The 70,512-nt window shown below is 45.0% G+C and overlaps 5 protein-coding genes across 7 annotated transcripts in view; 4 read left to right on the top strand and 1 right to left on the bottom strand.

Annotated features, from left to right (window-relative positions):
• Positions 1-7,633, top strand: part of LOC311514667 (osteocalcin-like) — a 9,087-nt gene extending 1,454 nt beyond the window's left edge. Inside the window, exons 2-4 of the mRNA XM_084617285.1 lie at positions 2,877-2,912; positions 4,997-5,069; positions 6,186-7,633. Of these exons, the coding sequence (XP_084473411.1) occupies positions 2,877-2,912; positions 4,997-5,069; positions 6,186-6,315 (239 nt within the window). The 3' untranslated portion in view covers positions 6,316-7,633. The remainder of the gene's footprint in view (positions 1-2,876; positions 2,913-4,996; positions 5,070-6,185) is intronic.
• A 3,984-nt stretch (positions 7,634-11,617) lies between these two features.
• ART4 (ADP-ribosyltransferase 4 (inactive) (Dombrock blood group)) lies at positions 11,618-18,494 on the top strand (the record flags this gene model as incomplete). Its single annotated transcript, XM_084618016.1, has 3 exons — positions 11,618-11,689; positions 15,959-16,676; positions 18,403-18,494. 3 exons carry the CDS (start codon positions 11,618-11,620, stop codon positions 18,492-18,494), a joined length of 882 nt encoding a protein of 293 aa, XP_084474142.1.
• Positions 18,495-23,845: 5,351 nt separating this feature from the next.
• On the bottom strand, positions 23,846-39,832 carry LOC311522474 (uncharacterized protein C12orf60). Of its 2 annotated transcripts, none has more exons than XM_084631854.1 (3): positions 39,746-39,832; positions 30,969-31,058; positions 23,846-27,611 (listed from the first exon to the last, which is right to left on the bottom strand). In XM_084631854.1, the coding sequence occupies exon 3, from the start codon at positions 27,588-27,590 to the stop codon at positions 26,820-26,822; it is 771 nt and encodes a 256-aa protein (XP_084487980.1). In that variant the 5' UTR covers positions 27,591-27,611; positions 30,969-31,058; positions 39,746-39,832; the 3' UTR covers positions 23,846-26,819. The 2 variants fall into 2 exon arrangements, with proteins under 2 accessions (XP_084487980.1, XP_084487981.1); XM_084631855.1 differs by lacking the exon at positions 39,746-39,832 and adding an exon at positions 34,259-34,329.
• On the top strand, positions 30,424-36,078 carry SMCO3 (single-pass membrane protein with coiled-coil domains 3). 2 transcript variants are annotated; one of them, XM_084631875.1, is made up of 2 exons: positions 30,424-30,497; positions 34,281-36,078. In XM_084631875.1, the coding sequence occupies exon 2, from the start codon at positions 34,295-34,297 to the stop codon at positions 34,970-34,972; it is 678 nt and encodes a 225-aa protein (XP_084488001.1). In that variant the 5' UTR covers positions 30,424-30,497; positions 34,281-34,294; the 3' UTR covers positions 34,973-36,078. The 2 variants fall into 2 exon arrangements, with proteins under 2 accessions (XP_084488001.1, XP_084488002.1); XM_084631876.1 differs by lacking the exon at positions 30,424-30,497 and adding an exon at positions 31,110-31,343.
• Positions 39,833-39,921: 89 nt separating the features above from the next.
• Positions 39,922-58,514, top strand: WBP11 (WW domain binding protein 11). Its single transcript, XM_084631840.1, has 12 exons — positions 39,922-40,053; positions 42,735-42,855; positions 43,478-43,509; positions 45,314-45,407; positions 45,934-46,130; positions 48,382-48,515; positions 49,340-49,539; positions 51,013-51,204; positions 51,894-51,995; positions 52,764-53,075; positions 56,350-56,532; positions 57,374-58,514. The coding sequence occupies exons 2-12, from the start codon at positions 42,792-42,794 to the stop codon at positions 57,790-57,792; spliced, it is 1,929 nt and encodes a 642-aa protein (XP_084487966.1). The 5' UTR covers positions 39,922-40,053; positions 42,735-42,791; the 3' UTR covers positions 57,793-58,514.
• The last annotated feature ends 11,998 nt before the right edge of the window (positions 58,515-70,512 follow it).

Here is a 70,512-nt window from a genome sequence, read left to right as displayed (position 1 = left end):
CTCGTCAGTGTTAAATTCCTCTATGTTAAAGATGACCCTGTAAACGAAATACGCTCTCACAGGCATCAGATGGGTGAGAAATTAGTTAATATTTTGCAACACAGTTTTTAATCTTTGATTGTTTTCCCCTCAGAGAGCTTCTCTCCTTCATTCCTGGACAGTCTGCTCTAAAGCAGCTATTGTATACCAGTCTGTTCATTAGTCTGGGTCCTTTATCAGTTTCCATGTGGAGTGCAAAATACAGATTGGCTCCACAAACCTAGAGATTTCCAGAGGGCTCCATTCTACAGCAGACAGCATGTTGCCCTCTGACATTTCGTAAAGACTCATTGTCTCCTGGTATAGGTGGCACACTTTGGATAAAACAGGAACTGGCCAATACCTTTGCCAAAACTCACAGTTGAACTCCTGAATCTTTCTAAGGTTAAAAAGCATTAAGTTAAAGACTCCCCATTCCCTCTCATCTGCAACCTTCTCCTCAGAGGCGGAGGTGAAGGGGGTATCAACGTGGTCACTACTTTCTATCTCCCTTAGTACAATCCTTCATCTGCCTGCCTTACCTGCTGGTAGTGTCTAGTACAGGAGGCTGGGGGTCAAATGTCCTAGTGTCTATTCTCTGCTGTGTTACCCTAGGCAAATCACTTACCTCTCTGTGCCTCAGTTTTTCCAGCTGTAATATGGGGATTATAGTGCTTACCTAAATCACAAGGTAATTGGGAGAATTAACTAGTTAGTGTTTGGTGATCACCTGGAGATCCTCAGATGAAAAACACTGGAACTATTATTAATCACATTATTACTAAGACTCTGATGAGGGCTGCTGCTCTGCTGGGTTCTCTATGGCTAAGGGCTGGGGGATTCAATGCAGTGTGGGAGTCAGTGCTCTAGACTCACATGAACTTCAAATGAGCACAGCACTGGGGGACAGGTGCATGGGGTGTACTGGGGCAGAATGACCATGACGAGGCTGCCTGGGGAGCTTTGACTAAAGATGGGGGTGGTGTGAAGTCTGCTTATCTCCTCTAGGGGCAGAGGGAAGGGGATGGGGTAGAAGAAAGTTGGCCAGGTTAACTTCCCCCGCCTGCCTCTGGTGGCAGGTTGTTTGCATGGCTGAGAAGAGGAGCTGGGGACTGCTTGGGGGTAGAGTTCATTTGGAACGTAGTGAATAAGACATCTACTATTTTCCCCTTTCTCTTCACTGTGGTGAATGTGACACCGCAAAACTGCTGGTTAGCTCTCAGACGCTGCTAGGTAACGGCCAGATTCTGATGCCCATGCTCAAGCTGAGTAAGACCTTACTCTGCAAATCAGACCCATTGAAGTCAATGGTACTACTTAAGTAAGGTGTATTTAACATGAGCCTGAGGGTCACAAGCTAAACCTAAATGACTTAGGGTCAAACTTGGATACCCAGACTCATGCTGAATAGCACCTTTCTCCACAAATAGTCTGCAGGGTCTGATCAGACAACAAATGTGTCTTGCTGGTGTAAATGCACACGGTGCTTTGGAAAAAACCACAACAAAAAACCACAACCCTCCCCCCAAAGAGTTTACAATCTAGCAATTAATCAACATATTTATGTTCCTAAATCTTCTTTGTCCCCTTAAATACACTTCTAATACAACAGCAGATGGGATTTGCCATGGGTGGAAGAGCGATATGTGAAGAACTAGAGCAGAGCCCGTGTGGTATGGAGTGGCAAACAGAGTATGGCCCCCAGTAAGATCAGAGGGAATTCCCCTTGGGTGATTGCAGGGACCATCGAAGGTTAGAATTAAGAATGAATTTGGTACATACAGTGGGTTCTTATGTTCTTATGTCCCTATCCTCTGGTTGCCAGAAGCTGGAATGGGCGACAGGGGATGGATCCCTTGATGATTACCTGTTCTGTTCATTCCCTCTGGGGCACCTGGCATTGGTCACTGTCGGAAGACAGAATACTGGGCTAGATGGACCTTTGGTCTAACCCAGTATGGCCGTTCTTATGTTCCTCTTTAGATGACTGGAAAGCTGGTGTTGTGACACGAACACAGACATTACATTCTTCCCTGTACCTCAGTTCTGGTCTACAGTGCTCCAGAGGGCAGGACTATTCCTAAGTATTTTAATACCTGCCTCCTCTTCACATTCTGTCAAAGACCCTCAGCTCCTCAGAGAGAACAAAGAAACACACCTTCTCAGTGGAGAAGGAGGAGAGATGGTGCCATCCAGGCTGCGTCTACACTAGGCATTTTGGGCAAAATTTCCCATTATTTCTACCACCACTGAAGTTCTTTTGATCGTATCTCTAATGTAGACAGGCTTCCCATCTTGGCATTTTTATCACTATGTCATCTTGCTCCAAGCAAGCTGAAATGACACTATGCATTTGTCTACACTAGAGCTGGAGACATGATTCCAGCGCTGGTGGACATACCTGTGCTAACGCTGATCGGCAGGAGTGGCTAGCCATCCTGAGTATGTACCTATGTTCTTGGACAGGATCATACTTGGAGGGATAGCCCCGCCAGCTGCTCACACTGCTGCAGCCACACTCCTGTTTGCAGTGCACGGGGCTCAATCAGAGTTAGGTCAAGTATATCTTTGTGAGCTGGAATTTACACCTTCCCGCTCTCATGCAGAGATACCCTATAAACTCTGGTGACACTGATAGAGCTGAACCAGTATTAGCAATGGTGGGAAATTTTTGCCCCAGACTTCTAGTGCGGACAAGGCCCTAGTGGGGGCAGAGAGATAAAAATTCCCAATGTGGGAAGGGAAATGATGTTGCCCAATAAGGGAGGGAGATACAGTCATCCAATGGGGGCCAAGGACTGGAGTCACTTGTTTGGTTCCTGCATGGTATCCCCTGACTCCTATTCTTTGTTTTCCAGATTCAAAGGACTCCTTGGAATCACACGGTGTTGAAGGTGAGTATCTTGCTATGACTTTCCCCCATCTCTGCAAGTGTCTCAAGCCCTGCATCTGCCTCCATCTTTCCCATTATCAGGATTAGGGAATGAGTGAGATGCTTATGGAATCCTCTCGTTTCTTTCTCCTTCCTTGACCAACACTGAGATCTATAGCAGGTGTCATCATGAGTCCTCTCGCCTCAGCAGAACACCCGTGACAACTAAAGGTCCAATTTTCACATGGCCTGGTGGAACTGAAGACCCTGCAAACAGTAGGAAGCAGGCAGCAGTGACATGAGCAGGCTGAGGTTTTCAACTCTCAGATAAACCAGGACATGAGGCAGGCCAGTCAACAATCATGTTGCCCTGGGAGCTACATGGGGATTAGGGTGTGAGCTAGCTGAAGTAATAGCAGAACAGAGGGATACCCATAATGGATGTCACAGAATGGCAGGGCTCCTCTGTTGGCTGGAGTTAGAAACATGCAGGAGTTAGAAACATGCACCAAGCTGCTCAGTTAGTAGTTCTGCTGACTTGCTGTGGCAAGAGAAGCTTATTAGCTCCACTGGGATATGAGGGAGATGGAGTGACAAAGAGAGCTAGGGTTTGGGACAGAGAGGTCCCTTGAGGGAAAACCTAAGAACAGTCAAGTGTTGGGAGAAAGTTTAGGCTGAGCTTTATGTTGTATCACTGCAATTTCAACTAGCAGAAAAAGGGTACGTTTGGACTATGTACTGACTGTGCATATTCTGTTCAGTTCAGGGTGGGACCTGAGTTTAGGGTCTGAAATGTTCCCCTGTCCCTCACTCTGCTCTGCAGCCTGGCTCACAGAAATCCATTAGGAAAACTATCTCCTGGCTCTCTTGGCCCCCTCTTTCCCCTCTCTTGTCCCATAGGTCGAGGGATAAATTGCTGCTGGGGATAATTAAAGCTGGAATTTCCCAGAGAACCAATCAAAACATGGGGGGAGGGGAGGGAAGAGAGAGAGAGAGGAGAGAGAGAGAGAGAGAGAGAAACACCTTTACAAGGGAGGTTGTAATTGCTGGCACTTCTTACAGTGAAGGTTTATTTGTAGGTGGTATTTCAGACCTGACCTGAGCTCAGCTTGCCAGTTGGTCCCCAGAGATAACCCCTTCTCTCCCCATGAGCTGGGCTCTCTCACTGGCCAACTAATCTGGCATCAGAAAGAACATTTTGCTGGCAGTTGAAAGCCTGGGTTAAGGAGCTGAGCTGAGCTGGGAATGGTACAACCTCTATGCAGGAAGAGCCTGGCAGCCATCTCGGAGCATTCCCCAAACACAGGTATCCAAAACTCTCCATGAGTGCTCAGTGTGCTGGGGGAAGGGGTGCAGGGTCCTCTGTTCTCTCAAGACTCTCCACACACGAGCACTAGGATCTCTCTGTGCAGAGATTAGCGGTGTATTTCCCCGTTGGCAATAGTCTCAAAATCTTTCCGAGCACTCTGCACACATGGGCACCAATATTCATAAGCACAGCCTTCTTACAGTCACTTAAAGGTATTCTGGCTGCGTGGACACCAGTGTCTCAGCAGGCAACAGCCAGTGACACAACCTCCACTGCCTTCAGTCACCTTGGGGTGCTCTGAAGACATTGGTACCAAGGCTTCACTGTGCAATGGCCAGTGGGACAGTCCATATTAGGTTGGGTCAGATTGTATAGAAGAAGGCAAAACTCTAAGGTCATCAGGACTGGAGAGAGAGGGAACCATGTCCCTGCAGATTTGGGGCTTGAGTCTCTTCTCCTACTGCTCCTGTGACTCCACTGACTGCAATAGCTTTGCTCCAGATTTACATCAGGGTAAGTGACAAGAGACTCATGCTCCTGGAGTTCATGACCAAGGGGGAACTTGGCCCTGAGACCAAGTAGGTTGGAGTGGAGGGGGAGATAGGTCCCTGCAACAGTTGAAGAGAGGGAGACAGAACTGTGGAGGCTGGGGTAGGCAGATGTGCACTGGGAAGTAGGGTGGGGAGTGACTGTGATGAGGGATAGCAGGAGTTCCATCTCCAGAGGGCACTCTAGTATTTGGTCTAAAGGAGGGCAGCCCCAAAGCTCTAACCCACCGTTCTATTCTCCCATGGCAGGTGTCAAGGTAAAAAGAGAAACAGCCAATGCCTTTGTGAGGAGGCAGAAGAGGTCCTACCCCTATTATGAAAGGTAAAATCTTCCCTACCTCACCAGCTGGGTTCAGGACTGAACTGTGTATGGATTATTTCAGAGAGAGATAGGAAGGCAGTGGGATCTGGCAAGGAATTTGATTCATGTCTGGGATAACATCCTCACACGCAGAAGCAGAAAAAAAGGATGCCGGAGACACTTACTGGAAACAAGTGGCCCATTCTTCCTTAAAGGGCCATAAATATCCCCTGAGGAGTCTCTGACAGACATAGAATGACCATAGTCAGCTTTACATCACCTCCGGTAAGAGCCCCCAGCACAGGGGCATGCCAGATGCGTTGCTTGGAGTATTTCAGGAAGGGGTGTACTTGGCTAGCATTCCTAGGCTGCTGGTAATTCTGGCTAATTGAACTGCCCTTAGGGGCCAGGGAGAGTGGGGTGCAAGTTAGAGGCTGCTCTAGCCTGCATCAGAGACCAAAGCAACCCACTGCACAGGGCGCACTGAGGAGGTTTCATCTTTGCCTTCAGTTCCTGCTCTGAGCTCAGCTCTGCTGCAGGGATGAGGTCAGATCAGACTGGCTTTTCATTCTGACTAGGCCCAGATACTATAGCAAGCAGACCTTTTTTTACAGCACTCCTGGAGACAGGGACTCAGAGAACTTTGGCTGACAGATTGACACAAGAACATGCTTCACATACGTCCTGGGAGAGGTCACCAAGCTACATCTCACAGAGGCCCTGAGGGATAAGACATTTCTAGTTGAGCATCGTTGGATGGTAGTTAAAGGCTTGGGTTTAATCCCCAGTTAGTAAAGCTTCTGAAAGGATAACTAAGGTTCCTGGGGTAAAGTCCCAGCTGGTAGACCCGACCCACTCCCCTGGAACAATAACCAGGGAGCCTGGGTTCTATCTTTAGCTGTTAGAGCCTTGTGGACAAGATAGGGAATTGGCTTCAATCCCCAACTGATAGAGCTCCCTCCCATGCCTGGACATTAATCAAAGGGACTAGGTTCTAACCCTTTGTAGGTAAATATCATATTCACTATGAGGGAGTCCATCTCTAGGGAATGCTGGGTAATCATTCTCCCTGAGTTCAGCAGGTGGCATAGGAGTCTGATGAGTCATGAGTGGCATCTTTCTCTTTGTCTACTGCAGGTACTATGAATTGTACAAATCCCCAATGGAGCTGAGGAAGGAACAGTGTGAAAACTATGCCCCCTGTGACTACCTGTCCGAACATGTGGGATTTCATGCTGCATATCAGCGTTACTTTGGGAGATTCTGAAGAAGAGACTGTCCCTTCCCTCACCTGGCTAGGGTTCAGTCTGACCTCCATAAAGACTGGGGTAGTGGGAGGAAGGGAAGGAAGGAAAAGGGAGAGGTAGATTGGGCCCACTTCAATTCTGCTCAGCACTGATGAGTGCACAATGGCAAAAGTTACCCCATATATCCATTTTCCAGTCCGAGACTGCTGAATACTAGTTGTGATCCTTCTACCAAAGGCATTCCCCTCTGTGGCCTCCCATGGTATTTTGAGCTTCTTCAGAGAAAGGAAGGTGAGGAGAATCCATCTTATCTGCTTCCCACAGAAGTTCCAGAGCAAGTTTAGAAAGAGGAGATTCTTCTGAAGAAACTCAAAATATGACAAAGGGTGGCAGCAAGATCTTTTGTGCTCCCTCCCCTGCCAAAAAAATACAAGATGAGGGGTGAATAATATGAGCAATACAACAGTGCGTGTGGGTGTGCTGTGGAGAGCAGCGATCCTTATGCACTCACTGGAAAGGGAAGGGTCCTGATGCTTCCTGTTGTGAAGGGGAAAGTTCAGCAGTTTGCCACCATCAGGTTCCAGAATGGGATGATCAGCCCAAGTGTATGTTTGTGACAACACATGAACCACTAAAGGTTTGGTAAAAAGAAAAGGAGTACTTCTGGCACCTTAGAGACTAACAAATTTATTTGAGCATGAGCTTTCGTGAGCTACAGCTCACTTCATTGGATGCAGTCAATGGAAAATACAGTGGGGAGATTTATAAAGGTTTGGTGGTTCCATTCAACTAAGCACCTTGATTTTATATACTTCACTGAGCTTCTTGGACCTGCAAAATTGGGGTGGAAATCTCTGCTACTTCTGGTACACCCTGTTTCTGGTCAGGCTGAAAATACCCAAACAAAAAGCTGTTCCTCAGAATTAGTTGGGCACTTATGTTTCTGGTCCTGGCTGAAACAACAACAACAACAACAACAAATATACAGAGGCAGCTGTAAAAATAAAACAAAAAGTTAATTGAATTTTTATGAATCTTCAACAAAAAAAGGGGTCAGTTCAGGGTTGGGTTGGGTTGGGTCAGTGCCAGGTTTATCCCAGTTGGTTTGCCGATCCCCAATATGTATCTTTCCTCTTTGCAAATTCATGCAGGTATCTTTTTATGAGTGTTATGCATAAGCAACTTTCTGAAATTTCACCTGTACCATCATATATTCTGTTCTGTAAGGGAGATGTCAGGTTCTCCAGAGGGGCAGGTGTCTGCTTAGCAGCAAAATTCAGATGGTGGCTGGTGAAATCATCCCCAGCTGTTGGCTATAATAAACGCTGGTTAAGTAAAGCAGGTTTGTGTTTTGCTTCTCTCTGTTCATGTGTCCAGCATCCAGTGGGGAGTGAGAGGTGGTGAGATTCAACTGGGGTGGAAGAGAGGTCTGGAAGATAAAGCTCTCTCTCTGTAGCAAAGATGGGTACTGAACAGGAAACAACAACATTGGCCTGATTCTCCTCTCACTTATCCCAGTGTTAATCAGGAGTAATTACATTGAAATCAATGAAGTGATACCTGAATAAGACTGTGTCAGGGAAAGGTGGATCCTACTTTACCATTAGTTGAATTCTTCCTTCCCCTGGAGAGACCTTCTTCATACTGGGATAAGAGGTGAACCCAGTCCCCATGTTCATGTAGAAATAGACTTAGTTCTCACTGACCTTAATGGGAATCCCAACTCTCCCCTGGAGGAACGTACTCTTTTGGAAAGAGAAATAAACGTTTTTCCTTCTCTGAGAGTCTCACTCCAACTGTAAAGAGAAAGAGATGTGGGTCTGAATGAAATACCTGCCCCTCTTGGCTCTGCAGTTGAGAGAAGGGCTACAGGAATGTCTAGCCCCAGATAGGTACCTCGTATTGTACCATGTGGGTGAAAAGGTACTAGGCCTTTCAGTCTGCACAGCGTAGGTATATATCTGAGCTGGGTGACTGGAGCTCCTTCAAAGACACAGGCCAATTGTTCCTTCTATAAGTGGAACCCCACCTCACTTGGGGACAGCGTGTGTTTGTGGGATACACCTGTAACAAACTGAAATAACGATGTACTGCTGATATGGGCATCCTAGCAAGCTCATAGAGATAGTGTGAACCTTATGGAGCGTGTATGGTTTGGGATGGGCTTTGTTTAGGGCAGGCATGCATCGCTGAGTGTGGAGGGTAAAGTATACACAGAGGGGTCTCACAGTGGCACAAGCTGCTTATAGTTTTGCAGCCCTCTCTCATCATTACATATCCTCTGCTGCCACCTAACGGGCATTTCATTTCACTCAGTGAAAGAGCACGTGGCACCACTAAAGCATTTTACATTTTCAGAGCTCTGCATGAACCCTGCACTCCAAATGCAGGCTAATCTCCCATTATCGTCTTGCTAAAATATACATAGAAGCAAAGGCCTAAGGGTTCAGTGGGAAGGGATAAATGGCAAGTGGGCATGATATGCACAGTCAGATTTGTGAACTGACGCCAACTCTGAAATTCCAACCTAGATACATGTGGGATTTATCTCCTGATTAGTTAAACAGTGTCTGCACTAGGCATAAGATGACTAAGCAATTGCTTAGGGCTCTCAGCAGCTTGAGGGGGGGGTGAGGGGGGGCTCTTCGCTTTTTTAGTATGTGTTGTGTGTGGGAGGGGGGAAAAATATTCCTGCTTAGAGCCTTCAAATGGGGTAGCTCTGCCAAAATTCAAATACCCGATAACAGTGGTTCTCAACCATTTTTATACCAGGACTCTTTTCAGTCTAGCTGGGATATAGTCAGGATTGGTTAGTCTAATCTAATTAGCAATTTGGGAAGGGCCAGGGCCTTGACATATGCTTGTGATCCTTCCAAAGGGGACATGATCCGAAGGCTGAGACCTCATGCTTTAAAAAATAAGGACAGAGATGACTGGACAGTTCAAAGAATTAGAAGGAGGTTGGCTGCCTTTATTACATTGTCCTCTGAGGCACAATGTGACATCAGCACAAGGGTGCAAATGCCTTTACATCACTGACATGTCATGACCCAGTGTTATAACATTCAGAGGCAGTGTCATGATATAAGGATATCATGCCAACCCCTGATTATATTTCAGCACCAATGATGCCTATGTCATCTATGTGGTGGCACAGGGACCACTGTTCCCTCTAAGCTGTGTGCGTCTGCGCACGCACACAGATTCTAAACCCTGCGCACACGGCGAAACACCGCACGCACAACAATTTGCACAGAAGACATTTTTTGCGCACACGGCCTGTCAAAAATTAGAGGGAACATTGACAGGGACCTGTTTCTTTCAGATGAACCAAGCCACAAACACCCCTGTGTACCTGACCGGCTAGTCAGAGCATCATCCTTGACTTTCCATCCATAATCCCATCTGACCCCAGTGCTAGCAAACTGTGCTAGTGATTGAATCTCCTGTCTCCCTTCCCCTGCCACACATAGAGAGAACTGTTCTTTGGCTCTTGTTCTATGTAGAGCAATCATCATAGCCCACAGAGCATGGTAAGTGAATGGGAGGGCTCATCACAGCCTAATGGGTGGGCGGTCACAAAGAGGTGGGAAGCTGCTGTTGCGGGAGGATTAGTGTAGATTGCTGAATGGGGCCCAGCATATGCAACTTTTATAGAATCATAGAATCACAGACTTTAAGGTCAGAAGGGAAAATTCCTTCCCAACCCCAAATATGGCGATCAGCTAAACCCTAGCATGTGGACAAGACTCACCAGCCAGACACCCAGGAAAGAATTATTTGTGGTAACTCAGATCCCACCCCATCTAACATCCCATCACAGGCCATTGGGCATATCTACGGCTAATAGTTGAAGATCAATTAATTGCCAAAATTAGGCTATCCCATCATACCATCCCTTCCATAAACTTATCAAGCTTAGTCTTGAAGCCAGATATATTTTTTGCCCACACTGCTTCCCTTGGAAGGCTGTTCCAGAACTTCACTCCTCTGACGGTTAGAAACCTTGGTCTAATTTCAAGTCTAAACTTCCTGATGGCCAGTTTATATCCATTTGTTCTTGTGTCCACATTGGTTCTGAGCTTGAATATCAAAGGGCCCGCAAAAACTTTGGGCCATCCCTATTCAGGTCTGTTTCTGTGTTGTGCAAGCTGCTTCTTACAGGGTATGGGGCAGCCTCTCCCCCCCAAACCAGGACTGCTCCTCAAAATGAGCTCACGTGGAAGCCCTAAATTGGAATGGGACATACAGCCTCTCGCAAGGCACTAGTTGGAATCCAGCCAGTCAGCAGGGACTGAAAGTTGCTACCTTCTGTCCCTGTTCTGTGATGTGTAAAACTAGCTAGTGGGTCTCAGTGTAGTGCATTTATGGGACAAATGCCCACATCACCTGCAACTTTGGCCACTGTTTGGCTCCTTTGTTGGCAGTCTCATCCAGGGAGGCCAAGAACAGCAGTCTTTCATTTGGTGAGGAGCAGCTGGCAAGCAGAGCTTGGTTGCGTAGCTGAGTCAGGCACCTTTCACAAGCAATATATTCATTTAAAAATATATGAAAAAGGATTAGAATGGGATGGGCAGCAGTGTGGTTTGAGAGGCTAGGACAGGGTAGGGCAAGAAGGGAAGAGGCAGCTGTGTTATCTGTCGTGCCAGATGGGTTCTGAACCAGAGAGGCATCTCAGTTCTGCCTTTATCAGAACCCTGCATTCCTTTAATGTTGTTCATTAAACTTTTGGCTGGAGATAGTTTATTTCACTCAACCTCATCTTGTCATGTAAATGCACAGAAGAGAGCTGTCTTGGGTGCCTCATAGGTCTGAGTCTTCTCTCTCTCTTGGGACTATTAACGGGATTTGAACAGGGCCTGGCATAAGGAACCTTCATGAGCCAGAAGGAAAAGAGAAAAGACCATAGGAAATCTCAACATTACGTGAACTGATAAAGACCAGGTGAATGCATAGCGATTGGGACTGGAGTAGAGGAGAAACTGTCATTTAAAAGACCTAGACCATTTCTTTTGGATATCATTTTTACAAAATTTATTTTAAATTTGGAGCTATTACTTCCGATATGTTCTCGCCTTGGTTCTAAATTACTGTCCTCCAAACTGCAGCCTGAGTCCGATGAGTGATCCCAGCTCTGGGAAAGGAAAAGAAAGAATATTGACTCATATCTGAGTGTAAATTTCACACTGCAGATTTGTTGGAATTCAATTTATGACATTAAAAGAGAAAAGAGCAAAACATCCATAAGAAAGAGAGGGCAGCCCCCTCTTCTGGCTCTGTGGGAGTTCAATGTCCTGTAGAAGATCTCCTGTGGACTCTGGGATGACAGCTGATCTACTGAGCTTCCTGCTGTTGCTGATCTTCTCCCTGCTGAGGCTGACGAGAGGTGAAAAGGTTGTACTTTATTTGAAGCTGTGAAGTTGCTCAGAGAGTGGCTGCTCCAAAGCCCATTGTGGATGATGGCTGTATTTCCATTCTCTTCAGTGGGCTTTGAATCAAGCTTAGCATGAGAACTACTTTGCTTTCACTTGCTGTGTACCATTTCTCACCTTCTCTAACCCTTCTGATTGCATTGTTAGAAATGCCCTCCGTTTTCAAGTCACGTTTTCCCAGGGAATGTTTGTGGTTGAACATCAAGGAAATGGCCAATCAGTACAATCTTTCTTAGATGGTACAGAGATGTTCTTGGTAATTTCTCCATCCCATGTGACTGCGTTTGGGATTCTCCCAAAAAATATTTAAGATACTCTGGGTAGAGAAGTTGTGTCCCAAAACAGTGAGGTCCATGCTGTTAATTCCACTGGCCCAGTCAGTGCTTTCACTTAGGGGCCCTTTTCCAAGTGAGGGGTGAGGATGAATGTTCATGGTGAACTGAGTGTCTACTTGTAGTCAGCCAAATATCAAATAACTGGATATGATGTTTAGCCAAAGCCCACTTAAAACCCAACAGTGAAAAGAGCAATCAATTATATTATCACATGCATTATATTGATGTATGATTACAGAAGGTTTTCAGGGATAAGAACCACTATCAACAGTTAATCAGCTTTCAGAGTAACAGCTGTGTTAGTCTGTATTCACAAAAAGAACAGGAGGACTTGTGGCACCTTAGAGACTAACCAATTTATTTGAGCATAAGCTTTCGTGAGCTACAGCTCCGATGCATCCGATGAAGTGAGCTGTAGCTCATGAAAGCTTATGCTCAAATAAATTGGTTAGTCTCTAAGGTGCCACAAGTACTCCTTTTCTTTTAGTTAATCAGCTGTACAACCACACAAACAGAATACACTAGATATTATTTTCTGTTATAGGGCCCAGTTATAATGTATATAGTACATTGTATATCGTAGCGCCTAGGAGCCCCAGCCACAGACTAAGACCCCATTGTGCTAGGCGCTGTATAAACACAGAACAAAAAGGCAGTCCCTGCCTTAAAGAGTTTACAATCTAAGACAAGAGATAACAGATAGATACAGACCGGGAGTAAATGGAAACAATGACACAATATTGCTGAACCATTGTACACAATCTGTACGAGCGGGGAACGGAGGAGAGGCAAACAGAGGGAGTTTGCCTGGGGGCAGTTCCCACAGAGGTTTTTGCCTTTCAAGCTTCTGTGAGCAGTAAATACAACATCTGAAGAGGCTCTTAGAAGGAAGACAATATGGATAGTGAGTGATCAGCTGTTGTGATCTGCACAGGATGTGCCATGTTTGTCTTTCTCCCAGAGGATAGAAGCAACTTTTTCTGTATGAAGTGCAAGCTGATCTCCACATTAGAAGAGAAGGTTAAAGGACTAGAGACCCCAGTATCTAGAGGCAGATATGCTGGAGGGTAGGGATAAGGTTCAGGGTGGCCTAGACAAATTGGAGGATTGGGCCAGAAGAAATCTGATGAAGTTCAACAAGGACAAGTGCAGAGTCCTGCACTGAGGATGGAAGAATCCCATGCACCGTTACAGGTTGGAGACTGACTGGCTAAGCAGCAGTTCTGCAGAAAAGGACCTGGGGATTACCGTGGACGAGAAGCTGGCTATGAGTCAGCAGTGCGCCCTTGTTGCCAAGAAGCCCTAATGGCATATTGGGCTGCATTAGTAGGAGCACTGCCAGCAGATTGAGGGAAGCAATTATTCCCCTCTATTTGGCATTGGTGAACCTGCATCTGGAGTATTGTGTCCAGTTTTGGGCCCCACTACAGAAAGGATGTGGACAAATTGGAGAGAGTCTGGTGGAGGGCAATGGAAATTATCAGGGGGCTGGTTCACATGACTTATGAGGAGAGTCTGAGGGAACTGGGCTTATTTAGTCTGCGGAAGAGAAAAGTGAGGGGGGATTTGATAGCAGCCTTCAACTCCCTGAAGGGGGGTTCCAAAGAGGATGGAGCCAGGCTGTTCCCAGTGGTGGCAGATGACAGAACAAGGAGCAATGGTCTCAAGTTGCAGTGGGGGAGGTCTAGGTTGGATCAGGGCATCCCAAGCTATTCTAGGGCCCTATGCAGCCCCCCCTACTGGGGGGGAGGCCTCCGTGGGGGGGGGGGGGGCTGGCCCCAGGCTGCCCCGGGGGGAGGGGCTGGCTTGGGGAACAGGGGGGAACCACCCCCCAGCACTCACCGGCGGCGTGGCTGGGGCTAGACCGCTGCACTTCCTGCTGCCGGTAAGTGCAGGCCCAGCCCTACTGCACTCCTCAGGGGAGTGGGGGTGGGGCTGGGGCCAAACCGGGTGGGAAGGGGCGGGGCGGGGGTGGGAAGAGTCGGGGCAGGGCGGAGCAGGGATGGGGGCTTTGGGTCAGGGGTGGAGTGGGGACAGGACTGGGGTGGAGCAGGGGCTGGAGCAGCGTGCAGTTGCACAGCGTACCAGGAAATGTGGTGCCCCAAATCTCCTGGTGCCGTACGCAGCTGTGTACTTTGCATATGGATAAGGACAGCTCTGGGTTGGATATTAGGAAAAACTTTTTCGCTAGGAGGGTGGTGAAGCACTGGAATGGGTTACCTAGGGAGGTGGTGGAATCTCCATCCTTAGAGGTTTTTAAGGCCTACCTTGACAAAGCCCTGGCTGGGATGATTCAGTTGGTGTTGGTCCTGCTTTGAGCAGGGGGTTGGACTAGATGACCTCCTGAGGTCTCTTACAACTCTACGATTCTATGATTCTACTATTGATCAGCATGATAGGCAGTGATCTCAGCACACCAACAACCTAATCATTGTCAAGTGTTAGCTTGCATGATTAGTCCAACCAGCTCCATTAGGATGAATAATATGAGTACAGACTGTTCATGTGGTTTAGGATTTGTAAGATGTGGAAGATATTTTGTTAATAATTTGCTATGGGACTGTTTTTATCCCACATTATGTAAAAAGCCCTGCAGATAGAACATCTACTTTGATGTAACAGGGCTAGAGCTGGCTGAAAAATTGATTTTCATGCTATGAAAAATCATGAAATTTTGATATTTGTTTTGTCCTGAGCCAGGACAAAAAGCCAAAATTTCAACATTTTTCACATCATGAAATTCCAGAACAAAAATACCTCTTTGTTTTGGTTCAATCAAAGCATTTTGTTTCAATTTCAATGCTTTTTAAAATTTAAAATACAAAATAAAGTAAATTTTGACATGAAAAATAAAAAGTTACCATTCTGAAAATGTCAAAATGTTCCATTTTGACATTTTCAAAACATTTTTTCTAATTTTTTCACTCAACAAAATGTCATTGAAATCAATATGATTTTGTGAACAATTTCAGTTTTGGTGAAAGGGCATTCTCCAACAGACAACTGTTTTGACAAAAAAAAAAATTGCAGCTAGCTCCAACCAGGGCATCAGGAATAAATTCACCTCTCTAGTGCACTCCCACAGCATTGCACAATTAACATATTGCATTACAGGTTCCTACACTTGCCACTGAAGCACTTGCCAGGCAGAGTTAGGCTACCGGTGGTCCACCCGACTACCTTCATCCACCTACCTACCTTTCTCATTAAAAGGGAGTGGAGACACTGGAGATATAGTTACTTTTGTTCATTTAGGGGGCTTCTTCCATTTGTCAGAGCTGAGATAAATTGCTGCACGTGGGTCTTTGTGCATTTGAACTGGCAACATGCAGAAAGCCTCATGAGTAATGTCCTCACTGCACCCAATGCAGGGAACACAATGTGAAAGGCAACCTCAGAGCCATAGCTCTGAGCTGAGTAGCCCCTCACCGCAAGTTTCTGAGTCTGTCTAGAACCTAAGTGAGTATTCTACCACTTCCTAGACCCCAAATCTATCTGAGACCAAGTGAATGTTCCTTTCTTCAGCCCTGTCACTGTGTCCTAACCTCATATCCTCTGGCTATTGCATGCATTCCCAGCCTACCTATGAACACTCCTTAGGCCTCCAATATTGAGCTTCATGAAGTGAAACAATGGTAGTATCCTGGTCAATATTCTCTCACAGGGAAACTGGTACAAAAATGAGCAAAGTTGCATATGTGCTGTTGACAAGCTCAAAATGACAAGCTGTTGACAAGCTCACTGTGCTGTGAGCTTCTAATGCACCACCGTGCACTCTGGGATCTCTGTAGCAGGACAAAAATAGTAGAGACAATCTGATTTATTGACATACATATACACACAAACTAACAGGGTCCCATTCTTGAGGATAAACATGTATTACCTTTATGTTGCAGGCCGTCTCCCACATTCTTATGGATATGGCACCAGATTCCTTTGATGACCAGTACCAGGGTTGCTGTGAGCAGGTAATGGAAGAACTGGACCGAGGAGACTATTTCCAAAAGGAATTGGGTAATAATAAGAACTATTCCAGCATCTGGGAGAAAGCAAAGCTGGTCTGGTCAAAAAAGCCAATGGCTCTGCTGAGGGAGATGCAGGAGAATCACGCCGTAGCCCTCATGGCTTACACCATGAACACCTCGCTGCACTCTGATTTGAACTGGGCTGTCTCCAGAGCTGGGAGATCCCCAGAGCACTACAGAAACAGCTTCCCTTTCAAATACCTCCACTTCTACCTGACTACAGCCATTCAATTGGTGAGGAGATGGAAGAGTGGCATCACAAGAAAAAAGTGCTACCAGGTGCACCGGGGGGTAAAAGGCCTGTATTTTGAGGCTGAGTTGGGCACCAAAGTGCGGTTTGGCCGCTTCACCTCTACTTCACTCCTCCGGAAGGAAGCACAGAGATTTGGGAATGAAACAATATTCACCATGACGACTTGCTTAGGGGCAGTTGTGGAACACTTCTCCCACTACTTCTACGAGAGGGAGGTCCTCATCCCACCCTATGAGATATTCCAGGTCAGAAACTTCAGCCGAACACCAAGTGGTAACCACCTCTATCTGTTCTCTGTGGGAAATTACAGCCAATACAACTGCCAGCTCCTGAAAGGTACTGTATGTAGAAACTCTCATAATGGAGACCCAGGGTGGTCTTGACAGGCACCCCTGACAGCTCACCCTGCTGCACCACATCACATGTTTCAGGCCTAATGTCTTCCCTGGGGCAGAGGAAGCCAGGAGTGTCCTATGATTGAGTGTGCACTGTCATGGGTTTTCTGGCTGCTATGAAAGGTGGTGTTGGTGGAGGGATGAAAGTGGACATTTTGTAGTGTATAGGTTAAAGTTCTAACAGAGACTGCTTGCTAAGGAACCTGAGTCTAACCAGGTGCCCTTCCTTCCACGCTTCCATTACTCCCACCTACATTCCCTTGGCAAAATCCCAGCATGATGCTGGAAATAGCTGCCAGAACTGCAGAGCCATCTACAACTGGGGTCCCAATGTTGCTAACAGTGGTGAAGATTAAACAGAGTTAGCAACAGTCAGAGGTTTTGGAGGGGTTATAAGAATTACAGTCTGGATGACATTTAATTGACAAACAGCTGGAAAACTTGCATGTGGATCGGAAGTCCTGGCTGGAGCAGGCTGTGGTTCCTTACCTTATTGGAGAGTGATGTGCAACGTACTTATTCAGTGGGCTCTTAGTTTTCGTCCCAGGACAATAATGGTCAATGCAACCTTTGAGCACAGAACACCATTCAGAAAATGAAAGCAACTGCCTAGTACTAAGACAAAATAGTAGGTAGACTTGAAGCACAGACTGCTTCTGTTCATGAAGTTGACAGCACAGCAGCAAGTTGCTGCTCCAGTGCAGATCTCAGTCAATAAGAAGGGTCATAAACATTCCTTGCTAAGTCCTTTCAGGACTGTGGTAGGGCAGACACCAAAAAAGGCAGCAATCTGCAGAGAGAGTGGCCTTTTCATAGTTCAAGTTGCAACCAGCTTCCATTATATATATAAATATATATACTGGGCACAGTGTGTATGTTGCCTTCTGTAATTGGCATGTAAAACCAGTCTTTGTTTAGCTGCAATGATACAGGCCTGTGTTTTTGGAGGTATAGGACCAGAATTTTAGTCCCAGCTCAGCAGGCGCATGTAGTGTAGAATGGCGAGGCGAAGGTTTCTCACTAGTTAAAGTTGCATTCACAATGCCATTGTAAGTCTGATTTTGATTCCTATTGAAACGCCAACAAAACCAAAAATCTGTCACATTTTTAGGGCTAAATCTTATTGTCAATTAGAGTGTATTCTGGAAATGCTGATTGAGTAAGTGGGTTTTGAGATTTTTTACTTTAATATGGTTCTGTAACAAGGTGGCAGATTTTTATTAACTGTGTTAGAATTCTGCATAAATCCGACGAGTAAATTCTACTTACTCATTGTGGCAGGTGAGGTTTAACTCCACCAGGATACAAAGGAGGTGAAGAGATTCTCTGGACAGAATTAGAGTCTTGGACAGAGAGGTCTCTGCAGGGAAACCTTAGAAACAGCCAAGACTGAGCTGAGATTTATGTTGTGCTATTATTCCAATTACCAATACAGTCAAACTTGAGGAAGGAATAAGTTTGGACTATTATGTTATGAATTCTGGGCAAATATTTGGTTTTGTTGTTGTTTGGTTTTTATAATCTGAACCTGTTCAGCAGAATGAGTGTGTTTATTCATTTAAAATATTTTATGAGGAAATGCCAGTTCTAGGAAGGAGCTATGTTAAGATGTGCATTGAAGCTCTAGGCTGAATTTCTAAAGAACAAATCTTTTGATTCTTTTGCAGCTTCAAGCAGCAAGAGCTGTATCCACACTCCTCCAGTCACTGTCTTTCTTTCTTGTGTGATCAGTGCTTTCTTCTACTCCACCAGACAGTGACTCTTTCCCTGATCACAGAAGGATTCATGTGCTGTGTAAAAAGGAATGAGTTATGGGTGCGAGGGATTTACAGTAACCAGCCACAGAGATGACTGATGCTACAAGGTGCTGAACACCTCCTGCAATTTTCCCTCTAACTCCCCTGACTTCAATGAGTTAAGGGTGCTCAGAATTTCAAAGGAGGCGTTTAATCCCTAGCAAAATCAGGCTCCTAGGTGTACATTCAAAGTAGGGGTGTAAATAGGGTTTAAAAATAGTAACCTTTTAACCTATTAAAATTCTATTAGTTGAATGGTTAACTGTTAAGGAGTTCACATAGGGAACTAGAGGTAGGGGGGGGGTGCTGCAGCACCCCCACGTTTTATGCGGGGCTTCGCTGCCGCCTGCACCCGGGATCCCGGCTGTCGGCCTGGGCGTGGGGCTCTGCTGCCTCCCTGGGCCCGGCATCCCGCATGCCAGCCCCGGGATTGGCATTCTGCCTGCTGCTGGCCCCGTGCCTGGCACTACACTGCCACCGGTCCTGGGACTGGGACTTCGCTGCCTCCCTGGGGTCCCGACTGCCAGCCCTGTGCCTCTGCTGCCTCCCCACTCCCAGGGTCCCAGCTTTTGCCTCACACCTGGGATCGACCCTGTGTGCATGGCTGGGAGCCGGGACCCCTGGCTTGGAGGGCAGAGCAGTTTAATCGTTAACTGAAACCGATAAGACTGTACTTATTGGTTAACTGGTTTACCAGTTAAACTTTTACATCCCTCATTCAAAGTAGGAAGATAATAGGTCTGTGTGCATGCTGAAGAGCATGGCAAAGACTCCAGTCAATTTAGGTACCTAGTCTGCAGGGCTTTGGGTACAACCATACAGTAGGAACTCTTGAACCACTATTTGTATTCAGAGTAGCAGCCGTGTTAGTCTGTATTCGCAAAAAGAAAAGGAGGACTTGTGGCACTTTAGAGACTAACCAATTTATTTGAGCATAAGCTTTCCTGAGCTACAGCTCACTTCATCAGTAGCTCATGAAAGCTTATGCTCAAATAAATTTGTTAGTCGTTAAGGTGCCACAAGTCCTCCTTTTCTTTTCACTATTTGTATTAGCATTTCTTTTGCAGGTCTTGGTAGGTTCTCTTGAGTTAGTAGTAATACCACCCTCTGGTGGCCATTAAGAAAATACCTGCAAATTCCCACAAAGGGAATTTACAGAAATTGTAGAGACTATTGAGTTGTGTCCATTTTAAAGAGAGGTTGATGTTATTAAATACATATATATATTTCTATTGCTCTGTTTTTCAATGTGTAATATCAGTGATAGAATTCACATCCCATACTGAATTCTCCTTTCCAGTTTAACTATGTTCTTTCCTAACTTTTAAAGGTTAATTAGCATTCCTGCAAGGCACCAAGGCAGTAATCCTGAAATCCTCTAATCCCACAATAGCTATAGCATGTTAATGCAAATTTCCCTCTCATATTGCCTCCCTCCAATATGGCTGGAGGGACCACATCTTGGAGATGAAATTGTTTTTTAGCCTCTGTCCCATTTTGTCCTTGGACTGAGCTGAGACTACCAACCAGATGATAAATTGTGATAATTTAGTTGTGTAATGTAGACATCTGACCACCAAGTACTGAACTGAGATTCACTAGCACATTCTATATAGGCTACAAATAGCCATCAGGTGGCAACAATTTTCAGCCAGTAACTATCAACCTGAGCTGGCATGGAATTGGTGATCAAAAGGCAAGAAGTTCCATATTCTATGCACCATCCCCCTGACCTATGCACTATGCACAGAGCTAGTTGTCTATATTATAGACTTGAACTTAAAAGGGCCTAGCCCTTTGGCTCCCCACAAACTGCTGATTGATGAACAGCTGAATATAAAGAAGGAGTTGAGGAGAAAAGCTTTCTGCAATCTGTGGATGAACAGCACTATACAAGAACTAAATTCTATTTTTTATTCTCTTTGAAGTCAAGTGGCTGGCAGGTGCCCTTCTCCAGCGCACACCACTATGCCCATGTCCAGTCTAGTCATTTTGCTCCTTCTATAGCCCAACACATTGGGTCTTTCAGCAGTTCAGCAAGTAAATCCTCCCTCAACCTACCTCACTCTATCTCCTGTTCAACTGAGCCAATAATTAGTTTTGTTCCTAAACTATGCAGTCAAATCCCTCCTCCAATCCACCCTGCAGTGTCCTTTCCTATCACAGATCTTCCCCAGCACCGCAGCTGGGATTCTCCCCAAACTGTCTAGGTGATTCACTTCTATTTCAGCTCACTTGCTACACCCTTCCTCCATTTTAACAGCTGTGCATCACCTTTTCTCTGCCTTTAAATTTTCCTTGTGCATCTCAGGTGATGTATTCTTCCACTAACCTGTTCAATATGCCTTTCCTCCAGCCCATCAGCTGTGCCCCTTCTTTAGCTCACCCTGTTGAATCCTTCCCTTAAATCACCTCGCCAGGTTCCTCCTTCAGTTTGCTCAATGAACTCCTCATCAGGTCTGCTTTGCTAGACTCTTTCTAAACCTGGCCACCATGTTATTCCTCCAGACCAGGCATTACACACTTCAAAGGCAGCAAAGTCTCTTTTAGGTTTTATTTTGACTTCAGAAGAGAGTTACAGAAAACAAATTAGTTTCTGAGGTCATACGTAGGCATGAAATATGGAAAAGCTTCCACAAATCCCTTCCATCAATTATGTTTCTCTGGTTTACTTGCCCAATCACAAAGGTTTCGTCCCCATAATAACACTTGCACTTATACAGCATCTTCCATCCAAGAATCTCAGAGTGGTAAACATTCATTCATGAATGTAGCCTCACAATGCTCCTTTATGGTAGGGAGAGAATATGCCAATTTCACAGAGAACCTGAAGCAAAAAGAGATTAAATGAATTGCCCAAAAGTTGCACACAAAGCCTGTGGCAGACTCTAAGGCCTGGTCTACACTACGAGTTTATGTGGGATTTAGCAGCGTTAAATCCGAATTAACCCTGCACCTGTCCACACAACGAAGCCATTTTTTCGACATAAAGGGCTCTTAAAATCTATTTCTATACTCCTCCCCTACGAGGGGATTAGCGTTGAAATCAACATCGCCTTTTTGAATTAGGGTTAGTGTGGATGCAATTCGAAGGTATTGGCCTCCGGAAGCTATCCCACAGTGCACCATTGTGACCGCTCTGGACAGCACTCAGAACTCGGATGCACTGGCCAGGTGTACAGGAAAAGCCCAGGGAACTTTCGAATCTCATTTCCTGTTTGCCAGGTGAGCTCATCAGCACAGGAGACCATGCAGTCTCAGAATCAAAAAAGAGCTCCAGCATGGACCGAATGGGAGGTACTGGATCTGATCACTGTATGGGGAGAGGAATCCGTGCTATCAGAACTACGCTGCAAAAGACGAAATGCCAAAACATTACAAAAAATCTCAGAGGCCATGAGGGACAGAGGCTACATCAGGGACGCAACACAGTGCCACGTGAAACTTAAGGAGCTCAGACAAGCATACCAGAAAACCAAAGAATCAAATGGATGCTCTGGGACAGAGCCCCAGACATGCTGCTTCTATGCTGAGCTGCATGCAATTCTGGGGGGGCCGCCACCACTACCCCACCCCGTCCATGGACTCCGATGATGGGGTGCTCTCCGCCATGGCTGAGGATTTTGCGGATGGGGAAGAGAGGAGGAGGAGGACGAGCTTGGGGAAAGCACACAGCACACCGTTCTCCCCGACAGCCAGGATCTTTTTATCACCCTGACTGAAATACCCTCCCAACCCAACGAAGCTAGAGAAGGGACCTCTGGTGAGTGTACCTTTTTAAATATAATACATGTTATAAAAGCAAGCGTTTTTTAATGATTAAGTAGCCCTGAGGACTTGGGATGCATTCGTGGCCAGTACTGCTACTGGAAAAGTCTGTTAACGTGTCTGGGGATGGAGCAGAAATCCTCCAGGGACATCTCCATGAAGCTCTCCTGGAGGTACTCTAAAAGCCTTTGCAGAAGGTTTCTGGGGAGAGCAGCCTTATTCCGTCCTCCATGGTAGGACGCTTTACCACGCCATGCTAGTTGCAAGTAATCTGGTATCATTGCATGACAAAGCCTGGCAGCGTATGGTCCCAGTGTTTGCTGGTATTCAAGCAACATCTGTTCTTTACCTCTCTGTGTTATCCTCAGGAGAGTGATATCGTTCACGGTAACGTGGTTGATATAGGGGAATTTGATTAAGGGGCATTCAGAGATGCCCGTTCCTACTGGGCTGTTTGCCTGTGGCTGAAAAGAAATCCTCCCCACAGTTAGCCACGCGGTGGGAGGGGGGGCCATTGGCGCTGAGCTGTTTGCGTTTGGCTAGCAGGGATCTTCCCTGATACCAGCCAGGCGGTGGGGGGAGGGGAAAAGCGATCATCCCAGAGAATTGGATGGGGGGAGGAGGTTAGTTTGGTTTCTGCTGCTGCACGTTAACAAGAAAACTGCAGCACTAAATGGCAAACTCAACAGGCTTTGCTTGGTATGGGAAAGGTTCTGCTGTTATGAAGGTTGCAGAAGCCAAAAGACTATGGCTTACCATGGCCGCCTCCAAGCCAAATTCTGTTGCCCGGCCCTGCGTGTGTGATCTCTAACACCAAAGCCACAGGCACTCAATACAAGATGCAAAATGCGACTGTGTACCAAAATCACATGTGCTATGTAATGTGAATAGCGTTGTTCACCGTGAAAGAGTATAGCCATTGTTCTGTAAAATGTATCTTTTAAAATACTTCACTCCCTTTTTTTCCTCCAGCAGCTGCAAATGTTTCAAGCCTCCCTCCTCTGTCCCAAAGGCTATCTCAGATAAGGCGGTGAAAAAAACGCACGCGTGATAACATGTTCTCTGAGCTCATGCAGTCGTCCGGCACTGACAGAGCTGTGTGGAGGGACACAATAGCAGAATACAGGATGGTGGCCGATGAACGTGAGGAGAGGTTGGAGAGGTCTCCTCATAGGAGAGGAAACGTTGGGGATACTGTGGGATCAAACGGACATGCTCTGGCGTCTGGTGGAGGTTCATGAACGGCAGCAGGATCACAGACTGTCACGGCAGCCCCTGTTTAACTGCCCTCCCTCCTTCCCAAGTTCCATAGGCTCCTCACCCAGACGCCCAAGAATGCGGGGTGGGAGGCTCTGGGCACCCAACCACTCCACCCCAGTGGACAGCCCAAGCAACAGAAGGCTGGCATTCAACAAGTTTTAAAGTGGCCTTTTCCTTCCCTCCTACCCTCTTCCCACACCCCACCCGGGCTACCTTGTGAGTTATCTCCCTATTTTTATAATCATTTAATAAAGAATACATGTTTTTTAAATGATAGTGACTTTATTTCCTTTGCAAGCAAGCTGTGATCGAAGGGGGGAGGGCAGATGGCTTACAGAGAATTTAGAGGCAACCAAGGGGGCGGGTTTCATTAAGGAGAAACAAACAGAAGTGTCACACAGTACCCTGGCCAGTCATGAAACTGGTTTTCAAAGCTTCTCTGATGCATACCGCTTCCTGCAGTGCTCTTCGAACTGCCCTGGTGTCTGGCTGTGCGTATTCAGCGGCCAGGCGATTTGCATCAACCTCCCACCCTACCATAAACGTCTCCCCCTTACTCTCACAGAGATTGTGGAGCACACAGCAAGCAACAATAACAATGGGAATGTTGGTTACGCTGAGGTCTGAGCGAGTCAGTAAACTGCGCCAGTGACCCTTTAAACATCCAAATGCACACTCTACCACCATTCTGCACTTGCTCAGCCTACAGTTGAACAGATCCTGACTACGGTCCAGGGTGCCTGTGTACGGCTTCATGAGCCAGGGCATTAAGGGGTAGGCTGGGTCCCCAAGGATAACTAAAGGCATTTCAACATCCCCAACAGTTATTTTCTGGTCTATGAAGTAAATCCCTTCCTGCAGCTGTTTAAACAGACCAGAGTTCCTGAAGATGCAAGCGTCATGAACCTTTCCCGGCCATCCCACGTTGATGTTGGTGAAACGTCCCTTGTGATCCACCAGTGCTTGCAGCACCACTGAAAAGTACCCCTTGCAGTTTATGTACTGCCTGCCCTGGTGATCCGGTCCCAAGATAGAGATATGCATTCCGTCTATAGCCCCACCACAGTTAGGGAATCCCATTGCAGCAAAGCCATCTAATATGACCTGCACATTTCCCAGAGTCACTACCTTTGATAGCAGCAGCTCAATGATTGCACTGGCTACTTGCATCACAGCAACCCCCACAGTAGATTTGCCCACTTCAAATTGATTACCGACTGACCGGTAGCTGTCTGGCGTTGCAAGCTTCCACAGAGCTATTGCCACTTGTTTGTGAACTGTAAGGGCTGCTCTCATCTTGGTATTCTTGTGCTTCAGGGCAGGGGAAAGCAAGTCACAAAGTTTCATGAAAGTGCCCTTACACATGCGAAAGTTTCGGAGCCACTGGGAATCATCCCAGACCAGCAACACTATATGGTCCCACCACTCTGTGCTTGTTTCCTGGGCCCAGAATCGGCGTTCCACGGCATGAGCCTGCCCCATTAACACCATGATCTCCAAATTGCGGGGGAACGCGGTTTTAGAGAAAAGTGTGTTCATGTCCTCATCACCGCGCTGCCATCGCCTCCTCGCCTGGTTTTTCAGGTGGTGGTTCTGCATACACATACACGATAATGCGCAAGGTGTTTACAATGGTCATAACTGCTGGAGTGAGCTGAACGGGCTCCATGCTTGCTGTACGATGGCATCTGCTCCTGCTTGGGCAATCCAGGGAAAAGGGCGCGAGATGGTTGTTTGCCGTTGCTCTGGCGGAGGGATGGGCAACTGACAACATGGCTTACAGGGTTGGCCTACAAGGAATTAAAATCAACAAAGGGGGTGGCTTTGCGAGAAACAGAATGGCCCCCTCAAGGATAGAACTCAAAACTGGGTTTAGCAGGCCATTGATTTCATGGAGGGAGGGAGGAGAAAATGAATACAAAACAAATCTGGTCTATTTCTTGTTTTGATCCACTTCATCTATCTTTATACATCTTGCTGGCAGCAGACGGTGTAGTACGACTGCTGGCCATCATCATTTCCTGGGTGCTCGGCAGAAGACAGTGCAGTGTGACTGCTGGCCATCGTCTTCTGCTGGCTGCTGATTAAAAGACAGTGCACTGCCAGTAGGACTAAATTGCCATGAGACGAAACTTAAAAGGGAAATGACCTAGCTAAGTCACTCCCATGTTTGCCCAGGCACCCCTGACCTCATCGAGGTCAGTTAAAAGAGCACCCTGGACTACGTCGACGACGTCTACCAGTCATACTGCACTGTCTGCTGCCAAAAGGCAATTAACTGCTGCTGTGTAGCAATGCAGTACCATGTCTGCCAGCACCCAGGAGACATACGGTGACGGTGAGCTGAGCGAGCTCCATGCTTGCCGTGGTATGGTGTCTGCACAGGTAACTCAAGAAAAAAGGTGCAAAAGGATTGTCTGTCTTTGCTTTCACGGAAGGAGGAAGGGAAGGGGGGCCTGACGATATGTACCCAGAACCACCCGCGACAATGTTTTAGCCCCATCAGGCACTGGGATTTCTACCCAGAATTCAAATGGGCAATGGAGACTGCGAGAACTGTGGGATAGCTACCCACAGTGCAACGCTCTGGAAGTCGATGGTTGCCTCGGTACTGTGGACACACTCCACTGACTACGTGCACTTAGAGCATTTGTGTGGGGACACACACAATCGACTGTATAAAACCGCTTTCTACAAAACCGACTTCTATAAATTCGACCTAATTTCATAGTGTAGACAAAGATTATTTTTCACTCTACCACAGATTATCTAGTTACTTCTCATCTCAAATCACAGTGATTTACTATTCCCAGTTGGTCATCAGATGAAAATCCAACCATGATGGTTAACCTCCCAGTGACCAGTACTATTATAGCTTATTTTGAATGAGCTAATTCCTGTTAGATAGCCACTATAACCTGACCTGTCAAAATGAATTGTTGCTATCAGAATAATCTAAAAAGCTTGCCCAGAAAGTTTAAACACACTTGCTAAAACAGATACTGTTTCAGCATTTTGATTCTTAGACTTTTTTCCTGTTTACATTAGTTTCCTATTGATTTTTATTGATCAAGTTTTTAAATTAACAAAGCAAGAAGACTTCACCTTGACGCCTTAGTGCAATGCTCAAATCTAGACACTAAAAGGGATTGCAGAAATTATTGTGGAATCAGAAATTAGCCGCAACTTTCTCTTGTTTCTTTATGCAACATCCCTTGTTGTAAGAAAAGAAGGAACAGAAGCATATTTCTAAAAATGGATCACTGCAACTTGTCTGTTATCAGTGAGATATAGACCTCAGCCAGTTTAACAATGCACTGGAAAGATTCACAAGATGGTCTCAGCACTCTGACAGCCTCCTCCAGATAGTCTGCAGCTATTTTCAGAGTATTTGTAGAAGCCTTTCCCCAAAGCACAGCCTGCAAGAAATTGGAAAATGAGAAGGCAGTTGATGGACCGCGATGTCTAGATTCTTGAATCCTACTCCCAGAAGGGCTGTTCTCAGTGACAGTTGGGAGTATTTTGACAATTTCATTGTGGCTCATGAGAAGGTCAGCCACTTGGAGGGACAGGGCAGGGGAAGTCATTAGATGATGAACGGCAGACTCTACAGTCTCAGGGAGATTGCTGTGTTTCAGTAGCACGGCAGCGACTGGACCACCGATACTTCCTAGGATTCCCTTATAATTTTCATAAAGGTCCTTCACAACAGTAATCTTCTCCTGCAGAGAAGTGATGGGCCCAACCATCTTAGCATATAAACGGTGGCTGATGCTCTGCTGCACATCTTTGTCTTTCATTTCCACAACAGCCTGCATCTCTTTCAGAGAACTGATCAGGAGCTGAAGGTTCTCCTTAATGCTGAGGTTTTCCCTCACTGTAATGATGGGGAAGCTGGTGCCAAGGTGCTGATTGAGGATTCGAAATATTGTATTAGTGGAAGAGACATATATGTATATGAAATCATACAAAGTCTGGCTGGCTGCGAGCACCCTTTGTTTATCTCTCTCTGCACCAAAGATGGACAACATTTCCAGAGAAGAGATTTGACACTGAAAAACAAATCAAAAGACATAGGTGAGGAATCTAAGAGGTACAGTACCTGTATCCTGAGCTATAAATCTCTAATAATAATACCGTACACTTTTTTTTTTCAAATCAGAACTACAGTACAACTCCTCCTAAATAGTGTAGCCTCCATTAGCCTCTACATTTCATGTGTCTTGTTTTCTGGGTCAAATGTAGAACTGATGTAAGCAGGTGCAACTCCACTGATTTTCATGCTTATACTAGGAATGAATCTGACCCTTTAAGTGTAAGCAGAAATGCGGAATTAAGAGTAGGAATGAGAACATTCCTCTTGAGGAAGAACAGATTAGCTATTTATTGTTAGATTTACTATAAGTCTTTGGGAAATAATATACCTGTCTTCATCCTCACTAGCTATAATTGTTTTGGTTAAATGTAACATTTTTTCCCCTATGTATATACTGTGTGCGCCATACAAAATTAGAGCAAGGTCCTCTGTGGAGGAAGCAGAAAGGTACTAGGTCCATAAGGGGCATTCTTCAGTCACAGGGCAGAATGGCTCAGGACTGGGAGTCAGGCACACTATTTCTTCCTTATTCTGGAGTAGTGAGCATCTGCTCAGCATGCACGTGTTGCTGAATGTTGTAATCCTGATATTCAACTAAGGTTATGTACACATTGCTTAGCCAGCATTCCACAGCTCTTGGTAGGTTGAGACACAAGCAAACTCACTGATTGGACTTTCATTTTATCATTCTTTTGACTGCTAGGGAGAAACTCTGCCCTACTTCTTGCACAGCGGTGGTGAAGGGTAAGAGTTTCTCCACCTCTGTTAGCCCCTTCTCAGTGCACAAGAGGGGAGGATCTAGCACTTGAAATGTCAACAAAAAAGATTAGTGATGGGCAAGCCAGACTAAATCTTTTCCCCAGACTCAAGAGCTCTGAAAGAGTTGTGATTAACATTCTTTAAACAAAAAAGTCAGATATCCCTGAATTTACTGGTTTGGGCTGTAAGTGGAAGTTCTGAAAAACCATGAGAAAGACCATTTGTGTGTTCTGTATTCCAGTAGAAACCACCAGTTATCTCCCAAGAAACTCTGTTCTCTTTACATTTCCAGTCTGATTTTCAGATTAATACAGTTCAGATAAGCATCTGAATTGGAAAGAAATGACGATTTTATGAGGTTTCTCCAGCACTAATTCAGATCTATCTCAAAAGGGCAGAAGGATTGTTGGATGTATTTCCTGCTCATGAAGGGCTCAACTCTGCTTCCTTTTAAATCGGTTGCTATTTTTCCATTGACTTCAGTAGGAGCAGAATCAGGCCTGAAATGTGTTATGTTCTTGTGCAAGATAATACAAGTTCTAACAATGACCTAAGAACTATTGGTAACAAAATGGAAACCAAGAAGAATTCCAAGCACTGTATCAGTGGCTGGCATGTGGGATTTACCAAGTCTTTATAAGAAAGAAAATATTTTAAAATATTAAACAAATCTTAAAATATTTACAAATATGGTATTTCCTAGTGTACATGGAGGAATAACTGTTCATTTCTTGTTAAATGATTGCCAATCACATTCTAACCTATAGGACGAAGACTCCAGAACAGAAGGATTAACACTGACCAGAAACCTTACAGATGTAGAAAAGGAGTACTTGTGGCACGATAGAGACTAACAAGGTGCCACAAGTCCTCCTTTTCTTTTTGCGAATACAGACTAACACGGCTGCTACTCTGAAACCTTACGGATGTAGTATCAAGGAGTTGAATTTGGCAGGAAGCCCTGCACAAACTGGATGAATGCTTAAAGGGAACAAAGCTTAGGTGATGGTATTTCTATATCAGTCAGAGAAGAAAAGGCACATTCCTGCACCTCCATCCACTCGGGATGTGATATCATCAGGTCTTGCAATCTAAACTAGATGACCCTGGTCAGTACTTGAATGGGAGACTTTAAAATAAAAACAGAAATCAGAATGTTGCACAGAATTAGTGCTTATGTAGTTAGAATTCTCTCTCTGTGCTGATTTCTTGCACACCCAAAACTCTGATGTCAAGAGGATTTTTGTGCCTGATTCTCTATTGAACCAATGTCTCGTCATTCAGAGGAAAACCAAACTGGAAATTATGGATTAACCTTTCCTCACCTGGCAGTAGAACAGAGCTTTTCCTGCAGTCTCAGAATGTATCCATTTTGACTTGAGGAAGGGTCTGTCAGTTGGTGTGGCCATGGAGATTGCATCTGACACGCAGGAGGTCCCTCTACCCAAAGTGTGATGCACGGCCATGAGTCTGTCTTTTTGTGAGACTCCCAGCATGGAGTTTAAATGGGATTAGTGTTGGAGTACAGGCTCCCCTGCTGTGACAGAGGTTTGTACTACCAAGCATATATTTGGTGGTATATACTCTTCTATTTGTGTTGGACTGCCTATGACTTCTCTTTTGGAATTCACAGATTTACAGCTACAGCAGAACACGTAGCTGTTTGTGATTATGTTTGCAGGGCACTCAAGTTTATGAAGTATATATTGTTAGAAATGTTTTTGATGGAACATGTGTTAGATGCATATGAATTTGTACTGTACCAGTTCCTTTCATAAACAGAAGGCTGCAGGTTCTAGGGTTGTGAATCAAATTGTTTTACCAACATGAAATAAACTAAACAATTTTAAAATTGAAAGGGGGACAGAGAAACAATGAGCTGAGGCTGGGTATAGCGTCCAGAGAGCAGTGTTACACTAAAATAATCTACAAACCAGGCAGGCAACAGGACCCAACTGTAGCAACAATCCCTGCAGACCTAGGTCATCACATTCCACCAGAAACAGCCAGAGAAATCCAGTGAAAAGAGAATTTACTGTCCTGCACATCTACAGCTGATTACAGAGCTCTGACTAAAAAGCAGGTAGGTAGCCTTTATGATTTGCTGTGTAGAATCCCTTAAAAATATTTATGTTGGGCTGCAGAGGCTGACTTATAGTATGCACAAAGATTTAAATAAATATATATGGACAGCTTGGATATTGACTATAGGAGTAATATAACATCATCTGAAAAGTGTCAATGCCAAAGAGGGAGAGGGTTATGATGTTCAGAGGAGGTATAATAGGATAAACTGAAATAATCCTAGATTGGCCAGCAATAAAGAATATGAACTAATAGGCCTCTTCCACTTCTTAAATTTCTATTATACTAATAACATTCACAATAGTTGTGCTCCATTCAGCACATTTCATCCTCTCCAAATGTCTACAATACAGTACTAACCAACAACCTTTAACAGAGAACTCATTAGAGGGAAAGGACCCAAATACCACTCTGAGGAAGAAAGAAGCCTGTTCTGTTTTCCTTAGGCAGAATTGAAAAGAAATCATACCTGCTTTCACAAGGCTTTGTTTCAGTTCAGTTCACGGCTTTTCATCAAAATCACAAACTCCTAGTGTACATGAACAATACCTCCTCCATCCTGAAAGGAAAAAGAAGCATGAGTTGAAGAGATTGCCCTATTTATTTTTTTTTGACAGAACTTCAAAAGAAGTGTGTGAAGGAAATGCAGTAGATGTAATATATTTGGATTTTCATAGATCAGTGTAAATTTTCCACACAATGTTACTAATTATATAAATTCCAATTGGCTTGTGGCTGAACATGGTCACTTGGATCGAAGGCTGGTTGAAGGGCGACTCAAAAAATGATATATAACAATGCAACCTGCTGAGGAAAGGAGTGGCGTCTAGTGGAGTACCACCAGGTAGGTGACAGCTGATTCTAAATTGGCAAGTGTTGCAAAAACTAGTAAGGACAGACAAATGATATGAAGGAGCCTAGTACTAGAAATAGCTATGTGATCTACCATATCTTAGATATTTGTGAGGTGCCTATCATTGTATTATCTAAGCACCAATAACAAAATGAGTGGAAAAATGCAGGCTAGTACACAAAAATAACCCCAAACCCAGATTGTCAATGAGAAGGAGGATAATGCAAAAATAGAAACCAGAAAACCTATGCACCCAGGGATGAAGGTGAATCGCATAGTAGGTATGATTTGTTAATGTAACACAGAAGCAAAAAAGGCCAAGAAGTGTCAGGCTGCATGTAAAAAGGCAACATGTCTTGGGGCAGGGGAATAATACTCCCTTCTAGGGCAGTGCTAGAAAAATAGTGACAAACTAGAGACTGTTTAGACAAGGACAACACAAATTATTAGGGGGAAGCCTGTAGGGAAAGATTGAAAGAGCTAAAATGATATATTACAGCTTGGTTAAGTGATAACTAGAGCCAGATTCTGCCTAGCCTTTACGGTGGTTAGGCCAAGCAGCCTGTGCACTCAGGCAGAATTGCAGACCTTGCAGTCAGGGGAGCAGTGTCTGCTCAGTTCCTACTTTCCCAGGCACACAGCATTCCCAAAAGAAGTGTGAGAGAAGATGGGCCTATAGTACTCCCACCAATTGCACTGGAGCAGGACTGACACACAATGGGGAGAAGGTCGCTACCCACAAAAGGGTGTGGAAGTGGATGTGTTCTCTCCTGTGGCCAGGGGGAGTTGAGAGAGAGATTTTTTCTCTGAGGCAGGATGCCTCCTAGTGCTCCAACTAGGGCAGTGCAATTAAGCATCACCCCTTAATATGGACAGTGCCTAAACGGCATGCTCTAACTAAATTTGCAACAAGATAACCATCTTCAGATATTTGACGGATGGAGAAAATTTCTATGGTGATAGGGAAATAAACAGGAATACTGAGATCAAATTAAGAAAGCGAACATTTAGGTTAAATATCAGGGCAAAAATACACTGAGATATATTAGGTGATGTGGAAGGTAGTATAAGTTAGGCCTTGGCTACTCACAAAAGTTGTGCCATATTAAATATTCCGGTATAGTTAAAGCCATACATTCCCCTCTGTGGCTAATACTGGTATAAAGGTGCTTATTCCAGGATTACTTATTCCCCTTTGGGAACAGGAATTCTTAGGCTCTGCAGAATTCAATATTTATTTTTTTTCAATTTCAACAATATTGATTTTGATTTTTTTTAAAAAATGTTTATTCTTACAGTTACAGGAATGAAGGGGGGATAGGGTTGGGGTTAGGGCAGTGCTGACAGCAGGGCTGCAGGGGGCTCCATGTGCAGTCGAGGGGCCCAATACACCCATGCATAAGGTGTGAGGGATGCTGTGGTCCTGGCCAGCCAGAGCAGAGATCCCTGGACCTGCAAGGAGGACGAGGCCCAAGCCACAGGGTGCTGCTGAACAGTTTCTGCCCCAGATAACCTCTGCACTTCTGGCTGGTGAGTGAGTGGGGCCAGGACAGCAGGACTGCAGAGCGCTACCTCTGTGAGGTAGCTGTGAGGCCGATGACACCCCATCTCTGTAGGCGCAAAGTGTGGGGAAGGCTGTAGTCCTGGCAGGGCAGAGCAGAGACCATTGGCCAGGGCTGCAAAGAGGAGGATGAGCTCTCAGCTGTGTGGGGGAGGCCACCCTACTTCTGAATGGCTCCTGCATGGGGATGGGCGCTTGGGGGCAACTCCTCCTCCTTGCAGGCCTGGCTGGGACTCTGCTCTGTCCCACCAGAACCGCAGTCTTCCTCACACTTTGTGACTGCAGGGATTAGGTGTTACCGACACCAGCCCTGAAGTGGCGCAGGGAACCCTGATAGCAGGGCTGCAGAGGGCTCCCTTTGTTGCTACAGGACTCGTGACACCCGAATCCTGGAGAGGCCAGGTGCAGGAAAGGCTGCAGGCCTGTTGGGGCAGAGAAGAGACTCGCAGACCCAGCACTTCCAGCTGGTGTGACAGCAGGGCTGTGACAGCGGGGCTGCAAAGGGCTTTCTTCACTGCCACAGAGCCAATCACACCTGATCCCTGGGGCCACAGGGTGGGGGTAGGGGAGGGGAAACTGCACGTGCGCTGTTACCAATGGCTATTTTTTCATTGATTTCAGTGCGTCAGCTGAAAGAAATGTTTAGCAACATCTATCCATTGTTATCCAATCCTGCCAAGCCTAACTATACTGCTACATGGCACCTTTATACTAGTATAATTGTGTCCACACTAGTGGTTTTACTGTCATAACTATTTTGGTAATGCGAAATTATTACACTGATAGAAAAACTGTGTGTAGAACAAGGTTTTGACTTCGACTTTCTCAGATTCCCTTAGACTTATTTTATACCAACTTGCTAATATGTGAATAAGTGTAAGGGATTCAAGTCAGTTTAATGTATGGACCAAAGAGCCGGAAGAAGGAATAAGCTACAGGAAGGACAGGCCTACTTTACCTTAAACATGTGATAACACTGATCTGTGAGCTGCTTTTTTGATACACTCCTCTCTTCTAGACCATTGGTGGCATGATTTACACCTACTCAAATTCCCTTGCAGTCAGTCAGATTCATTCATTGGGCTAAATTCAAAGGTGATGTCAGTTCACAATGCTAAGCAGGTAAAAGTTTAAGGAAGTCTATTGTGGTGTAATGTATATGTTGGACAGATACAGAAGTTGTAAATTATGTCATTTTAAGACTACTTCAAGACAAATTGAGTCACACCTCTGGATTTGACTTGTTGGGTCTAAAGTGAACCACTGACCTACAGGCTCTGTATCCCAGTTCCCAATGCAATCCAGTCCCCTTCTAGTGTTCTGGGTTTTAAAGATGGTAACAAACCTTATTTTTCCTCTCTCTGCAGCTCTTCTCTGAAGAATGGCTCTGAGTGACCTCCTCTACCCAGATAACCCGAAGAGACGTCAAGAAGTGATCCGTCTGCACCAGGAGCTGCTGGACTGCATGTTGGTTAATTTCCATGCCACGGATGAACTGATTGCAGTACTGAATGCACACTTGGGGTGTACAATTGCCCAGATTAAGATGGAAAAGGGTGGCACAATCAAGGAAAACTGTGACATTATCATCCAAGCCATGAGTGAGATCCAACAGGAAGTATGGAAGATTGACAAAGAAATGAAGGAAATGCTGGAGCCAATGCTGTACCAAAAGCTTTATGATATCAAAGAGCCAGAGATGGAGAAAATTGCAATAGCACACAAAGTTTTTTCGATTGTTCTAGGAGAAGCTACTTCCATTGCTGGTATGGTAGCTGTAAAACTAATCGGCTCAAATATGATAATTATTGCTGTTAATAAGCTGGTCACTCTGCTAGCCCAGATTGGTGCTTCTGTTCTTGGAGGTATTGGTGTTGCCATTCTTGGGCTAGGTATTGACATGATCCTCCAGGCCATCCTGGGAGCAGTTGAGAGGGATCAACTTCTGGGAATTGTTAAAAGTTATGAGGAGCATCTGGTCGAATTTAAGGCAGCCTCAGAAAAATATCAGCGTGCCATAACTGAAGTAACATCTATGGTGAAATGTAAAATTAAATAAATGGCTTTTAATGTTCTCTCTGGCTGTCACAATGACCACACCAGTTATGCTTATATTAACTTTTCTGATTCTTTATGGTAGAGTGAGTGCTCTTACTTCTTTTTTAGCAGCACATAAGATAGCCATGAAAATGGGGGCCTTGATGGCTCAGGACATTGGCACAGAAAAATTGGTTCAAGCCCACTACAAGTAGGTAGTGTATGACAGTACCTGCTCCAGATGTATGGTAGCTTGTGTGAACCAAGTTGGTTATTTCCAATCCACTTCCAAATGCTCAAAGTACAAAAATCATCATCATCATAACTATCACTAATTTCTACAGTCTGGAAAAAGGCCAGGTTAACATGAGACACTTTTGCTGGATTAGTAATGTCAGTTAGGGACATGATTTTTAAATGACATTTCTATACCACAAGAACCCTAGTGGAGATGTAATTATACTGGCAATAAAATAAAATAAAATAAATGTTTTTGCTGAAATAAGATGCATCTACACTAGGAGGGCTTGCTGCTATAAGTATATTGGCAAATCTTTTCCAATGTAGATGCACCTTATTTCAGTAACCTTTATAGGGGAAGATCAAAGAATATTTAACTGCCATTTCCTGTAACTATTGGACCAGTTTGGTGGAGCCATCCAGTGCCCATCTTAAAATAAATTCTAATCCTGACAGATTTTGGTTTGGAAAATTCCCTAAACCCTGTAGTAAAGATAAGTTGGCTCTAGTATTCCAGGGGGGTTTATCTACAGTATCTCTTACTATACTTTCTGTATCTTCATTATGGCCCTGCTCCTATAAACACACATGTAATTAACCTTGTGTAAGTGTGTAGTCCCATTAGGGTCATTGGGACTATATACATGCAAAAGTGTTTGCAGGATCGTTGGCCTATAAATCATAGGACTTGTTATGCTATTTTATTTTATTTTCCTTTAAAGTGATTCACATGATAGTGATGTGAGCATACGGAGGGCTTGTTCAATACCGTTCTGAGTTTCATACATCATTACAGGAATAGCACAAAATTAAATGTCCTTAACTCACATATTTTGTAAACAAAAGGCTAGAGCAGAAAGTTTGATTTGTATTCTCTCTCTTTCTCTGACATGCTGTGATTTGTTTCTTTGCTTTGTTCTTTGCAAAAAATTGTAATTTAAAATGAATTAGAAATATACATTATAGGTTTTGAGAGTTCTCCTTCCTGTGTGTGGCTGATTTAGTGCATATGTACGTGTTCCTTCTATCTCAAAAATCAAACCACATCTACATAATTCACAGTACTTACTAAGGGAAAGATTACAATCTCTATTATAGGATGCCATATATAAATTGCTCTGCATATATATATTATCATTTATAGATCAGTGTTCATCTCACGCTCCCCATCATTACCTGGCCCGGGCCAGGGAAGCTAATGATTCAACCAGCAGACCCAATTCGGCGATGAAATCTGGTCACATGCCACCTGAGGCACGTTGTGCATATGCTAAGAACAAGATTCCAGGGCTGTACACAGGTCCATCTTTTCATACTCCACAAATATGATATTGTTACCAAACAATTCAGAAATATTCATTAATACTTAACAGTGGTTTTCTATAATAGTAATAACTGGCTCACATCTGTGAAAAACTACTATATTGGGGACATTGTAGCAGAGTAGCTCCTTCTCTTTTCATCCCCTTCCCATTCTCTTTTTCCACTTTTTAATCTTTTCTTCTCCCTCTATCTCCCCTCCTTCTCTTTAAATCCCTCTTCCCTTTTCTCTCTTGTCCTTCCCTTTTCTAGGTCTCATTTTCTCTGTAGGCTGCAGCCCTAGAAGACAATGCAGTTGTGTACACTTCAGTTTGTCTGATCCATTCAGCAAAAGGGCATTGGGAGGACCTACAGACACACACCTAGCAATAAGAAAAGGAGGACTTGTGGCACCTTAGAGACTAACCAATTTATTAGAGCATAAGCTTTCGTGAGCTACAGCTCACTTCCTCAGATGCATATCGTGGAAACTGCAGCAGGCTTTATATATACACAGAGAATATGAAACAATACCTATTCCCACCCCACTGTCCTGCTGGTAATAGCTTATCTAAAGTGATTTCCAGCACAAATCCAGGTTTTCTCACCCTCCACCCCCCCACACAAATTCACTCTCCTGCTGGTGATAGCCCATCCAAAGTGACAACTCTTTACACAATGTGCATGACAATCAAGCTGGGCTATTTCCTGCACAAATCCAGGTTCTCACATCCCCCCCACCCCCATACACACACAAACTCACTCTCCTGCTGGTAATAGCTCATCCAAACTGACCACTCTTCAAGTTAAAATCCAAGTTAAACCAGAACATCTGGGGGGGGGGGGGTAGGAAAAAACAAGAGGAAACAGGCTACCTTGCATAATGACTTAGCCACTCCAAGTCTCTATTTAAGCCTAAATTAATAGTATCCAATTTGCAAATGAATTCCAATTCAGCAGTTTCTCGCTGGAGTCTGGATTTGAAGTTATTTTGTTTTAAGATAGCGACCTTCATGTCTGTGATCGCGTGACCAGAGAGATTGAAGTGTTCTCCGACTGGTTTATGAATGTTATAATTCTTGACATCTGATTTGTGTCCATTTATTCTTTTACGTAGAGACTGTCCAGTTTGACCAATGTACATGGCAGAGGGGCATTGCTGGCACATGATGGCATATATCACATTGGTGGATGTGCAGGTGAACGAGCCTCTGATAGTGTGGCTGATGTTATTAGGCCCTGTGATGGTGTCCCCTGAATAGATATGTGGGCACAGTTGGCAACGGGCCCACATATCTGTAGCTCACGAAAGCTTATGCTCTAATAAATTGGTTAGTCTCTAAGGTGCCACAAGTCCTCCTTTTCTTTTTGCGAATACAGACTAACACGGCTGTTACTCTGACACCTAGCAATCTATCTCGGGAGACAAACCCCCATAAACCATTAGGAAATCCCCAGTAAAAATTATAAAAATGTAAAGACAAAGAAAATTTCATTCACCTTTCTATATTTCCTTGACAATGGTGGGAAAGAAGGAAAGACAAATCCACTGGGGAAGGAGAAGGGAGAAGAGGGTGCTCATCTCTGTGAAATACTCCTATCAGAGGTTGTGGCAGGCAAGCTGTCCCACAGAATATGGAGCATGGGGGCAGTGACCTCACAGAGGCCTGTGGCAGGTCAGCAGTCCTGCATGATCCAGATGAGGCAGCTACCTCACAGAGGTATATGCAGATAAACCAGACAGGAGGAACCTTGTGCTTTACCTTGAAACAGGCTAAAGTCAACTGTAAATTAGCCCAGACATTTACCAAATTCTTCTTTCTAAATCCAACAAAAGTATAATTTGGGTGGTTATTTTTATTTGTAAGGGGACTGTTGGCCCCTTACTAAAATTTAATGTTTTTTTGGGCTGTGAAAAAATGTATGCCCTGACCACAGTAGTTAGGTCAACCTAACCCTGGATGGAGAGGAAGGAAGGAAAAGTCATTGGGAGAGAATGAAGAAGGGACAAAGGGCATATGACAGAGATTGGAAGTACCTGTGAGAGGACTGGGGAAAAAAAAAAGGATGGCGATTATAGTTGTAACCACTAGGATTTTATTTTTTGGTAAAATTTTCCCCATGTTGCTATTAGTTCAGCTTCCCTATTAGCAGCAAAGATGAGAGCAGATCAGGGTACAAGTGGCTACTAGCATTTAAAGCATCTTGCCATGTAACAGTACTGCCAAGTCTTGTAACATTTGGTGTTTTTCTTAAAGTCCCAGCTCCTGAAAATATGTAATTATGTAAGAATTTCAGCTTTAAAACAAAGAAGGCTTTAGTGCTTATGGCTTCGGAGGAAAGGATGAAAAAGTTATTTAAGTGCAGCATAAAGTTCAAAAACTATAAGGCAAATCAAAAGAACCCAACATTTTATATTTTAAACCAATCTCAAGATTTTTGGGGGGGTGTGGGAGAACTGACTCATGATTCTTGACTGGGTGGAGTTGGTAATATGACATGTAGCTACATTTAGCCTGCACCAGGGGCAAGAGAGGGAAAAAAGCACATGTGGGCACTGGAAGTGCTGGCCTGGAATGGGCAGGACATATTAGGCGGTAGGAGCAGAGAAGGGAGAAATCAGAAGCGCAGGAAACCAGCAGGAGGCCTATCTGGTGCCTGCAATTTAGGCCTGGTCTGCACTAAAAGGTTAGGTTGACCCAGTTGTGTCACTCAGGGGAGTGAAAATCCACAGCCCAGTGTACACAGCCCTAGGTCGATGGAAGAATTCTTCCCTGGACCTCGCGTCTCCGGAGGTGGATTAACTACGCTGGCAGGAGAACGCCTCCGATCGGCGCAGCCCGTGTCTACACCGAAGCTGGGGCTGGCTGGATTAAACCAAAAGCACTTTCCCCTGGTGCGAAGGGCCAGAGAAGCAGAGGACTCAGCGAAGCCCGGGATCACGCGCTGGGAAAACAGCAGAGGCGGTGCAGGGCAAAGGCGCCCAACCAGGGCACCGAGCACAGCCTGGGGGCAGAAGCTGCGCGAGAGCCGAGGCGGCGAGCAGGGCGCGTGACAGCAGGAGGGGCGGGGCAGGGGGCGAGGGGAGCTCAGAGAAGGTCACGCAGCCTGGTAACCCCGGGAGCCGGAGGCGGGGCATAAGCAGCCCCGCCCCCAGCCCGTCAGCGCCTGTCGGCCCGCGCAGCCTCGCGGCGTGCCCAGAGCTGGGACACGCCCCCTCCTCCGCTGTTACCGCCCCTTTCCACTGCAGCCTCACGTGATCCCCCTCTCGGGCGACTGGGCTAATAGGCGGCAGAGCCCGCTTCCCTCCTTCCGCCGCACCATCGAGCCTGAGGAGGTCTGTTCTAGAGCGGCCCGGGGAGGGCGACGCTCCGGCGGCCGATTTCCGGCACCTCTAAGACTCTCGCGCCCAACCGGTGGTTCCGGGGCGGAAGTGGCGCGCGAGTCCCGCCCGCGACCATTCAAGATGGCGGCGATGCTGAAGAGGCGAGGAGCTGGGGGTACAGCGTAGAAACCACCGCCCCGCAGCGAGGCAGAGGAGCTCGGCTCCCGCCCTTCAGAGGGGTGAGAGGAGCAGAGTAGGGCGGGAGACCGACCGACCGCTCGCTGGCGGTGCTCCTGCGGGTCCCTGGGCTGCTTCTCTGCCCTCGTCTTTCTCCCCCTCCCCCTCTCGGGGGAGAGGAGCAGCCCAGGGACTTGCCGGGCCGCGGGGGAGAGAGGGGGAGGGGGGGTTATCGCGGAGCTGTAGGAGGTGGGGTTCTGCCAGCCCCCAGGCGCACACAGGCCCGGCCCAGGCTGGCGGCTCTGGGGGAAGGAGCCGCAATGCCGGGGAAGTTTTCAGGCGGTGGGAGCCGGGTAGCTAGGGGTGGGGGCAGGTAGCGGCATGAAGCCGGTTGTGGTCAGCAGAGCAAGGGCTTGTTCCCAGCCGCATCTGTGTCTCATGCTCACTGTTGGCTCGGACCTTATGCCTTGTAGGCCTGGAGTCTGTACAGGGAAGGGGCTCGTACCCAGCTGTCCTGTATCGAGACAAGGTGGGGTTACGGCTACCAACAAGTTAATGGCCCGAGCGTCTGGTGTCCTCAGGGTTTTCGAAGCGGGATGGTGGGGGAGGCGATCTCACTATTACATACCTGAGAAATGCAGAGTTTGGGACCCTTATGTGAGAGATATAAATCTGTTAATTCCCTGCCCTGTAGCGTTCCTGGCTAGAGAAAGAATGGTCTGAGAAATCAAACTCGTGTTGCCTTAACTGTCCATAAGAGATGGCTTATTTTATCAGTGAACACACAATCTAGACTGCTTTAGTTGTAAGCATGGCTGTTATGGCGCTTTATAGCCAGACAGTACAGATAAAAGCATTTTACAAATGCTGAATTAACCAGTATATTGAATGCAATCATTCGTAGCTCTTCAGTAAGGGTCCAATCTGCTCACATACTCAGGGCACCTAATGCCACATTAGTGCACTGCTCAGTACCTTAAGGGCAATCATTTGATTATAATTATCATTATATGGCAGATGATTTGAAGTTTCATTAGACACAAGCTAGCATGTCTTCATATCCAAACTTTATAGCTCCAGATAATCAAATTAGAGCACTTGCATAAAAAGAGGAAAGGTTAGTATGATGACAGATCTTCACACTTTGTACTAGAGACACAATTTATGAAGAAAAATTCTAAATCCAGATGTTCAACAATGCACATTTTTGAGACTCTTCACGTAAAGGAGAGCAGATGATAAACTTGTATCCTTGTGATAGAGAAGTGATTAGTACGGGATGTATGGAAAGAGTGTACAGAGAGGTATACGTGGTAGGCTGCAGCAGGACGATAGAGCTTGTGCAGCCTTAGATTCAACTGGATGTCATGTTTCCATTTGGATAGTTGTTTAATGGAACACACTAACTTTTGAACATCGGATCAATTCTAAAATTTCAAAGAATGTTCTAGATATCAGTGGGCAGAAGAACACTATTGATTTTGAGGAAGGGGAAAGGGGACATGCAGAGATTCTGCCATTGATTTAGCAGAGCTGCCCACAGCTTCAGGTACCTCTGTAGTTGTTTACAGATTAAATAACTCATCGATGAAGCTAACACCTTGCAACATAACAATATGCCATCTCTTCTCTGTCCATCCTCCCAGTAGAATTTGATGTTGACATCCTGAGTGATTTATCTCCCAGACAAGAAGAAGAGCAGTAATAAAGGGGGGAGAGTAGGGGGACACAGAGCCGTGGCATGTAGGCCAGTGGAGAAGAACTGTGCAAAGAAGGGGGAACCCTGTTATGAGGGAAGGGGGAACGTGGGACACAGAACTCCTGGAATGGGGGTGAAATGGGAGATCACACTGAACCCCTGGTGAGGGGGAGAATCGAGAACCCTGCAGTGGGAGGATTGGACGGCACTTGGAGATCCTGTCATGAGGTTGGGAGTGTTTCAGGGAGTCCCTGAAATAGAAAGGGATGAGATGATGGCATACAAGGAGTTGGTGCAAGGGGAGAGGGAGGAATGCAAGGAGCCCATGGTGTTTGCAATGAGCTCTGCCCTACAAGTCTGCTCAGGCCTACTGCCTGAACCCAGCTGACCAAGCCCTAGAGGATTGAGTAATTTTCCAACCCAACCCTGACATTCGTCCCCAAACCTGAATCAGCCCTGCTGTTCTCCTCCTGCCCATGCTGTTGGAGCTGCAGCAGCTGTGGGCCATCCTGCTGCAGTGTGTGAGCTGCAGAATGACAGGCACTTGGACTGTTCAGCATGCTCACTTTGCAGTTCACACAGTGCAGCGAGATGGTGGTGGCCACCAGGAGCAGAGCATGCAGCCGCTGCTGTGCTGACCCCATTGCAGAGCAGACATGAGCCCAGGAGGGTCTGGCTGTTTTCACACCCGACCTGGGCCTGACACTTGTAGTTGTGTTGGGCTTAGGTTGAGTTGCAGGGCTCTACTCTGATTACAGAAGCAACAAAGTGTGCAAAACCCTAGTAAATACATTATACTTTTCATTTGCTTATTGAAATGAATGAGATGCAGTAGTCATTTGCTGACAAAATGGTGTGTTTGTGCATCTTTGTATGTTTGCCTGAGTTTGCAGTGGCATTCTGTACATTCTTGAGAGCTGGGATTTAGGGAGGCAATAGACATTTGAGTTTCTGGGAAAACAAGCACTAATGCGGGGGGAAGAGAAGGAATTGGAGTATGCAGACTACTACATATGGTGTGTGATGTGGCTTTTTCTTTTTCAGGTGTCTTTTTTTTTTTTCCCCCTGGTTTAAAGAAGCAATAAAAAAAAATTGGTCAAAATGGGGCGGAGATCAACATCCTCCACCAAGAGTGGGAAGTTCATGAACCCTACAGACCAGGCCCGTAAGTATCCACTAAATTTCTTGTTGTAAGCATGGTTAATTCATCTGAGATAAAGATGGAATGAAAGCTGGTTGGGAGTCAGGTCAGATTCCACAAGCATTGTGTAGTTAGAGGAGGAAACGACTACACATATCTATTCCTCCTGTATTAATGTAATTACTAAGATTCTGATGGTCAGATAAGCATCTCGAAACAAGCAAAAAGATCAACTCACACTATCAAGTACTTCAGCTGGTTATTATTAGCAATGTTTTAAGTTTGTCAAAAATGTAGATTTTTTTTAAAAAAATGTTGTTTCTATTCTGTACATAGAATATTTCAGTTTCTAAGGTGTTAATCATTTAGTGAGCATTAAATTCATACGGTCTTGTTTCAAAAAGACTGCTTAGTCCCGAACTTGTTACATCGATTAGGTGGGTGTGTATAGAAATATCTCTGCTTTTGGAGGAGTGGGGTTGCCAGTATGGCCATCTGTTGTCGTCTTTCTTCTGTAATGGGTATGAAATATGATTGTTTCTAATCGAATATCCAAGACTGTAAAAGTGGGGGTGGATAAAATTTGGCTTTTTGATCACAAGCTGTTAAGAAACAGGACTCCAGTAGTCATTTCTCTCCTCTGCAGGAAAGGAGGCCCGGAAGAGGGAGCTGAAGAAGGTAAGACGCTATTACCATCCTTAAGAACACCTGGCTAACACCATTCTAATATGCATCACATTCCCAACTGTTATGGGCTTGAGACAATAGGTAGAATCCAGACTTTATGGTTGGCTCCTCAGGAGTCACTTTCTTTCTGTGGAAAATGTTGTCTGACCAATTAATTTAAAGGAATGTTTCAACCGGGATCAAGTGGAGTGCCCCAAGGGTTGGTCCTGGGGCCGGTTTTGTTTAATACGTTCATTAGTTATCTGGAAGATGGTGTGGATTGTACCCTCAGCAAGTTTACAGATGGCACTAAACTGGGAGGAGTGGTAGATATGTTGGAGAGTAGGGATAGGATAGAGAGGGACCCAGACAAATTAGAGGATTGGGCCAAAAGAAATCTGATGAGGTTCAATAAGGAAAAGTGCAGGGTCCTGCACTTAGGACGGAAGAATCCCATGCACTGTTAAAAGACTAGGAACTGAGTGGCTAGGCAGCAGTTCTGCAGAAAAGGACCTAGGGGTTACAGTGGACGAGAAGCTGGATATAAGTAAACAGTGTGCCGTTGATGCCAAGAAGGCTAATGGCATTTTGGGGCTGTATAAGTAGGAGCATTGCCAGCAGATCGAGGGACGTGATCATTCCCCTCTATTCGGCCTTAGTGAGGCCTCATCTGGAGTACTGTATCCAGTTTTGGGCCCCACGCTACAAGAAGGATGGGGAAAAATTTGAGAGAGTCCTGTGGAGGGCAACAAAAATTTTTAGGGGGCTGGAGTGCATGACTTATGAGGAGAGGCTGAGGGAACTGGGATTATTTAGTCTGCAGAAGAGACGAATGAGGGGGGATTTGATAGCTGCTTTCAGCTACGTGAAAGTGGGTTCCAAAGAGGATGGAGCTAGACTGTTCTTGGTACCAGATGACAAAACAAGGAGTAATGGTCTCAAGTTGCAGTGAGGGAAGTTTAAGTTGAATATTAGGAAAAACTTTTTCATTAGTAGGGTGGTGAAGCACTGGAATGCGTTACCTAGGGAGGTGGTGGAATCTCCTTCCTTTGAGGTTTTTAAGGTCAGGCTTGACAAAGCCCTGGCTGGGATGATTTAGTTGGGGATTGGTCCTCCTTTGAGCAGGGGGTTGGACTAGATGACCTCCTGAGGTCCCTTCCAGCCCTGATATTCTGTGATTCAATGGTTCTCATCCAAGGGTATGCGTACCCTTAGGGGTACACAGAGGTCTTCCGGGGGTACATCAACTCATCTAGATATTTGCTTAGTTTTACAACAGGCTACATAAAAAGCACTAGCAAAGTCAGTACAAACTAAAATTTCATAACAGACAATGACTTGTTTATATTGCAGTGAAATGTAAGTACAATATTTAGATTCCAGTTGATTTATTTTATAATTATATGGTAAAAATGGGAAAGTCAGCAATTTTTCAGTAATAATGTGCTGTGACACTTGTATTTTTATGTCTGATTTTCTAAGCAAGTAGTTTTTAAGTGAGGGAACTTGGGGGTATGTAAGACACATCAGATTCCTGAAAGGGGTACAGTAGTCTGGAAAGATTCAGAGCCACTGCTTAACTCACTTTTAAAATGGACCTTATAGGGTGGTGTGGAGTGATTAACGTTTGTAAAGCACTTTGAAAAGAACGGATGAATTTATTTCTCTTTCCTGGGGGAATTCTTTGAACACATTTAGAAGTCCCAGAAACCTGAACTACAAAGAGAAATGTGTGATACCATAGATTATATCTGTTCCCCTGTTTATCCTAGAACAACAGCACTATTCCTAATTCTTTATTCTCTGACCTTCTCAGAACAAGAAGCAGCGGATGATGGTACGAGCAGCTGTACTTAAGATGAAAGATCCCAAACAGATCATTCGGGACATGGAAAAATTGGATGAGATGGGTGAGTGGGTACCATCTGGAGGGACTTGCATTTAGAGTGAGAGGAGAGATGGAAGGATCTGATAAGATGGGAGGTGAGAATTGAGAGATGGGACAAGATGGGTTTAGGGGTTAATGGAGGGACTATGTGGGTTGTAACTGTAGAAACTTTACCAAATACTGGCTTTTGCTTGTTAGAAGGATTGGAGAAGGAAAGTGGGTAAATGGTTCTTGGAACGGGAATAGATGATGAACTTTTTCAAGGTAATTGGATATTGGAGAATTTTGGATGGCTAGACGTTCCTTTGGAAGACAGAAGGATAGACATATTGTCTCTAATTGCTGTGATAAAGGAGACAACCCCTTTAAGGCTCTGGAGACCTGATGGAAAGCTGATTCAGATAGTCACTGTCATTGTCACCAGAGGTTGCTATATTGAACATGTGTGCAGTTTATGCAGTTGGGTAATCATGGCTTCTGTTGCAAGTCTCCCCTATAATTTCCTTTTTGGAATTGTTTGTTGCCTTGGTCCTACTCTCCCGGATCAGAGTTTAACCCAGTACAGCAGCCACAACTTAATGAGAAGGTGCTGAAGGACAAGCGTAAGAAGCTGCGTGAGACCTTTGAGCGAATTCTGCGGCTCTACGAGAAGGAGAATCCTGACATCTACAAAGAACTGCGCAAGCTGGAAGTGGAGTATGAGCAGAAGAGATCGCAGCTCAGCCAATACTTCGATGCTGTCAAGGTAACATTGTTGCATACTTGGTCCTCAGTCCCTGCCACGTTGAGTATTTTCAGCAAGCTGCATACCGTGCACCATGGCTGCCTCCTCAGGCATAGTACTTTAGCCGGGACATGATGAATCATCAATATGTCCTCAGCATCCCTGTGATGTGCTATATTTACAGGGAAGGATGGTTTTGGAATGGTTTTACAATGGAAGCCCTAACTATCTTGCATACCCTGGCTTGTGAGATATGTCTTTTGGAACATGAGTGAAGCTAATTTTGTTTAAAAACCCTCTTAAGTTTGTATGCATGTAATTTGTGTCTCTCAGCATTTATTTATAAGTGTTTCTGCTGTAGTATCTGAGTCCCTAAGCTCTGTCCCAGTCAACTATAAATCCTTCCTATAATGAATGCTTCCCAGATACTCTGGAAGGACATGGTGTTCTTGCCTACAGTATATCTTTGTTTGGGAACTAAGGGCATGTCTACACTAAAAACTTAAGTTGACCTATATTAGGTTGACTTATAGCCACCACAGTAATTACAGTGGTGTTTCATACCCACACTACCCTCCTTCAGTCAGTGGTGTGCATCCTCGCCAGGACCGCTTCCACCAACCTAATGCAGTATGGGGAGCTGAGAGTCGGGCTCTGAGCTCCATTTGCAGCTCCCCACTGGGTGCCTGGCTGCCCCACAGGCTCCCCACCAGCTCCACCCCCCCCCTTCCCCCCCAAAATAGTTCTCTGTTCCCTGCTGGGAGCCTGGCTATCCCTGGCTCTCGGCTATCAGCTCCCTGCTGGAAGCAGGGCAGCTGCCTGGACTCTGACCATGGAGTCAGGACTCCTGGAGCAGCCCAGCTGGGAGCCTGGGGAGCAGCCCAGCTGGGAGCCTGGGGAGCAGCCCAGCTGGGAGCCTGGGGAGCAGCCCAGCTGGGAGCCTGGGGAGCAGCCCAGCTGGGAGCCTGGGGAGCAGCCCAGCTGGGAGCCTGGGGAGCCTGGACCCAGGGGGTAGCCTGACTGGAAGTAGGGAGGACAATCTTGTCAATTTCGTGGCTCCAGCACAGAGCCAGACATTGACAAGAAAGACAGCCAACAGCTGATGTAAGTAAGACAGTGTCTACAACAGAGGAGGGCAAACAATGGCCTGCGGGCCACATCCGGCCCTCAGGACCGTCCTGCTCGGCTCCTGAGCTCCCAGTCGGGGAGGCTAGCCCCCGGCCCCTCTCCTGCTGTCCCCCCTCCCCTGCAGCCTCAGTTCGCCACGCTGTCAGCACTCTGGCCTGCTGCTCCTGCTGGTAAGGGCAGTGGTATGGCTGGCTCCAGCGGGTCTGCAAGCTCCTGCTGCTCTGAGCGGCATAAGGGGGCGGGGAGCATTGGGGTTGTATAAGGGGCAGAGGGTCCCAGGGTGCAGTCGGGACAGGGAGCGGTTGGATGGGGAGGAGGTTCGGGGGGGGGGGGGAGTGGGGACGGTCAGGGGACGGGGAACAGGGGCGGTTGGATAGGTGTTGGAGTCCCGGGGGACCTGTCAGGGGACAGGGAGCAGGGGGTGGGGTCCTGGAGGGGGTGGTTAGGCTTGGGGGTCCTGGGGAGGGCTGGTCAGGGGACAGGGAGCGGGGTGGGGGGGTAGGATGGGTTGGGGGTAGGAATTGGGAGGGGGCGGGGGCCAGGCTGTTTGGGGAGGCACAGCCTTCCCTATCTGGCCCTTCACACAGTTTTGCAACCGCGATGTGGCCCACAGGCCAAAAAGTTTGCCCACCCCGGTCTACAAGGGGTGTTGTACTAACTGCTTCTGTTAAAGGCTTATGCTTTTCCTGGAGGTGGGGTTATGTCTATGTAGGAGGGCACTTAACATTGGAGGGAGGAAGGTGGCAGTGTCTACACTGACATAGGTCGACATAAACTGCCTTATGTCGAGATAACTGTGGTGTAGACCAGGGCTAAGTATCTTAAGAGGAATATAAGCTTGATCAGGTTTTGATTATTTGAATGGGGAAATGTTTTCCGCTAGCTGAGCTCTGTGTGTTACCTTTGACCAAAGAGGCCTTAATATCTTATGCTCGTGATCTGTTTCTCCAAATGTTCATTCGGGGTCTAACACAAAGAGTGACCTACAAACCAGTTGGACAGGCACCCTTGTAAATAACCATTTTTATGAGGGAAGGAACTGACTCCTTACCCTCTATAGTCTATAAAGTGAGGAGTGTGCACGTGATCCTCTTCCCTCTGCCTCCTAAGAGATTAACCTGTTTGTTGTTTGTATTTCTTGCAGAATGCACAACACGTTGAGGTGGAGAGTATACCCCTGCCAGACATGCCTCATGCCCCCTCCAACATCCTTATACAGGATATCCCCCTACCTGGGGCTCAACCACCTTCTATCCTCAAGAAAACATCAGCCTATGGGTAAGAGGGAAGTGTCATGGAGGGGTAATAAATGCTGAACACCCATGCGTTGCAGGTGGGTATAGAGGGTTGTTGATAGAAGTGATGTTTGGGAGAGGGGAATTGGAAGTTCTGAGGGAGTGATGAATCCTTCGTTCTGTATGTATTTCCCCTCTGTTTTTGCTGTTAAAACCCTTCTTTATGCCTTGGTCGTCTCTCATATTGACTCTGATAAGTGTGTCTGGTCTTCCTGCATATCTACTTTTGCACATTAGTCCACCTTAAGCTCCATTGCTAGAGTTCTCTCTTCCCACTGTTCTCACTGCAATACCCCTTTTGGTCGTAAATACTTTCATAGGCTTCTTGTCTGCTGCTGTGTTAAATTCAAGTTTCTATTTCACCTCTTAATCTGGCCTGTGTCTCTCATGTCCTCCTGCTCTCCCTTTCCTCTTACTGATTACTTAGCATCCTTTTATTTGTCAGCTTCATGGTGTCTTCATTTTGCCCCCTATGTTTGCATCAGTTCCCACTTGTCCTTACTCTTCTCCTTCTGTCTTCCTTTAAGCCTATTTCTTCCATAAAGCTTTCTTAACTCTAATATCCATCAGCAGTGTCTCCAAACCCTCCCACATTTAATTGGTGACCTCTTTTTTTGAGTCAGTTCATAAATTCGTTGGGCAAGGACCATGCCTTACTCTGTTTTTGTAAATTTCTAATGTATTTTCATAGCACTTAGGACAGGAACAGCTGGATCATTGTCTAAATGGTTGCTGTGAAGGTGATTGTGAGGAACTGGGACAGATTTTTGTGTTTATCTCCTTTACACTTTTTTTTTTAATATCCAGCCCTCCAGTCCGGCCCATTTCTGTACTTCCACCTCCTGGACTTGGCGTTCCACGGTTACCCCCAGGTCGGAAGCCCCCTGGACCTCCTCCAGGGCCTCCCCCACCCCAAGTCCTACAGATGTATGGCCGTAAAGTGGGCTTCACTTTAGAGATGGCCCCTTGGAGGCGAGAGGAAGAGATTTCTTACAGTCCTGACATAGGTAAAAAGCTGCTCCTCCTTTGTCCCAGTCCTCATGTTATCCCTGTACTGGAGATTTACCTTGACTTCTGTCTGATCTTCCACTGATAGTGCTACGGTGAATGTGGTGTGCACTGGCATTGCCATTGTGACTTAACTGGGAGGAATGTGCAGGCTTGTATTATCTGAGACTGGTTTCTGTAGGTTCACAGAGAATGTTCTTACTGTATGAAAGATTGAAATAACTACAAAGCTTGGCCAAATGATAACTAAGGTAAGATAAATTTGCAAGTGTTTGAAGGGTGTTGAATCCTCTGAGGTGAAGAACCTGTCTAGATGGTTATAGTTAAGTGGAATGGAATGAAATTGAATAAAGGGGGGAAATGAGACTGGATATCAATAAGCCTTTGCTACTAATAGTTAAATCTCATACACTAGAGAATAATTTCCTAAGGGAAATGATAGAAAACGCCATCATGTGATTGGACAAAACCATCTGAAAAACTATCCTACTGGGGGGGAGAGAATTTTCCAGTTTAGACTTTTGAGAGCAAAAGTCTCATGTCTCAGATGCGTGCCCTTTGAGTTTTGGAGATAGCATCCTTCATTTAAATGATTATGCTCCTAAACCTCTTGGGAGGTGCTGGTATGCTGCATAATTTAATGTCAGTTAATTTAACATCAGTTACATTTCCTTATCAAATGTCAAAGCTTCAAGTTATAACTTTCAAATACTGGGTTTTACACTAGTGCATTGTTGAGTGGGAGAGAAATCTGCCCCCAGGATGGATGGCTGCAAGATTGTGGGATCCCGCATTTTAAAATCTCCCCAGCTAGCATCATTCAGAAAAGTTGTGCATGTTCTTTCATTCCCACCCAAAGTGTTTCTCATTAGCACCTGTAGGATTAGTAGCACCAGAAGTTAAACTAATTAGACCGTCCAATTTCATTTAATTCCTACTGGACCTCCATATATTGCATAGTGAAACTAAGTTTATCAGCTTATGCACATAATGGAGTGCTATGTAGACATAACATTAGGACTTGGGGGACTAGAAAAGGCACAAAGTAGAGTGACCAGAGAAATTCAGAAAGGTAGAAATGGATAAATAGAAATGAACTGGTGAATTTTAGAGTGCAGATATTGTTCAGTAGCCAAAAAAAAAAAGCAATGGTGATAGCTGATTGGACTAGTAACAAAACAACCTCAGATAAGATCTCCATCCTAGAGTTTATTTTACCCTCCTTTTGTTCCCCTCTCCCCATTCCTAGATAGCGAAATGAAATTACTGTGTTCTATCAGAAATAGAACTAGTTAACTGTCCACTTGGAGGGGGATCTGAAAGGATAAATGCTAGACAATGTATTTCTGTTCCTCACTGGAATGGAGTTTGGAATGAGTTCTGTAACTATAGAAATAAACCTAAGATGACATATATTCTCATTCTTCCATGCTGGTGTGCTTTGCTTCCTGATATTCTGCTCTTCTTCTCAGGTCAGCGAGGGCACGATGATGATGCCTCCAGTACCAGTGAAGATGAAGGGTATCCTGAGGACATGGATCAAGACAGGCATGATGACAGTAGTGATGACAGTGATAGTGACAGATCAGATGCAGACAGCGAAGGCGATGAATTCCTGCATCGTGACAATGAAAATGAAAGGGAGGGTGAAGACAAGAAATCAGGTTTGTGTGGTGGGAACTCCACTTCATTATTGTCTGAAAAGTGACAGAAAATAGGACTACATCATAGTCTGAAAAGTGACGCTCTTATTTCTGTTTGCTCTGTAGTTATGAGGCTGAAAGGAGAGCAAACTGAATTCTGTTCTGGCTCAACTAACTAAATTATTACCTAAGTTCCTATTACAGAATTTTTATTACTGCTGATAAATGAGTCAGAAAGCACCCAGCTGGAATTTGAGATTCCAGGCTGAGGTTGCAACATTAGTATTCAAATTTATCTGCTTTGTTAGAATATATACACACTTGACCTGGAGCATTCAGTCAGAAACAAGGAACTTCACAATACAATTTTTAGTTCCATGTCAGAGTAGAACCACACTTTAATGACTTGAGACTTTTCAAAAGAACTGTACAAGATACATAACTGAATTTCAGGCTTATCAAAGACAGTCTACTTCACTCACTGTAGAAGAGCATCAACCATCCATTCAACTATTTGAGTGGAAGTCAGGAACACTGTTTATTTGAAACTGATGGTAATTTTAGGTTAGCAGAATGTAATAAGGCAAATAACACCGATGTTATGTTACCATTTTGAAAAGAGTCACAAGATATTTAATTTGCTATCCACATCAAATAACTTTTCTTGTATATATTTGATCTCTCCCTTTTCCCTGTGCTTATCTCTGCAGGGCTTAGTGTGCGGTTTGCCGACATGCCTGGGAAGTCACGGAAAAAGAAAAAGAACATGAAGGAACTGACTCCACTTCAGGCTATGATGTTGCGAATGGCAGGTGAGAACATAAATTCCCTAGCTAGTAAACAAAATATTTAGCTTTTTTAAAAAAAAATGTTTTTGCTTGCTTCATTTCTCAACCTTAATGAAGATAACTTAGACTAATGAAACATTAATATTTGTTTTTAAGGGGAGTAAGGAGGTGAGGAGAACTTAAAACTGAGTTGCTGTTTAAGTAATATATCTCTTGAGGCAACTTTACTATGTTCTCAATATTCTAAAGCCTTTCAGGATTAAGATGCCCATAAAAGATGCTGCTTCAGATGTATAAAGGTAACCTCATAACTTCATCTACAATAAGATGTCTTTCTCCAGACTTGAGCTCGTTTTTCCTTCCTCATTAAGAACTGCACTTGTGTCAGCTGTTTCACTTGTCTGCTCATATAAAATCACCTTTTTTAAAAAAATGTGAACGTTTTTTTTACTTTTGTATAATTCAAAGGGCTAAACCAATTTTCCATGGGTTTCCCCCTAAAAATCCCCAAACACTAGCTGTGTGAAGTTATGCAAGAGAAATTTCAGCTCAAAAGGAATTGTTAACCCCTGAAAATATGGGGTTGTTATGGCACAGCCTTCTGTGCTCCATGGTAGTGCTGCCAGCGAGAGCTGTACTGTGTTCCTGTTACCTATTTTATATAGTAGCTAAATGAGGCCAGTTTCTTCCCTCCTCCCCATCGCCTTTTTGTGGGGGAGGAGATGATCCTCCATCTCAAGTTTTTCTCTGGTGCGTATTTATAAATGTATCTTGTCTTTTCTGTATCTTCAGGTCAGGAAATCCCCGAGGAGGGGCGAGAAGTGGAGGAATATTCGGAAGAGGAGGAAGAAGAGGATGAAGATGATTCTGAATCTGAAGAGGCACCACAGCAGCAACGCAAGGAGGAGTCTCGTCCAGAGACGGGGTCATCATCTACTACACCCTCTCAGCCACAGCAACAGCAGCAACCACCACCACAGCCTGTTCCTCCAACTCAGCTACAGGCACCGCCCATGACTGGGCCTCCCCCTCTGGGACCACCTCCTGCCCCTCCCCTGAGGCCTCCAGGACCACCTACTGGTCTTCCTCCTGGTCCTCCACCAGGTGAACACTTAGCGTATTTTTGTTTAAATTAACTTGCAGCTGCTGAAAGGCGTTAGGTTCCAATCCCAATCCTGCAGACCAAGAGTTGGCTTGTTATTCTCTGACCAGCTATAGTGGCAGTGCAGGCTTCCCTTAAACTGTCCTTTGAATGTGTTTCAACCCTTACCTGGAGAGGGAAACATACTTATGTGAAGGAAATTTGATACCATTCTTATTCAGTAGTAGTAAGCCAGATGGCCAATTAGTGCCTGTTCCGATGTTGGTTTTGCAATGTAAGCACCTATTTTACTTGCAACTGGAGGGAGACAGCGACTTATTTCACATAGATCAGTGAGGAATGATTTGGTCACTACCTATCATGAGAGGAAAGTGATCAGGAACAGTCAGCATGGATTCACCAAGGGAAGGTCATGCCTGACTAATCTAATCGCCTTCTGTGATGAGATTACTGGTTCTGTGGATGAAGGGAAAGTAGTGGATGTATTGTTTCTTGACTTTAGCAAAGCTTTTGACACGGTCTCCCACAGTATTCTTGTCAGCAAGTTAAAGAAGTATGGGCTGGATGAATGCACTATAAGGTGGGTAGAAAGTTGGCTAGATTGTCGGGCTCAACGGATAGTGATCAATGGCTCCATGTCTAGTTGGCAGCCGGTGTCAAGTGGAGTGCCCCCGAGGTCGGTCCTGGGGCCGGTTTTGTTCAATATCTTCATAAATGATCTGGAGGATGGTGTGGATTGCACTCTCAGCAAATTTGCGGCTGATACTAAACTAGGAGGAGTGGTAGATATGCTGGAGGGCAGGGTTAGGATACAGAGGGACCTAGACAAATTGGAGGATTTGGCCAAAAAAAATCTGATGAGGTTCAATAAGGATAAGTGCAGCGTCCTGCACTTAGGACGGAAGAACCCAATGCACCGCTACAGACTAGGGACCGAATGGCTAGGCAGCAGTTCTGTGGAAAAGGACCTAGGGGTGACAGTGGACGAGAAGCTGGATATGAGTCAGCAGTGTGCCCTTGTTGCCAAGAAGGCCAGTGGCATTTTGGGATGTATAAGTAGGGGCATAGCGAGCAGATCGAGGGACGTGATCGTCCCCCTCTATTCGACATTGGTGAGGCCTCATCTGGAGTACTGTGTCCAGTTTTGGGCCCCACACTTCAAGAAGGATGTGGATAAATTGGAGAGAGTCCAGCGAAGGGCAACAAAAATGATTAGGGGTCTGGAACACATGACTTATGAGGAGAGGCTGAGGGAACTGGGATTGTTTAGTCTGCAGAAGAGAAGAATGAGGGGGGATTTGATAGCTGCTTTCAACTACCTGAGAGGTGGTTCCAGAGAGGATGGTTCTAGACTATTCTCAGTGGTAGAAGAGGACAGGACAAGGGGTAATGGTCTCAAGTTGCAGTGGGGGAGGTTTAGGTTGGATATTAGGAAAAACTTTTTCACTAGGAGGGTGGTGAAACACAGGAATGCGTTACCTAGGGAGGTGGTGGAATCTCCTTCCTTAGAAGTTTTTGAGGTCAGGCTTGACAAAGCCCTGGCTGGGATGATTTAGTTGGGGATTGGTCCTGCTTTGAGCAGGGGGTTGGACTAGATGACCTCCTGAGGTCCCTTCCAACCCTGATATTCTATGATTCTGTCTGAACTGGATTGCAGAAATTAGCCTAAAAATTAAAATCTCTGTAACCTGTTCTCTAGCCATCTAATTTCGTTAAATAGAATATTGGCTTTGATAGAGTTAGTATATCTAGAACAGTATATAACATGAGCCCAGTGCTATTCCTGTGCACACATACAATGAATAACAAACATGATGTTAATAAGTAAATATAAGGCATGTCCTTCAGTGTTGCTCTTCTCACCCTCCCTAAAACAAAAAAACCCCAAACCCACAACAGCCCTCCACTTTTACTGTTTCCATGAAATCAACAAAGTCTGACTCTACCAGGACAGTGGGGGAAGCAGATTCCAGAGTGAAAGGTCTTACGTTGAAGTCGTTATCTTCAGTTTTTTAAATTTAGGCATTGTTGACTCATTCGCTGTTCTCTCAAATGTCACTGCAGCACATGGTGGGGAGAGAGTCTCGCAGACAGCTACTGGGTAGGGCTGCAGATTCCTCATGAAAAGGAAGTGGGGTACTAGAATAGTCTTGGGAATGTGGTGTGATATGGATCACTTGAATGTCTCTGTAAACAATATCTGTACAGGAGAAATAGGATTTCCCCTTTTGCCAAGCTGTGATGTTGCCACAATAGAGGAAAGGACACTTTTTATGCAACTGTGGAATTTGATACTGCAGTATATTAACTCATTAAATTTCCAAAAAGTGATTTATTTTATATGAGCAATGATCTCTTCAGTGACAGTCCTTAAGATCCGTGAGGCTGCCAGGTTTAGTTCTTATGCTTCAAGACAAAAGCTGACCACTTGGGATCAGGAAGTAAATACCCTCCATCCTAATATATTGCGCAGTCAGTTACATCAAGAAGAAAGCATAAAATCCCCACAAGTAACTGGCTTTCACAATTGCCAAAGAGGCACTACCAGACTGGATAAAACATTGGTAAAATCTGGTAATGTCATTTTGACAGGATTATAGGCGTTAACGTAATCTTGACACATTTTTCAAACGGGAAATCTCTGATGACTCTAGTTCAGGGACCAGCTTCTCAAAGTGATTCTTTCAAATACCTGCGCATTGGAAAGATCACTTCAGCATGTTGTGTTCTTGGGAATACAGCTCAGCACTGGAGCCTCTCCAGGGACGACTGTGGTGAGAAGAGAGAGAAGTGACTTGGCTTGAACAGCCAAGACACCACGTTGTCTGTGCCTACACTACGAGTTAGGGGTGTGACTCTCCTGCTCATGAATACGTATTAGTGTTAGTGCTCATCGAGCTCGTGGAAAATAGCAGTGTAGCTGTGATAACGTAGGTAGTGGCAGTGGAGGCAGGAAGGAGCTGTGCTGAGTACAAACCTGCCTGAAACTGGTAGATATGTGCTCAGCCATTCCTCTGCTACTTACGCTACCATGGCTACACTACTGTTTATGCTTTCACTAGCTCAATGAGAGCAAGCGTCAATATCTGTACACATAGTATAGGCATAGCCTTTGTATAAGGGGTTAAGAAACCATAAGACGAGAAGATCAGTTATGTAGAGGGTTGGCTGATATTGGAGACCGCTCCCCTTAATCAGGTGCTGTTTGATATTACATGATGCAATGTTTTTCCGCCCATGAGTTAAGTTGCCTTTGTTTTGTGTGTATATTTTCAGGGGCTCCTCCATTCCTGAGACCTCCAGGATTGCCAGGTCTGCGTGGGCCTTTACCACGACTCTTGCCACCTGGACCTCCTCCTGGTCGGCCCCCCGGTCCTCCACCAGGCCCACCTCCAGGTCTGCCACCCGGCCCACCCCCACGTGGACCCCCACCTCGTTTGCCACCTCCAGCACCACCAGGTACATTTTTCTGCTTCCTTATTATATGTATTTCATTTTAAACTTTCCCACTGGTGCTTGAGTTAGTACATGCGGTATGGGGAAACATTCTTCCCCAGTACCCTGGCCTCAGACAATCCCATGCTACTTATGTGCCTACATTCAGGCTACATTACTACAAGCACGGCACTGGGTGGCGTAACCTGTTCCCCTCCATTGCAGGTCCCTTGGAGTTGTTACTTTCCGTTTAACGACAACGACTAAGTCCCTGCTGTTCTTGTACCTGGAGGTCTGAATTCCCGTTATGTCAGAATTTGTTTTCATTGTACTATATCACAGATCTGTTCCAGATTGCCTCTTGTGTTGATGTCCCTGTTAGAATTCACATTATTATCTGTATTTTCTTGGGGCCTAGGAGCCCCAGTCATAGACCAGGACCGCATTATGCTAGGCTATGTACAAACACAGAACAAAAGGACAGTCCCTGCAGCTGTCCACTCCTGAAGCAGGGACTATTTACGCCCCACTGGTCACATGCTGCTGATAGTTCTGAAATTCTTATACACATGATGGGAGGTTGTCCATTGTGCTCTAGCACTGGATATATATAGCAATTCAAGGGAGGGGAATACACAGGGGCCTTAACCTCCATACAAAGCCACAGTGCCTGTCTAGAATTTCCTAAACATTCTTCCTGATGGAGAACAATCTGATGCTGAGGGGCTTGAAAACAATTTGTAAGATTACCTTCTGTAAGATTACCTTCTAACTCGGGGGACCTGCCTCCAACTTACGAGCTTTCTTTGGATTGTTTCCAAGTGCTGTTTCCGCTTGCTCAAACTTTCTGTCCCTCCGTCCACAGGTATCCCTCCTCCTCGTCCAGGCATGTTGCGTCCACCTCTGGTGCCTCCACCAGGGCTTTTCCCGCCGGCTCCCATTCCAAACCCAGGGGTGCTGAGTGCCCCACCCAGTCTGATCCAGCGCCCCAAGGCGGATGACACCAGTGGAGCTACCATTGAGAAGAAAGCCACAGCCACAATCAGTGCCAAGCCCCAAATTACCAACCCCAAAGCAGAGATCACCCGCTTTGTGCCCACTGCCCTGCGAGTGCGACGTGAGAATAAGGGGGCTTCTGCTGTCTCCCAGAGAAAACACGATGATGAGCCTGCTCTCCAATTAACCAAAGCAACCCCTAAGGTTGGCTCCTCTGCCCCTGTCTCTGTGCAGACTAAGGATGATGTGTATGAAGCCTTCATGAAGGAAATGGAGGGGCTACTGTGACGTATCCTCATCCCGGTCAACCTCCTACCTGCTGAGCTCAAATCAGACTACTGTATGGTGGGGAGGTGTATTTCCTGTAATAGACCCAGTTACTGAAGGAGACCACCCCCCTGCCCCATCTTCAGTGTGTGTGTGGGGAGAGGGGTTGCGTGATAGAATATTCCACCTACCCGCAGGTTAACTTACCAACAGGCTCAGAATAGAGACCATTGCAGTCAGGTTCTGGTGGGGGCCTTCCTTTCAGAGCCAGAATTGCCACTTCTGTCCTCTTTGTGGGAGGAGGCTAAAATCCAGAAATGACACTATGATGGAATCTTTCTTGGGCCGGTCTTCTGTTTTGCGGGACACTGGTACTGAAAGACAAGTGTGTCTGGCACTCCCACTGGAACCTTTTCACCCTCTGAATGCTTTGGGTAGGGTGCTAGAATAAACTCCTGAGGTACTGGAAATAAGTTGGCAACATTTCATACACACACCTGGTCATTAAGTTTTTATGTTCCATTTTGGTTGTCTTTTGTAAATATTTTGTAATACTGTGTTTTTAGTTGCAGTGAGATTGATTGATCACTTCCTGCAAGGGGGTTATCAAAAAGGTATTTTACTGCATATACTTAATGGGAGTTTTGCACCCTGTCCCCTCCAGAGTCAACTTATTGGCTTCCTGCTGACAGGGAAGACTTCAGTGTGTCTCATGAAAACAATAAATGTTTGATGTACTAAAACACTTGTCGTCTTGTGATCTAGTATCTGTATTAATGCAGTTAGGGGAAAGGCTGTGCATAGCTCCTGGGGAGGGATTATTGCACTGAACTTCATGGAAGAAGCACCTGGCTAGATTTTGAATTAAGTACTATCTTTTAAAAAAATGCTTTATGAAGTTGTGAGCAAACATACTGAAACTGTATCTGTCAACACCTGTACTTCGCTGTATCATTTATAACCCTCACTTGTAATTTATAATCAACCTTTGCGGGTGGAACATGTTATTTTGAGACCTAAAATGTGGAGTTCGCAACAGTTAACAAGCTTCTCTGTTTATGCTGGCAAAGCTTCAACTTGCATCAAGCCTAAAATACTTGATTACATTGGATGTCCCTTAGACTCATGAGAAAGCATATCAAGTTAGAAGTAGAAACAACTTACAGATTTAAGAGTATGAATAATACTTTCACTGACAAGGAAACTTCTAGGCAAAAATTCTGTTAAATTTATGTAAAAATTGAGAATATTGCACTAAAAATGTTAAACATTAGGGTTTCCTCACTTTTTAACAAATTGAGATTCTAAATTTAACCTTTCTTCATAAGCCAACTCTCCTTCCACCTATAGGCTATAAAACCCTGTTAGTTCCATTCACCATAGTCCTCCATCTCCTTTTCCATTATGAACTACAGACTACCACCAGCATACATCTACATACTAACCAGATGTATCATTACATTCCCACCATATGGACACAAGCCTCCTGCTCCTCTAGTCCACTTGCTTGTGTTCAAGAGATACCAGTACCTTAACGTCTCTGTACCAAATGACAGGTTTCAGAATAGCCGTGTTAGTCTGTATTCGCAAAAAGAAAAGGACTTGTGGCACCTTAGAGACTAACAAATTTATTTGAACATAAGCTTTTGTGAGCTACAGCTCACTTCATCGGATGAAGTGAGCTGTAGCTCACGAAAGCTTATACTCAAATACATTTGTTAGTCTCTACGGTGCCACAAGTACTCCTTTTCTTCCTGTACCAAATGGGGTCTAAACTCCACAGCATTTCATTGATTTTAAGGCCAGAAGACCAGCTGTGATAGTCTAGGGCAGTGATCCTCAGACTGAGGCTCATGAGCTGCAAGTGGCTCTTTAATGTGTCTCCTGTTGCTCTTTGCAGCACATGATATTAAAACACAGTGTGATGTAATTATTAATCAGGATGTTCTTACTATGTTATTAATTGTAGTTGATAAAATAATACTTGGTCAGTCATTTCACTGTGAGAATAATATATATAAAAAATAGTGAATGAAACAATGAATTCACACTACTGTGACTCTTTTGGGTAATGATGGATCATTAATTTGGCTCTTGAAACACAGGTTTGAGTATCAGTGATCTAAGGTGACCTGCATAACACAGACCATTAGACTTCCCTGAATTAAATCCTATTTCAAATCCAGTACCTGTGGTTGAACTGCAGTGTGCATATTTTATAGGTTTTTTTCCCCCTAAAAGTCCAATCTTGATTTAAAAATTTCCAGTGATAGAGAATCAACCACAACCTTTGGTCCAAAGACAGTATACCGTTCCATTGTTATCCAGTTCACCTTATCCATCCTTTTAATGTGGGTTGGACATTGCACTGTCCTAAACCCACTCATCTTCCTGATATTATTCAGACAGCTGCACTTTAGCAATAGGTTGGAGATTCCTCCTTCTAAGTATCTGCTAGAGATACCAGTATATCTCATATACCCACTGAGGGAAAGGGGAGCTAGTGTATATGCTTAGGAGGGCTACCTACTTGTGCCTTTTGCTGCTTACTGCCTGTTCCTCTTTCCTCAGGGCAATACTCAAGTAATACGAAGAGAAGATGTGGAAAAATTCCTATTTGTCCATTCTCTATGTTCTATGCTGCACAAGCTATAAGACACTAGCACACAACTGTCATGTGTCCTCTACTGAGGCTTTTTGAGCTCTGATCCTAAGGTTATGAGAATTTGCCTTTAACTTGTGCTTACATTTTCCTCATCTGTAGACAGACTCCCTCTCTCTGGTATAGGTAGAAAGGTTATGAGCTAATCATAAAACTAAAATCTGTACTTAGTCTTATAATCTATTCCTTAGTTGGAGAAAATTAAATTTCATCTGACAGCTCTATGTTTTTTAAGTCAGTAGTGGGAGATTGAATAGAGATCTGGGCAGAATTGAGATTGGGATTTAATTCTGACTTCCGTGACTTTCTAGTATGAGGTGTTAACTATGACATAGTTGATAGGCCAGAAGAGACCGTTATGATCATCTAGTCTGACCTCCTAATTCCCAAAGCAGATCCTCTAGAAAAAAATCTAATCTGGATTTAAAAATTCAGTGATGGTGAATACACCATGACCCTTGGTAAATTGTTCCAAGGGTCAATTACTTTCACTGTTAAAATTTTGTCATTCCAGTTTGAATTTGTCTAATTTCAACTTCTAGCCATTGGATTGTTATACCTTTCTCTGCTAGGCTGAAGAGTCCATTACTGAGTATTTGTTCACCATGTAGGTACCTATAGATTGTAATCAAATCATCCTTTCTCCTTCTCCTCGCCTTCATCCCATCTATATGGAGTTGGCTCACAGGACTCATTTTATGGATGACTTTGGCAAAGTTTTAGGGTCAACTGCTACCCTGACACCAACCTTTCTTCTTTTTCCAACAGGCTTGGGAAGGGCTATGGAGGAGTTCAAGTCATCCTTTAAGCTTCTCTTCGTTAACTAAATATCACTATAAGGCAAGTTTTCTATTTTAAATATTCCTCCCAATTTTTTTCCAGGTAGGCCATAAACTGACACTGGTGGGGGGAGGGGGGGGTCAGGTTCAAAGGGCTACTACTTATCCCCTTGAGCTTTCCAGCTGGTGTGTGTGTGTGTGTATATATATATATATATATATATATGTGTATATAATGTTTTTAATAGACAACATTTTCAAACTTAACTACATCTTAGTTTTTGTCTGGGACACTGAATTAAGACTCAGTGTTTCAATTCACATGGTCATTTGCAAGGTGGTTATTCCTATATCATTATAAAGGTTCATTACAATTATTTAAAAAAACCCAAAACCTTCAGAAGGTGAACATTAACATGCCAAACACTGAATATTTATAATTTAGTATAAAATTTCAATTTGATAAGCTCCTCTTCTCCAACAGCTGCTTCTGCACAATCACTCAAAAGGAACAGATCTCACTAAGCATGCTTTAAATTTGTAGACTAACACACCCAGACCAAGATTTTAGGGAATAAATACCGATTCCCAAATTAATGGGTACCCATCTTGAGATGGTTTAACTGGGCTTTTTGGAAGGCTGATACTCAAATACATTTCCTTAAAATCACCCCCCCCCCATTAGGGTGACTTGAGTTGGACACCCAAAAGTACTAGTCACTCTTGAAAATCCTGTTCTCATTCTTCTACTCTAACTATAGAGTCTACAAACAGGCAAGTTTGCTCTGCTGCTCTGTACTTGGTTAAAGCCTCAGTGACAATGTATTGTCTTTTTCTACCCTACTTTTTATGACCAGTAAAGAAAACTCACACCTGAAGTGTACTAATCAACATCTATGCTGCTTCCCGGTGTAAGTCATCCAAGCCCCCCTCCCGCCTACAAGTCTGGGATCCTTTCTCAGGTTACAGACCAGGGATGGCTAACCTGTGGCTCCGGAGCCACATGCGGCTCCCTGTATAGGCACCCACTCCGGGGCTGGAGCTGCAGGTGCCAACTTTCCAGTGGGCCAGGGTGTGCTCACTGCTTAGGAGTGCTCCCCTGAGCCTGCCATGCCCTTGTTCCTCCCCCTCCCTCTGAGAGCCTCCTGCACGCCACAAAACAGCTGATCAGGAGGTGCTGGGAAGGATGGGGAGGCGCTGATCGGTGGGCGGAAGGTGCTGGGAGCCACCGGTCACTGGTCCAGAGGTGGTAAATTTGGAGGGATGGGGTTTTGTGGTCGAAAACACTCACAATTCCCTCCCTTCTTGCTGCCTGTATAATTTGCATCTGTATACACATGGACACAAATACAGGGAAGTATTTTTCAAATTTTAAAAACTTTATTATAACCTGGTATATAAATAAATAGCTTTTTGTTCAAAGATGTTTTTAACAACAACTATTTACACATCATGTCATTTTTCTGATAAAAAATTGAACTATGCACTTTTTTTGCACTTGTATTCTTTCTTCTCATCAGTGAGGATTTCATGATTGGTTCTTTCTGGAATGCAGGGCATAGGTGCCCACCTCTTGCAAGAATCACACTGGATGTTTGATAAGTAACAACTGAGAAAATGAAATCACAGAAGTTATGATGTTACACATACTTTCCATTCACTCATGCTATTCCTTCCACATGTAAGCATTACCTAAGATATGCCTATCACAGGGGTGGGCAAACTTTTTGGCATGAGGGCCACATTGGGGTTCTGAAACCGTATGGAGGGATGGGTAGGGAAGGCTGTGCCTCCACAAACAGCCTGGGCCCTGCCCCCAATCCAACCCCTCCCACTTCCCACGCCCTGACTGCCCCCCTCAGAACTCCGACCTATCCAACCTCCCCTGCTCCTTGTCCCCTAACCGCCCCCTGGGAACCCGACCTCTCATCCAACCCCCCCTGCTCCCTGTCCCCTGACTGCTCTGACCCCTATCCACACCCCACCCCCTGACGCCCCCCAGGACTCCCACGCCTATCCAACCGCCCCCTGCTGCTCCCTGTCTGCCCACCAGGACCCTCTGCCCCTTATTCAACCACCCCTGCTCCCCACCCCCTTTTCATGCCACTCAGAGCACCAGGACTGGCAGCAACGTTTCATGGCTGGAGCCAGCCATGCCACCGCACAGTCCTGCTGTCTAGAGCACTGGTGGCATGGTGAGCTGAGGCTGCGGGGCGGGGGGGGGGAGGGGACGACAGAAAAGGAGGGGTCTCCACGGCTGGGAGCTCAAGGGCCGTGCAGGATGGTCCTGCCAGCCAGATGTGGCCCGTGGACCGCAGTTTGCTCACCACTGGCCTATCACCATGATGGAAATGTTTCCTGTTGTGGAATTTTCACAAGAATCCTGATTCCGAAGCAGGTTATGGCATGTGTTTCTGATACAATTCTATGTTTCTTACCATTGTGCAATCCTCCACTTTTCTTTTCACAACTGACAAGGTTGCAGTATATGCAGTAGTCCTCCACGCTTTCTGAAAAATCAATATAGTGCAATGAAATGCTGATTATGTTACGACCAACACTCTAAATGCAGATCCTGAGTTATTAATTACTCTCAATATTTAAATGCAGTCACTGGTTTGAACATATTTTTTTCTTTTTCGTGAGTCGTATTTTCTCAAAGTTTTACTTTACTGCATCTGGATATAAAAGTATCCAATTTTATTTAACTGGTCTAGCAATAGCAACCATTCACCCCATTCTAATTTTTTGGTACTTAAAGATATTAATGATGAATAGTCACTATTACAGAACCAAACCCTTGAGATACCCCACTTTAGGGGTATTAAGATAACGGTCTGTTATGTAACATAATTCCGCTTTTCCGGTTATCTTCACACGTGCCTAACGAGTCTATAGTACATGGGAGAAAGTTATTACCCGACTCCTTCATTAGAACAATTGCTATTTGTCTTCTAAACGCAGTATTAGCTTCTTGTGATGTTTCTACTGAACGGATGTCTTTCTGCTGCAAATACGTTTCTGCAAACTAACACCACTTCTATTTAGAAAAAAAGATCATAATTAGCAGAGGTGAAAGTGGGCCGGGCCAGCATGCGGGTAAGAACCGGCCACCGGTTCCAGCTTGTACCTGGCTAACCGTACAATGCTGCTGTGGCAGTGCTTTATGCTTTCAGGTCGCTGCCCCCTTTATCTCTCCCCGCATCTGCGGCCCTGCCATAGGGTCCGGCAGCGCTGCTGGATGATACCAGAGCCACCAACAGTGGAGGAGCAAAAGGGGCAGTCGCCCTGGGGGCCGACGATTTAAAAGGGCCTGGGGTTCCTTGCCACCGCAGCAGCAGCTGTCAGGAAGGGCTGGCTGGGGGAATCTGGCCCCTCAGCCTGGCACCTTCGGCCCAAGACCCCACCCTACACACCTTGGCAAGGATGCTGGCACAGTGCGCACCAGTAATCGGCAGCATTTACTTCCACTCCTGATAGTTACACATAAATAACAGATGATAATGGCAATCTGGTATTCAAAACCTTTAAGATGAGTGGTCCACAGTTGTGGCCATCACTTTGTCTACTATGCTGAACAATTTTACTCTTCCAATCAGATGGGGAGTTGCTCGTTAATCGTTTGATGAAGTTTCTGAAATTTTTAGAGAGTACATTAGTGGACTGTGTAAATGAGCTTTTCTTCCCCCAGCCCCTATTTTTTTCTTCTTTCTACAGTTTCTGAATGGAGATACACATCCTTTCTATCTCTATTTACTTAATGATTGCCATGACTTATTGCTCATTTTATATATATATATTTATATATATATATACACACACACACTTTCATATTACTGTCGCACTCTTACACAATGTATCACCTGCTTTGCTGTGCCCAATGTTGATAACACCTTCGCACTCATGTAACATGCTACTGTTTCATGTCCACATTCTATGAAGTAGTTTAGCCAGACTCAAATCACACAAAGTCCACTCAAAGTCCATTAGTAAGCACATTCAGTACAAGTACATGCTGTTTCAATTTTTCTTTGAGGCTAACAGGAAGATATTAGTCTCACTATTGTTACATTCCTTGAAAATATTTTCACATTAACAGTTCATGTACACTAAAAGTAAGTATCTTAAAAATCACCTCCAGTTCCTCAGACATGTTCTTTCATATCTCATCTCATCACACCAGGGGTCAATTATTAACAATTCTTTTGTTTGCATCAGTGCTATCTGTGAGTTTAAATATATGTACAAGTTGTATTGGTAATGTGATAATTTCAACTATTTTATAATGACTTCTCAAAAAACAATCCATTAACATATTCTCATGTGTAATGTGTAACATACAGGAGAAAAGCATATTGTGAATTCATTGATCAAATCATTACAAACTGCATTCTTTCAAGTAACATTAACAACAGAATTTCACAGTAGCATTTTATTTTTAAATACTCAGTTCTTGGAATGTCAAGAGTTACATTCACATTCCACTTTCCTTTGCATGCACTGAACTCACTGAAAACCCACAACACAGGAAATTATACCACTGCTACCCAGGTGTGTTACAAATCTCTTATATAATACCACATTTAGTGATCATAATCCAGAAGTACAATAGAAAACATCTTACCGCAAGAACCCAATGACCTGGTGTGTGGTAAGGAAGCAATAATATATCACACTGAAGAAATCCATGCTGTATGGGGAAATAAGATTTGATGTTGGGGACTGTGATCTGTTACTGAATGCTAGAAAGAGAACAAGAAAAGGAGGACCAGTGGAACCTACCTATCGGGGACCATACACAATTATGACTGTTGAGGGTAAGAGAGTGAAATTACAAACCATGTAAGGAAAATTGTTAGGAACCATGTACAGTATCATGCATTTAAAACCATTTAAAGAGCCATCAACATTAGCTGCTGAAAGCACATCAGAGGAAAACATCGGAACTGAAATTGCAGTTGGTAACACTGAACCAGAAACAACCTCAGCCTGGACCAGTCCACGCAAGAGATCCACATCCTGGACACACTTCCTGGACACTAATAAGCGATGGTCACATAAACACCACCCTATACTGGAAACCTACTGACCGCTATTTCTACCTACATGTCTCCAGCTTTCATCCAGACCACACCACACGATCCATTGTCTACAGCCAAGCTCTACGATACAACCACATTTTCTCCAACCCCTCAGACAGAGACAAACACCTACAGGCTCTCTATCAAGTATTCTTACAACTACAATACCCACCAGCTGAAGTGAAGAAAGAGATTGACAGAGCCAGAAGAGTACCCAGAAGTCACCTACTACAGGACAGGCTCAACAAAGAAAATAACAAAACACCACTAGCCATCACCTTCAGCCCCCAACTAAAACCTCTCCAACGCATCATCAAGGATCTACAACCTATCCTGAAGGATGACCCATCACACTCACAGATCTTGGGAGACAGACCAGTCCTTGCTTACAGACAGCCCCCCAACCTGAAGCAAATACTCACCAGCAACCACACACCACAGAACCACTAACCCAGGAACCTATCCTTGCAACAAAGCCCGTTGCTAACTGTGTCCACATATCTATTCAGGGGACACCATCACAGGGCCTAATCACATCAGCCACACTATCAGAGGCTCGTTCACCTGCACATCTACCAATGTGATATATGCCATCATGTGCCAGCAATGCCCCTCTGCCATGTACATTGGTCAAACTGGACAGTCTCTACGTAAAAGAATAAATGGACACAAATCAGACGTCAAGAATTATAACATTCAAAAACCCGTCAGAGAACACTTCAATCTCTTTGGTCACTCGATTAGACCTAAAAGTTGCAATTCTTCAACAAAAAAACTTCAAAAACAGACTCCAACGAGAGACTGCTGAATTGGAATTAATTTGCAAACTGGATACAATTAACTTAGGCTTGAATAAAGACTGGGACTGGATGGGTCATTGCACAAAGTAAAACTATTTCCCCATTTTTATTCCCCCCCCCCCACTGTTCCTCAGATGTTCTTGTCAACTGCTGGAAATGGCCTACCTTGATTATCACTACAAAAGGTTCCCCCCCACCCCCCCACTCTCCTGCTGGTAATAGCTCACCTTAAATAATCACTCTCTTGTTGCAGTGTGTATGGTAACACCCATTGTTTCTTGTTCTCTATGTATATAAATCTCCCCACTGTATTTTCCACTGAATGCATCTGATGAAGTGAGCTGTAGCTCACGAAAGCTTATGCTCAAATAAATTTGTTAGTCTCGAAGGTGCCACAAGTCCTCTTTTTCTTTTTGCAAATACAGACTAACATGGCTGCTACTCTGAAACCAGTAATACTACAGTACTTTGTTCTGTGACTGCAGAGGTATTAACAGAGCATTGAACATGAAATGATCTTTAACAATATGTTCTTGCTACTTACATTAAAGAAATTCATTCCACCTTGGTTTAGTAGAGAGACCTCTGATTGTCAAGTTTCCTTCCCCACTTTGAGCTCTAGGGTACAGATGTGGGGACCTGCATGAAACCCCCCCTAAGCTTATTTTTACCAGCTTAGGTTAAAACTTCCACAAGGTACAAACTATTTTATCTTTTGTCACTGGACTTTATTGCTGCCACCACCAAGCATCTAACAAATATATAACAGGGAAAGAGCCTGCTTGGAAACGTCTTTCCCTGCAAAATCCCCCCAAGCCCTACACCCCCTTTCCTGGGGAAGGCTTGATAAAAATCCTCACCAATTTGCATAGGTGAACACAGACCCAAACCCTTGGATCTTAAGAACAATGAAAAAGCAATCAGGTTCTTAAAAGAAGAATTTTAATTGAAGAAAAAGTAAAAGAATCACCTCTGTAAAATCAGGATGGTAATCAGATTCAAAACATAGCGAATCCCTCTAGGCAAAACCTTAAGTTACAAAAAGACACAAAAACAGGAATATACATTCCATTCAGCACAACTTATTTTATCAGCCATTTAAACAAAACAGAATCTAACACATATCTATCTAGATTGCTTATTAGCCCTTTACAGGAGTTCTGACCTGCATTCCTGCTCTGGTCCCAGCAAAAGCAACACACAGACAGAGAAAACCTTTGTTTTTCCCCCACCCCCTCCATCTTTGAAAGTATCTTGTCTCTCATTGGTCATTTTGATTAGGTACCAGTGAGGTTATCTTTAGCTTCTTAACCCTTTACAGGTGAAAGGTTTTTTTTCCTCTGGCCAGGAGGGATTTAAAGGTGGTTAGCCTTCCCTTTATATTTATGATATTGACCAATAAGAATCTGGTGTTACAGGTCCCCATAGTGCAATCTATATTTGCTTCTCCATTGTCAGTGTAGCTTTTATTTTGGTGAGTTTTGCACACAGATGCAGGAATGTGGACTTGAGCATCCAAAAGTTCTTCAGCCACTGTTCATCAGCCCAAACCTCCATTATTGCAAAAGATTTTTGCCCTTGGGAAGGATGTAAGATGACACAATATAATACGCATAGTGAATATCTGTGAGTCAACTTCTACACACAAGCAATGACTGTGAACATGGGACACTAAGGGCTGGATTCACAGCCAAGATAAATGCAGCAAAAGGCAATCCTCACTGCTGGATCAAATGCAAAGGAATTGTTGAAAACAGGACAGGAAATCAGTAATACTGGAAGTCACATGACCCAACAAAATAAACTTGAGCTATTAAAAGAAAAAGAAAAAAAGGTAGAATTAAAAACTCCTAATTACAAATCTAAGTACAAAAACCATAGCAAGTGCTATAATAGAAACACAGATGGAATTCCTAAAACCAATAACAACTACTTACTTAACATTTTTTGATGAGCATTAGCTATTAAAATAAAAAATAAACAGCACAATGACATGCATTGCACAGTGATAATACAGATAAATGACAAAGTGTTCAGAGTAATAGAAATAACATGTTTAAAGGAGCAAAACTATAATTAAAATGGATTACAAGAAGCGAGTGCAATTTAGGGAATCACGTCGGCAGATAAAACAAATTTGTGAACAGTTATGAGACTTCACATATAGTGATAAGAGACTCTTTTAAATACTCAAAATGTGTGACACAGAGTTTGCAGGAATGTAGGTAAATTATTTCACTGCACCAAGTCTCCTGTAGCAGTAAAGTAGCACCAGGGACAGCAGGGAGGGGGTTTGGCATCAGTACCAGGTTTACAATGGTGCCAATGGCACTGTGGCACCAGGCCCACACTGGGAAGGGGCCCATTATGGACCCTTAATCCATCCACACAGCAGGGTCTGACCCCTCGCCTCCTATCAGGACTGGCTACTGTGGACGGGGGATCCGGGTGTGGGAGAGTAGGTCTCTAGAGGGCCTGGGGACGGGGTGCTGGATAGTGAGGGGGTGGGAGGTGCTCAGCAGTGGGGAAGGTTTGTGTGTTTTGGGGTGCTGGGGAGGGGTTTTTTTTGGCGGCACTGGACAGTGGGGGGTCGGGAGATCTGTGTGTGTTGGGGGCTGTGAAGTGGGGGAGATCTATGTGTGCCGGGGCACTGGGAAGCATAGGGGGGTCTGTGTGGGGCACTGCAGTTGTGGCAGTGGGGCTGTGGGGGGCACTGGGCAGTGAAGAGATCTGTGGGGGGGCCTCTGGGTGGGTGGGAGAGGTGCTGGCCATAGTGGTCTGTGGGATGGCACTAGGCATAGGGATTTGTGGGGGGTCTCTGGGTGGCATGGCACTCCGTGTAGGGGGTCAGAGGGATGTGCGGGGAGAGGGGGGAGGTAGCATGGTGTGGCATGGGCCCGCCCCCAAGGGGAAGAAGCAGGATGGCAGCAGCGCAGGGCCAGGCGGGCCAGTGTGCATCTGGCAGCTGCCACTTTGTAAACAGTGCCCTTGTACTGGGCTGGGTGGAGCAGGACTGTCCCTGCAGTGCAATGATCCATCTCCCATTGCCCCTGGCCAGCCCCTCATTCTGAGGACTCTGCTCCATGTCCCCATTGCCCCCATGGGGGCCCAGAAATATGTTTAGCACCGGGCCCACAAAAGGTTAACCTGGCCCTGTTTTGGCCGCAGGTCTCTGGGGCGGAGTTTGGGTGCAGGAGGGGTGCAGGCTATGGGGAGTTCGGGTGAGGGGTGCAGGCTCTGACCTGGGCAGGGGATTGGGGTGCAGCAGGAGGGGGTGTAGACATGTGGACTCTGGGAGGAAGTTTAGCACCTCAGCACATTATATAAGAGAAAGGGGCCGCAGTGACTCCATAAAGATATAGAAACTGACAAAAGACTCTTAAATACTCCAAAGGCGTGGGGCAGAGTTGGAGGGCGGG

The sequence above is a fragment of the Lepidochelys olivacea genome (assembly GCF_965140295.1).
Source record: "Lepidochelys olivacea isolate rLepOli2 genome assembly, chromosome: 1".
NCBI classification, from domain to species: Eukaryota; Metazoa; Chordata; order Testudines; family Cheloniidae; genus Lepidochelys; species Lepidochelys olivacea.
Note: the sequence above shows the minus strand (reverse complement) of the source record. Positions and strands in the feature narration are given on the sequence as shown.

Excerpts from the sequence above, each read along its gene's own strand:
- WBP11 (XM_084631840.1), top strand. The coding sequence starts at position 42,792 with ATGGGGCGGAGATCAACATCCTCCACCAAGAGTGGGAAGTTCATGAAC. Across the intron at positions 46,131-48,381 it reads AATACTTCGATGCTGTCAAG|AATGCACAACACGTTGAGGT; the intron begins GTAACATTGTTG and ends TATTTCTTGCAG. Across the intron at positions 49,540-51,012 it reads TTCTTACAGTCCTGACATAG|GTCAGCGAGGGCACGATGAT; the intron begins GTAAAAAGCTGC and ends TCTTCTTCTCAG.
- SMCO3 (XM_084631875.1), top strand. The coding sequence starts at position 34,295 with ATGGCTCTGAGTGACCTCCTCTACCCAGATAACCCGAAGAGACGTCAA.
- LOC311522474 (XM_084631854.1), bottom strand. The coding sequence starts at position 27,590 with ATGTTGTCCATCTTTGGTGCAGAGAGAGATAAACAAAGGGTGCTCGCA.